Source organism: Anticarsia gemmatalis, chromosome 6 (genome assembly GCF_050436995.1).
Source record: "Anticarsia gemmatalis isolate Benzon Research Colony breed Stoneville strain chromosome 6, ilAntGemm2 primary, whole genome shotgun sequence".
Classification (NCBI taxonomy): domain Eukaryota; kingdom Metazoa; phylum Arthropoda; class Insecta; order Lepidoptera; family Erebidae; genus Anticarsia; species Anticarsia gemmatalis.
In genome coordinates this window covers 12294014-12366102 of record NC_134750.1, presented here as the reverse complement: position 1 = coordinate 12366102, position 72089 = coordinate 12294014, and the positions used below count along the sequence as shown (strand labels likewise).

The window sequence follows — 72089 nt, the reverse complement described above, 5'->3', positions numbered from 1 at the left end:
GCCTGTCAAGATTCATGAGACGCCTAAGAAAAAAACGCCGCTGAAGGATAAGACTGCGAGTGCGAGCAAACGCCTTAAAACTACAGCCGCTCCTCCACCCGTGGCAGAGGTGAAGCCGGCGGTGGAGTCGAGTGACGACGACGACGTGCGGTACATGCTCAACCCTAACTTTAAACACGAAGATGTGACAGAAGAGAAAGTGTTTATGAAAGTCAGAGCCAAGAAGCGCAGCTCCCTCCAAATAGAACGACCAAATTCCAAAGACTTAGTGAAGAGAAGAACTTCATTACAACACCCCCCTAAAATACCGCGTCTAAAGTCAAAAGCGATCGAACCAAACCCGGCCGCAGTCAAAAAAGAAGCCAAAACCCCTAAGTTAGAACCAGTGCCTTCTACAGATTCCGACGATAGTGAAACTACTAAATACTCTTTTCCATCAAACCTTTCCGAAAAACCAACGAAATCCGCACAAGAACGAACACCTAAAGATACCGAGAAGAAGACTCCGAAGAAGTCGTTAGCCGATAAGAGAAAGTCTTTAAGTGGAATAGCTAAGAGGAAATCATTGGGGAAGGCCGCCACAGCCAGGCACAAAGCTTCAACTTTGAAACAAGTGAGAAAACGTGAGTAACCAATTTTCTTAAATATTGTAGTTTTCTAATTAATGAGTCATGAGTGTTGATAGTTTCTCAATCAACTTACTAGTATGGTACTTAATAGAGATTTTGTTCTGTTTCTGCAGGCACGTTGGACGTGGAGCACCGCTGCGACTGCGGGCAGCTATTCAGCAGCGCCGCGCTGCTGTCGCGCCACACGACGCTGGCCCACACGCCGCCGCGGATACGACGCAGACGATCTCCGTCGCCCGAGCCCAAGCCCGTTATCAAGCCACCACCGCGCAAGTCCAGCGCTGCGGACAAGCCCAAGAAGTCGCCCGCGGCACGGAAGTCGAGCGCTCGAAGCGACAGCAGCGCGTCGACGAGCACAAAGCCGAACAAAAGCGACACCAAACCGGGCAAGAAATCCATCGACAAGGAGATGAAGTCCCCGAGCGAGCGGAAACCTAAGCCCGAGAAGAGTGAGGCGAAGTCCAGCGTCAAGCCGCGGAGAACGGGCGCGCACCGCGGAGTGCCCGTGCCGGAGAAAATGAGAAAACTGATGCAGAAAAATAAGTAAGGTAATCGAACTGTTTTACTGCGTAAGTTTCCTATAGATATATTGGTTCGTGTTACGAAGCTGGACTGAATAAATTGTTCTCTGAACGAGATATATTTGTGCGAATCGCTAGTTAGATGAAATCACGCATCACGACGCTCACAATAACGTAACAAACGGACCATTTGTTAAATAAAAATATTTTTACACGTTCGATGATACGATAATGCATCAACAACAATATTTTTATCGTGAGTCGGTTAGATTCGATGATCTTGTCTATATGTAAATGAGAACTTAAAATAAGTATATTTTGTCAATTTGTTCTAGAGTTTAGATATTATGTATGTATAAGAGTAAATATTTATGTTTTATTAGATCTAGGTGTAAGATTTTCATTGGCATTATGTTTGGTTAGCATACTGTAATTTCAGTTAAACTGTAAATGTACGGCTTTCGATGATTTCTTCGTTTCGAGCCTAAAATATAGTTGCGAGAAGGTGCAAACTTATGTTGTAAAATGATATAATAGTAACAGATATGTTCTTAGTGAGGTTTACGAATATTGGTGGGATTTATGAGCTTATTAATAAATTGTTTTAAATATTCATTTGAAAGGAATTGTAATATAAAATGCTATAATGAATTCATGAGCTTCCCAATCACGGAGTTTGGGTTAATTAGTGCTTCGTAGTATGTTTTCATCATTATTATAAGGGATTAGAGGAATTTGTGAATCAGATTTTTTCTGATTGATTGTTGTGTAAGAGATAAACAAACCTCGATTTGGATATATTTAGACTTTGGGAATGTCATTCCAAAGTGACTATTTTATAAATAAAAGTATGTTATTTATAGTTCATTACCAATAACCATTACCATGTTGTTGAGATTTATGCAGTTGTTTTACCATGCAGTTAATTAAGTTTCTTCTCATTGTACACTTGGTTTGGCACTTATTCAAAACTGATCTGTTAGTGTTGATTTAATAGTGAAATATTAACACCTTCTGTTCTGAACATCACAGGTTGAAGTTTACTAGCCTATACAACCTATACATATTATTAGATAGCATCATGTTTGCTGAATTTTAAAAGTGTGCTGACATGATTCGTGAGTCTGTGAGTGATCATACAATGACACTCCCCAAATTAATAGTAAACTAGGACCAAAATATATCAATTTCTCTGTTTCTAATGGTAATAATATATTATGTTGTTTTTAATTTTAAATGATGTTTATTCTACTCTCGTGACTAACAGTGTAAAATGTAATTAACTGCTAAAATATAAAAGAGTAGTCTTATTGTGAGATTTATGTTTTAGAAGCATTTAACATAAAAATTTTATATATGTAGATGATATCATTATTTTTAATATGATGATGCAATTTTGATTAATGGGTTATAAATAAATTGTCTAAAATTTAAAACTACTTTTATTTAGATTCATAATAATACAGTACACTTTTTAAATATATTAGACCAATTTATACATAATACATCTCATAACTAATTTACTTTTCTATCCTCTTTCACATATAATATCTACAATACTAGGCTCCATTAGTTGTGGGTCGACACATCTCAGCTGTGCGGACGCTAAAGCATCTTCCAAAAGAGCATTCAGTAACCTTTCATCATTGCCCATACAAGACAGCCTCTGTTGCAAGAAATGTACATCAACTTGCAACTGCTGTAAACCATGTTTACCAAATGTACGTAATCTTACACATTCGACTAACGCCTTCAGAGCTACTTTTAACGCTCCATTAGACAAGGCAGCTCTGTCAGCGCCGGCGGGACTGAAAACCTCAATCCGTTCCGAGAATATTCTATTCAAAGGTGAGAATGATGAAGGAGCACGAGACCAAATAGTGCGTCGACTGGAATCACTAGAAGGTTTGATACTAGTCGGGAACAATTGCGAAGCAGCACTGTCCGCGCTTGCCAATGTTTCTACAACTCTTCGACACACAGCCCTCGGTCCTCTCGGCTCGGGTGCTCTCAACCAATCCCTTGCTAGTACAGACACTCTCAACATCTGTGCAGCAGTCTGTCCAATGAATACCACTTCGGAATCCAAAGCTGCTTGAGCAGCAGTGGACAGGTGCACCATTATACTATTAGTATCTCGATTTTCAACTGTCAATCCAGGAGCAGATTCTTCAAGAAGCTTCAACAGATGAGTGTGTAAAGTATTCACACCACTTTCTTGCATCTCCAAACATAATTTAGCTAAAATAAGTAATAATTCAAATGGAATGTTATTGTTTGATGTCTGTAAACAGGCCATCTTTTTCACCATATCTGATAAATTAACCATTGTTTCTGTGATGACTTTCCAACAGGTATCAGCAACGGCTTTAGCACACCATGGTTTCAGACCAAATGATAGATTGTTCTGTAAGAAAGCCATGAGATCTAATAATGATGCTTGGACCTTCTGCATCAAATATACTTGTAAAGAATTAAGTATGTCCTTCAGATCTGTAGTGTCTGTTCCTTTGCTTGCCAAAGATTGTCTCACTTTAGTCAAACTATCTTTGAACTGAGTTTGGATAGACTGGTACTGTATTTTAGCCTTATGATTAATACATTGGATCACAACATCTATAGCTTTATTAGACATTGTATCACTTGAAATAATCTCAGTCATAGCCTGTAGCTTCCTAAAGAACTTATCAAGGCCCCTGATCAGTATTTCTGTACCAATATTATCAGGTCTTTTGACTACTTCTTCAAACAGATGGAATACTTGCAACATGATTTTGTCTGCAAAATCTGGGATGTTGGTGCTGTCTTTGTCTTGAAACATGTCATGATAGCATGAAATTACTATACCAAGGTCAGCTAGTAGAGTACTGTTGCATTTTTCAACCCATTCTAAGATATCAGTGCTTTCTACCATTGAACTTAGGCCTTGTAAGTGTTGATCTAGTCTGCTTTCAGCACAGCTAAGGAATATGTCTTGAAGTGATGAGTCAGTTTCCTGTAACTGTCTCAACAAGCCTACACTTTCAGCCAACTCCGATGCTGATGTATCTGGACTGAGTAACCTCTCTCTCAAAGTTTTCTTCAAACCATAGATGATTTCTGAACATTCTGTTTGAATGCTTTGGAAAGAAGGTTGATTACCATACTTCTGGAGTACTCTTTGAGCATGAGTGTAGTCGTGGACTGCGTCTACATATCTACCTTCTAAAATAGCTTTGTTCAGTTGTGAAGGTAATAGAAATAAGAATTGTAGTTTGTCTAACAGTTGTCTTGTTCCACATAGTCTACTAACATTGTTGCCGCTTTCTCTGAGAGAATCCGATATCTGAGCGCTAAAAGTAGTAATTTTATTCATATTTTCACTTAATTTGTTCATTTCTTCTTGCATTATTTTGAAATCTGTCCTCATTTTCCGCACAGTTTCCGTCGCAGATATAAACTTGTTGTAGTTCTCGTATACTAGTGTTTGCATCTCTGATTGCAGGAACTGGCTCTGTGTGACTATTTCTGCTTCTTTATCCATGACTTGCTTCAACGTAGCACATTTTAGTAAACAATTTATATACGTGTCGGGGTTGAAGTTGCTCCCGTCGATATCTAGGGGATTTTCCTCTTTTTCCTTAGCTTCAGCCATTGTTAACGAATTTGGTAGAATGCTCCTTTATAAAATAACTCCTTTAGATACTGATATTTAGTTTTATTCTCAAAAACAGTGTTTCATTTTACTGTACACAAAATCGTAGATTCACAGACAGCAGTTGTCATTATTGACATAACTTAGAATGTGCTGACGTTTTCACGTTTCAATTTACGCATTCAGTTTAGTACAGATACTAAGTATGTAAGGACTCAACGTGGAGCTGCAGCGTCGTGATTTGATTTAATTTGGTAAATAAATTATTCTACGTGCTTTAGGTAACTTAGGTGCATCTTGTAACATAGATTCTGAATAAAAATGCAATTTAGACGAAAAAATATATTTCATATGATTTCTATAAATTTCAGTAGCTCAATATACATATAATATCTTTGTTCTTTGGCTTAAATCTAAAGAGCAAATATACACTATCTTGCACTCAATTCAATTGTACGAAAATCACTCATATAACAGCCAACAATTTGTTCAAACATTTGTCACAAATATACATATAATATCATTTTAAGCATTATCACAATATAAAAGCTATGCGGCTTATTGTAGCGAACATTTGGGCCAACAATAAAAATAGTTGATCGCACTTTATTCATCTTGACCCATTATTTAAGGATAATTTCTTAGTCAGTAACATTAAAAAAATATTTGTGAACAAGCAGAGCTTTCTAACTCTACAAAGTGTATGTGCATTGTCTATGGTAATAACAAAGATTTATGAACACTTTAATTTCCAACGGAATAAGTTTCTAATGCCGTCAGCAACTCAGCATATACATATTATAACAACACTAACATTCACTACAATATAATTATTATCATATCATATCTTCCCTGAAGCGCTGATTTTTTAAACTCTATATTCCATACATTTAACTGTTGAGGAAATTGCGAGTTCAAAAATCGAGCTATGCTTATACATTACATGTCATACATAGGTACAATACAATTTATATTATAAATATTGCAACAATTTCTTAAAATTACCCTTGCTAACTAACCAAATGGCGTTGCCTTTAAATGCGCTAGAACAGTTTGTATTAAAATCTAATATTAACTATTTACTTGATAGATTGAGGCCAACACACATCTTTACAACTCATTATTAACAACATCAAATCAAACGACAATGAATTTTAAGTAACACAAAATAAGCATATTAAGAGTGTTCTCATTCCTTTTAAGGCAAGTAGGTGCTCCATTTTCTGAATAATATTTTGATCACATTATTTATAAATTAAGGTCAAATCTTGACACTTATATAGCCTTTACAATAACTGAATCTACCACTAGCTCGGAAAGGAGGGAGAGGGGGGGGGGGGAGTTGTAAATATGTGTACTGCCTGATTTGTTAGTACTTATTACCTACTATTGAAGTATCAAATTGTTTATAATTATCCCCTTATAATGTAATTTAATAAGTTATGCTTGTAGTGAAAACTGTTTATTAAACACAAAGCTATATAATTTTAATATTGTATATGTGGGAACTAAAACTTAATTTAAACGAGCGAAGTTATATTCCGCATTACTTAACTATGTATTTCTGAACATAACAACAAGCCGCTTCTCAGAAGGTGAAACATAATTTATTCAGGCAAGGAGTAGATGGTAAGCAACGGTACGATAACCTCACCGTTAAATCTTGGTTAAATCGCGCGTAAAATAATTCTGGCAGCATAAATATATTTGACACCATGTAGGTACCACTAGCCAAAAAAAATGTTCACAATATTTTTTCCCGCCTTTTTGCTTCCGCTGTTCCACATGTAGCAATATCCAAAATAATAGCAAAAACAAATCGTGTTTACAATTTTAAATACTGGAATAGTATCAATACTGTTTACTCTTATTGTATTTATTTATTGACGATATTTGATATTTCTTACTATAATTTGGGGCATATTAATATCGAAGCTTAGTCTGAAGATGAAACTCTTAATGCTATGTTTGATCGACATCAATAGGGAGAACGGCCGCCATTGAAGTCACAACTAATGTGACATTTTTCTAGGTATGTGGGTATACTATTGATACCTTGAAAATATTTTCTATTTTATTCGAAACTTAAATTGGATTATTAGCTTTAGCTAGCTAATAATTCAGTGTAGATACGTTTTAAGCTATGTAATAGTTAGTTATATTTGCTTTGTTAGGTATTTCCGTGGTCTAGGCTTTTGTCGTTCCCCCTAATTTGATCATATTGTCACATATTATATAAAGAAAGAAACAATACAGAGTATTATTATGAAAGTTCAAATATTCCCACTAAAATAATCACAATGCTATCAACATAATTTTCTAAACCCAAATTCGGAATAAATTTTATTTGATTGAATGAAATGTAGAATACATTAAATCAATATCAATTCACTTTAAAACTAAATCAAAAACGACTAAAACATTATGGTCTAACTTGAAAAGTATTTTAAATTAAAATAAAATCATTTTAAATGTTTCAGTGAGCAAATTTCAAAAATTGTAATCAAATCTAAAATATCTACAATAATATTCTTAATAACAATTTTGTGACCAGACTAGTCTAACATTTAATGTTACTTAATACTAAACAGAACAAAGTACAAAAGAAGTGAAACAACACATAGAAGAAAGATACAAATAGATTGAGAATTAGAATTTTAAACCTACTATACTTCTCCCAAGCAAGTTCTTAATGTTGCAAACATTTAAGTGATTTTTTGCGAGAACTGTTCACAAAACTGATTCGAACTGAGCACTTTGTTAATTAAATCAACTCATTCAAGGTCTTAGTTAAAAAAAAACATGTGTACATACATTCATACATAAAATCACGCCCTTTTCCCATAAGGATAGGCAGAGACCAGAGAATGCTCCCAAAAAATATTTTCACATATTACCTTATTAATGTATCAAATAGTTTATAGAGCAGTATTTTAGTGTCATTTAATTAAAATTTAAAATATTGGGTTCCTCTAATTTGACTATTATAGCATAAGTTTGGACAAACAACCCTACAAAATGTATCTACGTCGACTTTTCTCCAAAATTACCAACTTAAGCTTGGGAGACACTTCACAAAAATGCATAATATACTTAATTACTTAATGATAATAACTATACAACATGAGCTTGGTTCTTAGTCATTCTGTCCGTAGCCTCAGTGGGTCGAGACAAGGTAGATCACTGGCCACACACTCGGCTTGGTGGAACAATTTCAAAGGCACTTCTTTCACTTTATTAACTGGTTTTACTATAGGTTTGCCGGTACTACGTTTGTGCATCATTGCTACAGGGACTAGTTGCCGTCGTCCTACCTTTTCTGTTGTTTGTCCTTCGGCCGCCTCGAGCGCTGTTTCGACGTCGATTAGTGCGTGGTTACGGCATTGGAGGAGGGCCGCCAACTGGGTGTTAATAAAGGTTGTTTAATTTATAGTTGGTGGTGTTGTGTTGAAAAAATTATGGGAGTTATTGAGTTAATTTTTTTTTAAATATCGCTTTTACGCTGTTGTTTTCTAGGACAAATATTTTTTTGTGTTCTGCTTGAGTCGAAAAATATTATTATTGCTGCTTTGTCAAATAATTAAGTAAGAGTATTCTTTATTTTACTATCTTTGGAGAGGGTTTCTGGGATTGTAGTTATATAACTAAACAACTGTTAGAATTTAGATTTAGGACACAAATTTTGACTTAAGTATAATGGTTTCTGGGGTTGACGTTACACCACTACACAGTTGATTAAATTCGGATTTTAGACACAACATTTGACCTATAATTGGCATTGAATGCTGAGATCTGAAGGAACAGAAGAGTTATTACTGAAAAGTAGCACAATATCATCAACATTATTTTTTTATTTTCAGTATACCTGTAAAATTTGCTGCAGCGGTTGCTGCACCTCAGGTGCCGGTTTGGGCAGTGCTTTCGCCAGTGCAGTCGCAGCGGGAGGCAGCTGTGCTCGGAGCAGCGCGAGCGCGGCCAGTTCGCGCGCCACGTCGGCTCCCTCGGCCACGCCCTCCGAGCCCGAGTCTACTTCAGTGACAGTACTGCTGCGAGCGTTGTCCGAGATGTGCTGCTCTATACTCCATTGGGCACGGTTCTCGGGAGAATGGCTGTAGAAAAGTGTTTTGTTTTGTTGTTTTATGGAGTTCACCAACAGTAACGTTTAAGTACCAAGAGATTTGGATCTCATTATGAAGCTTATATTTCAGTTGGACTATTTTAGAAACTTCACTTTTAAGCTGAAAACATAATCCTAAATGTATAAATAGTGTTATTTTTAATGTCAATAAAATGATTTGATATAATGACAGATATAAATGAAAGAAACAAATTTTATACCGGGTACTAAGTTTGGAAAGCTTGCTTTCATTTCAAAGTTACTTCACTCCGTCTTACTAGGCATTATATAAATACATCAAACTTCTAAATACAACATTTATTATAAGGTGCAATCAAAACAAATTTATAATTTCCGTTAGCTGCAAAATCTTTCCCAAACCAAAAAATCATACATGTAATTTACCACTATATTATACTAACTTGGCGGACACAACATCATGTGCATGCGGTGTGGGAGGTCGTGGATGTTCCAGCGGCGCGCGCAGGTGCAGGGCTAGGGCACACACGTAGCCCACACACAGACATACTGGACGCATCAGCGCGGAGAGGATCACGCCCGGGTCGGGGTCTAACACTGCAACAAATAAAATAACTTTCAGATAGTAGGATTGGCAGAACCAGAGAAATTCTTTAGTAAGACGCCCAAAACAATTTCACATTTCTAGATAGAATTTTCGAAATAAATTAAGGTAAAATTACATAATACGACACACAGGACAGAGAATATGTTCCTAATGCTTCATACTTTTAATTTTCTAGTTAAGCTTTACAGATTTTTCTATCGTCGTATACCAACACGACTATAGATATCGGTACAAGATTATTAGTTTAGAAATCATGCTTATGGAAGCCGAGAAGTTACCCAACAGTAAGTGAGTGAGTAAGTGAACTGGAATAAATAGACACATAGATAGAAACCAATAGAATACTGCACGTCATCATTATAAACGAGCGTGCACGTATACGTATACGTAACTTGCACGTATTTACTACTACTATATTCTAACTATACTCGGGCCATTTCAAACGTGCGAACTAATTAATGTCATTTTATTGGAGTCTTACTGGCACTTACACATTATCACATTCCTATGATTTTTTTGATTATGACGTAGTTCGCACGTTCGTAACAGCTACAGCCTGAGTAAAAGTACATAAAAGACTACTTACATGTACTTCTCATAGAGATTAACATAGCAACGATGACGTAGTGTAGGTTAGGTAACATCGGTCCATCGGCGAACAAGAACCCCCATAGATTGGGGATCTCCGAGCGAGGGAACTCACGACCGAATAGTAGACGAAGCCATCGACTGAAACAAACATTTAAAATTAATTTCATATTTTATTGCTACCTAAGTTATATTTACAAAAGGATATATTAGGAGATATTAGGGCGGTGTCAAACTTAGTAGCCTTTTTCAGGCTATTTTTGCAAGTTTAGGTAAGGTGAGGTATTTTACTATTATGTCTCAATGTTAGCTTTTATATAATATTATCATTTATCATTATTCTAAATTTATATTATTTATCTGTTATTGATTTTGCTGAAACGTGTATTCATGTTGGCTTAATATAACTATAATGATATTAATAATATACTTACATTCCGAACAGCTCCATAGATATATTGCAGCTAGCGAGATGCGCCGCTAGTTCGTGGTCCAACGGCACTAGAAACTCTTCACGCATCTTCTCTAAATATCTCACCACTTCGTTTGGATTCTATCAACAAATACAACACACATCAATATCAATATTTTCAACGCAAAAATAAAAACTTAGTTTGCCTGTAAAAATGTCATGTTTATACGAGAAAATCGTTTTACGGAGGTATTATTATTTACTTGCTACTTACATGTGCTACTGTAGAAGTAGGTAATCTACCACACGACGTTGGCACAATGTCACCCGTTGTATAGAACTTTTCTAAACCTCGCATTATTGCACTGAACAGCATACTATAAACAAAATATTGTTTATTAAGCGACTTATATGTTCGGGGAGTACAATTTTAAATTTAATGAAGGATCTATTATAAAATAATATTGGTATACTTACTAGCTGTCGTGTTCCAAATAATTTTCGTCTAAAATGCACTTTAATTTGTCCCTGAAACAGAAACAAATAACTCATACATAGGTATATAAAAAAATATTTTTAATATTAATGTTTTAAAATCTCATCACTCGAGTTTTTTTTTATTGTTAATAGTAATTGATATTTTATGTCATCAATTTGCGACCAAATATTCTGTATTGAATCTGTATAATCTCATCTTTCTGAAGAAACTTTGAAATTAATCCAATTTTGGTTTTTAGCATTGTAAGTAGGTAAAACTCACGACAAATCATCGGGCGCAAACGTTCTATCGAGGTACAACTCAAACAGTAGCGGCGCGAGTATCTCGTGCATGCCCTGTCGGTACCCCACGCTGGCGTGCGACCGCGCCCAGAAGAACAGGATACGGACCTACAAATAAAAACAACAGCTTTACATAACATAGAAATGTTGAGGATTTATTGCTTTGTATTAGGTCGGGGTCGGGGAAAAAGTCTTTTATTTATTTATTTATTTTAAACTTTATATACAGAGCTGTATAAAGGCGGACTTAATGCCAGGAGCATTTTCTGCCAGTCTACCTTAGGGTGATGCAGAGATTGTTGTGAAGGTGTTTAAAAGAGGAAGGAGAGTGAGATGAGAAAAGGTGTGTAAATAAATAATAATTGGTGTAGACAATATGAGTGTAAATTAATAATTATATTAAGTATAAACTTACATATAAAAAATAATATATATACATACATATTAATTACATAAATGAAAATAACATACAATCAATATATATATATACAATAATAGATAAATATATGAATACATATAAACTATGATAATTGTGACGATTCAGCAACTTTGTTCAACAATAGATCTTTTACTTTGCTCTTGAACGTAAGACGGTTAGTGGACATCCTGATTTCAAGAGGGAGCGCATTCCATAACAGGACTGATTGAACAGGGAACGAGGAATTGACAAACCCAGAAGTGTGAGAGGGACAGAGAAGAATAAGATTGCTTGAGGAGCGGAGATTACGATTGTGGTTATCACACAAGTATTGAAAGTAGGGAGTTAGGTAGGCTGGGGGAGTAGGGGAAGTAAGAAAAGAGAAGAGAGTCGTGAGTGCACGTAAATTACGGCGCTCACGGATTGGTAGCCACCTAAGTTGAGAGCGATAAGTAGATACATGATCATACTTGCGTAAATTGAAGATAAATCGAATGCAGTTGTTAAGAAGACGGTCAAGTTTGTTGAGGAGATCTGCATTCAGGTCAAAGTAACACACATCACCATAGTCGATCAGAGGGAATATTAAGGTCTGCACAAGCATGGTTTTGGTCCTGGATGGCAGAAAGTTCTTGAGGCGATATAGAGCTCGCAGTGTGCTAGTCACTCTACGGCAAACATTGGCTGTTTGGACTTTCCAGCTCAACGTTGAATCAACATGAAGACCTAAATCTCTTACTGAAGACGTCGTTTTAATAGTCCGGCCGTTAAAGACTATAGGTGGTACATGAACATTACCTAATCTGCTAATATTGCGGTGACTGCCTACCACTATAGCCTGACATTTGGCAGGGTTAACAGCCAAGCCAAACTTCTCAGACCAGCACCTAATGTGTTCGAGGTCGCTATTCACGACGTCTACTGCTGTCGATATAGAGTCCACGGACCCTTGCGAATAAAGTTGCAAGTCATCAGCATACAGATGATACGATCCTCGAAAATTTTGGGTTACTAGATTGATGAATATTGAAAATAATAAGGGAGAAAGAATGCCGCCTTGTGGGACGCCAGAATCCAGTCCACGCCAGCTCGATGAAGATTCACCGAGGTGAACCGATTGCTGGCGCCCTTGAAGATATGAGGAAAACCAATTCAGCGCACCGGAAGATATGTTAAGATGGGAGAGGATAGAGAGAAGGATATCATGACTGACGGTATTGAAGGCATTCGAGAAGTCTACCAAAGCCATAACAGTGACTTTAGTATCCTCCATCCCCGCCCTAATATCGCCAGTCACCTTAAGGAGTGCCGACGTAGTGCTGTGGCCTGGTCTGAATCCGGATTGGAGCGGGCTAAGTAAATTGTTATTTAACACAAACTGTGTTAACTGTTGGTGTACACAGGCCTCCAGCACTTTGGAGAGAAAAGGTAGAATGGAAATGGGACGGAAGTGAGCTGGAAGTGACGGATTTGGGATTTTAGGCAATGGGATAATGTAGGCTTTGCGCCACAAGGAAGGAAAGGAACCAGAGGTAAGGGAGAAATTTATGATGTGAGATATGGCGGGAAGCAGGTGATCCAACACAGAGACGATCATGCGTCGACTGACGTCATCGGCGCCTACTGCATTAGATTTAATAGAGTGGATTATCTTCTTAACATCTTCCGGAGTTACTGGCGAAAAGGAGAAGGATTCAATATTAGGTCGGGGTAATCCCAGTATGGATTGGACAGTATCGGTCTTGGTTTGGTGATCCATCACTGTGGTGGACGTAAAGTGACGATTTATATCGTCCAATCCAACCGTGCACTGTACGTTATTGCTCTGATGTTTGCCAATACCGAGGGTCCCGAGAAACCTCCAGATATCGGCCGGGGAAGAAGAGGAAAGATTATTTAGAAAATGTCGGCGTTTAGCGTTACGTACCATCTGATTGCATCGATTCCTTGCAACCTTAAACTGGTGCCAATTTTCGTCACACCGATCTCTACGAAACTTGGCAAAGGCCCTATTTCTTCGCCTCATAGCCATTCGAACGCCTTCTGACATCCAGGGCGCAGGAGGACGTTTAAGCCTAACCTTCCTAACCGGCGCGTGGACATCAAACAGCCTAACAACAGCTTTATTGAATATATCAATTTTGTCGTCAATGCTCGAAGCTGTTGTTAGCTGCTCCCAGTTGAGGTTAGCCGCGTCCGTACCTAATTTGTCCACATTCTTTTCTTTTCTTCTTCTTTTCGCATTATAGTATGTATGAACTGAACTTGTAATGAAATCTCTTTGGCTTCAAGAATCACAAATGAGTAAACAGTTCATTTGGTTTCTTTCAGTGAGCTCGTGAGGTACCCTATTTACTTTCTTGTTCTAGAAGTTCAGAACATATTGTCGTATAAAATTTCGCCCCTTCAGTAGAATAAAGACATAAGCGAGTAGATGTCGGAGCAATATTACGTTTTTCTTATTCTGAAGGTGCGCTTTGTTATCAACATGTAAGGGGAGGTAAGTAGAAAATGTATATTCAAATGTAACATTACCATCAAGTCCTGAACATCTTTGTCCCTGAAATACAGTTCCTCAGGGAAGGTTCGCACCACATCTTGTAATATCAGTGTTTTGAGCTCGTTATCACAGAAGTGTTGCTTCCATACACTCTGTGAAAAAAAAAGGATTTATTTAAAAAGGATGATATATCACATTTCAGATATAAGACATGTTTCCTTTTGGTGATGTTTTGTAGTCCAATTGACAAATCGAAAATACGCGCCCACGGCATTTTAAAGTAAAAACTTGTTCGCGTTAATTCCCGTATTCTGTTCTACATTAAACATGCAACGTGAGAGATTAAAAGTTATAATCGAAAATAAGACAAAAAAATAATTCTGATAGACTAGTATAGAGTAGACTTTGTTCCCGTTGTATTTGTCAGATTTGCATGTAACTTTTTCAAATAATGTAGATTGACTAGGGAATTTTAAAATGTAGAATTATGTACTATGAAATTTAAAACAATACCTCATCATTTTGTGAGAGTGGATCATCACCAATGACTGCTCTAGGATCCATCGACAGCTTTGCACTTAGATCCTTGTAGAAGTTCCGATGAGATTTCAAACTGAAATGATAAGATCATGTTTAAATCGTGATCCTTGAAAATGTTTTTAATTTAACTGATCCTATAAGTTATAGAGATCTCCTGTCTTTACCATGACCAGCGTTTTAGTCATTTGTATAGCAAGTAACAGTTTTTTAAGACCCTAATAAGCCCTCTAGCTAATGCTGAAAGGTTTTGTGCAAGGAGGATTAACATGGTCAGTACAATAGATACTATATTTTAGCTCAGAATAGTATAAATGCGACTGTATCTTCTGTGTGGAACAGGCTTTATAGGCCGCTAACTAAAGTGTATTTTTTACATTCCAATTAGATAGTATTATCATTAATTAACAATAAAAAATAAACATTCACATTGTGTAATATTGTGTAATTGAACATATCAATGAGAAGATAGCTTAATGGTATAACAATTGGCTTTTTATTATACTAGTTTCAGCCTGAGACTTCGCCTACGTGAAGAGTTTTAAAACTTTTTATTGAAAGAGTAACAAACCAAAAAACAAACATACATACATACGTCCTACTAATATTAAAATGCAAAAGTTTGTAAATAAGAGTAATAATTTTATTTTATGTCAAAAATAGTGTTAAACCTTTGTGAAATGTGGTTAACATAAAAGTAATATAATATTGACCTTATAAGGTTCTCTATAATAAACTGCGGTATAAAACAGGATAATAGTTTAGTAATTATATAATAATAGAGGATTTAAGTGATTTTAGTAATGAGTAGTCAGGATTTCCTAAGGAATTAATTACGATTCAGATAGCAGGATGTTTTCAGTCATTAGATTTATGCATAAATGATTTTACTATAGAAACTTCAGTACAAAGCTAATTCTCTTTCAGGATATATTTATATAAGAACCTTATTATTTTAAAACATTAGTATTAGTAATGTTATCCTATATGCATTGCACTTATGTTTATGAACAATTAAAAGCAAGAGTACATAATATACATATATTTTTAGTCTATTAAAAAGACAACTCCCGCATTAAGAATTGCTCTTCTGTCGCAAGGGCTTTAAAAAACATACAAACAATGGACACAAAGTACAACCAAACCCAAAATTGTTCTTAGTGGGAATCGAAACTCCGGACGCAATGGTAGCGGCGTGGCGACCTAAACCACTGCGCCACGGAGGCAGTCCGTTAACCATATTTTTGAGTGTGTAGACTAACTATACTTGGGCACATACTTCTTGCTCTAATTAGTGTGTGAAACTCTGGCACAAATTAAAGTAGTTTGCATATTGTTATTGCCAAAGTTACAGTGTGTATTTGCTGGTGCTTATAGCTACTAGTGTTCACCAGTAGGTAATTAATTAGTGAATTTGGCAACCTCCAAGTATTTGATCTGAGTGTCTCCATGCTTAGTAGGGTACGTAAAAGTCAGTTCTGCTTGTTGTCAATTAACATTGATACTTGTTTAAAGACAAATATGAATGAATTACCTTGATACAATATCCATATTTGGTGGAGGCAGTGCATTTAACAAGATACCCCATGCAAGACTTCTGGGGCGAGGCAACCTCTGCTGAATGGCTATAGCCTTCAAACTGTCCATAGTCCATGTTGGTATCTCTAATCTGATGGACAAAACACAAAAATTTATGAAATGTATATTCATACAAATAAAATTAATTATAAAAGGAGAGTTTGTTGTCATTTCTGTGCTAAGATAACATTAATATGATGTCTTCTTCGAATACAGATTTAAATATTTTTGAGCTACTCCTGGCTGAAATCACTAAAACATCTCTAAATTCTTTTAAAGATTCTTCTAAAGAGATAGTAGTGTCTAGAGAATACTGAAATCCATTGATGATCATTAGCCTGCATACATACACAAATTGCTTTTAGCAATTGCATTTTGAAAGTATGAGTATTTCAGATATGGGTCATTCTCAGTTAAGAGGTAATATGATGTTAGAAGAGGCGGCATGACAAAAATGATAAAAAATTAATGTAGTATTAGTATTTTCTTACCAAAACACTTATTATCTTCATGTCCAGACAACAGCCAGACAAAATCTTAGTTTTTTACCATTTTATAACTGACCAGGGGAGATACTGAGGACAGGGGAGGGACATTTATGTTGTGTTATGAAATAAATAACAGTGGTAGTTTGAGAATCAACTTCATTTTTATTTAATATTAATCAGACTTAATTTCAACAGCCATCAGACTTCACTATAAAATAATCTTTCATTCCTACAAAGCAACAAAAACATGACATTATACGAAAATCAATTTGTTTGTTCTCTAGGTGTCATTTCATTCACAGTTTTAAGTAGTCTTTCTTTTTTCTTATCATATTTCTTTTGCTCTTTAATCTTTTGCTGTTCATATTTCACAGGGTCATTTTTTATTTTTTGGTATCTCAGTCTTTCCGCTACACGTTTTTTTTTCTAAGCGTTCTTCACGCGTCATTTTTTTTCGTGCCGCCATAATCAGTAACCAAAATATGGTAACTTGGCATCGACGTTTTTCTATAAGGTAACCGGGTTAAAAAGGACTGCTCCTTTACTTATTACAAAAACAATAAGAGTTTCGAGGAACACTACCTGGTATGAGATATTTAGGATGAAAGCGACAATAAACACTCGTACAATCGACATTTAAAATAACAAGATTTATGTTTAAACTAAAACCAGACTAGGTAAATACACTCGGATACTAAATAATGGATAACTGCATCATAAGCAGGAAGCAGTTATCTCCCCTGAGCAGTAAGTATCTCCCCTGGTACCTTAAGCGGCAGGGGAAAGAAGACAGGGGAGATACTATTTCGACAAAATATCGATATAAAAGTCTAAATTTTTGTAACAAGTTATTAGACAGGAAGATTACGATTCTTTGCATACATTACAGTAATTCTAGGAAGAAAGTAAAATATTTATGCTTATAATAAAGAATAAAATCTTACCAGGGGAAAGAACACACTCACTGAACCACGACAGTTTTCACCAAATGGCGTCTGTGTAATAGCGAACCATATGGCGGGCGCATTCGCGCCGACGGCTTGCTGTCAACTTCACGTTAGTAACTTTGTGCTCAAGGTCAGAATTTACGCGGCGAAATTAAAAGTCGTGAGTTTTTAATGAAAACAAAACGCCAGGGGAAGAGATGCTATATACGAGGGACAAATTTCAATATTAAACATTATATGAATATCTAAATGTTACCTTTTTTATTTTTTTCATTGCTTTAATTTAGTTTGTCTAGTTTTTAAATAATACACAATTTAATTTATTTAATAATTTAAAGATAGTTAAAAATACTAATTTATTAACATAATCGGTTAAAGGACAGACCAGGGGAGATAAATTTTTCATGTTTAAGGCGCTTTTGTGACTAAATTAAAAACATTTCATCGGTGAATTTTAGTGACCTTACAGAAGATACTGACTTTGATAATCTCACAGCTTTATTTTAAATAAATTATCAATTTAAAATATAAAAAAATTCATTGACATTGAAATTACCTCATAACTTAGAACGACCCATATAACAGCAATGGCTGGCAACATATTGTAGTAAAATATCCAAACAAATTCAGAGGAGTAGCTAGATGGAGTAGTGCCCTGTGCAAAAGTAAACTAGGGCCCTCTACACCTAAACTACAAAATAAAGTAAAAAAAGTTTGTTGGGCCCCAAGCTTAGGGACCCAGTGCCCCACATTGCCTGGACATACCATAACTACACTATTGCACATAGCGTTTATACATAATACAATATTAATACCCTATTTACAATTTATAGCAACTCAACAGCTGCAAGATAAAGGGACTTTAATCTTTATCATATGAATTAGTCATTACATAAATATAAATGAATGGTTATGCTTGATAGTTAAGTAAATAAACAATTAAGAGCTTGTTTTAAATGGCACAGACAACTGTTTGTTTATTCTTTCAACTCTTTTGTTATTAGAAATATAATGCCTGAGTCATAATACCTTTTTTTCAAATACAAAAATTATGTATGATTTAATGTATGAATCTCTTATTGGATGAGGGTTTAATGAAACCGACATAAAACCATGTGTGGTAAACAACATAACACCTACCTCGAAATTCAAGTTAATCAAGTATTTATAACAAAACACCTTGAACAAAGAAATTAAAATTAATATTCTTGTATTTTCAAATTTAACTTACTGGTAATCTGTTATTTCTTGGTAACTTCTTGAAGGAGAATTCGGAGAACTTTCACCACTGAAATCCTGTGAAGCAATTACAGTTTCAATGTTAAATCTATTTACAAAAAGACTAAAATCTTATTGAACTTCTCTCTACCAACCATTATCGTATTCTTTTTTTCAATTACGTCAATACATTTTCAACGACACGACTGTAGTTTATGTGAAAACTATGCAGTTTTGTTGTAGTATTTGTTCATTTCATTAAAGTTAATCGGTTGTATTTAATTCTGATCTATTTTTCTTGATTTATCAAACGTGATAACATCACAGATAAAAAACACGGACGTGAATTCGTGACACACTGACACTAATGACATTCACGTTTAGTAGTTGCTACTTCCTAGGGTGTGTTACTCGATTATTCAATTTCCATGTCCAATGAATTTTTTTTTTATTCATGATTGTACTTTGGTGAATATTACACAATGCAGTGTTGATTTCGGTATTAATCAGATAACTACTTTATTTTGCGACAGTATAGGTGTTAGATGAAAAAACATTTTAATAATCGAATAATTTTCTACCCTCTTTGAAATTAAAATATAATAACAAGGGATTATTCGCTACCTACTATTATATAAATATATATATTCTAAAATAGGTTTTCCTTTTAAAACAATAAAAATATACAGAATTTGATACAGATGCATCGTCGACTCGTTACGCGCGCCAGTATGTTTTTTTTTTCGATTACGCTTTATGTCGCGTCTCGCTCGCTTGCGTATAGGGCGCAGAAATACAGCGTAACAAAGATCTATGAAGTCTGTGGATCTATGGATCTTTCTCTTTTTAGTTAACGAACGCTCTCACTCTGTACAAATTTTGATTTTGATTGCAAAAAAAGTGTTTTGTAATGTCGTTTAAAGTATTACTACATTCGTGACGATCTTTATGTGTGAAAAATCCAAGTATGACTTCTAACATGGGCTGCAATGCATTAACCGTTAGTGTGGACCTATGCGGGGCGACATCGCAAGCGCTGGCCTCCCTCAGGTTTCGATGACCATAAGCGACAGCGGGAGCCATGATCGCCAATCTGCCGCTTCTGTTTGTTAACGGCAATCCGATAGCTCTGTCGGCTATCACAGCGGCAGAGCTGGAGAAGTTCATAACATTCATGGTGACATGTTCCTGGGGACACGATACCGCGAAAGACATACGCCAGCCGCCGTGGTGGCCGAGTGACGTCGCGTTCTCACACCCGTTCGTCAGGCCCAGCGTGGTGCCGTTCGACTGGGAGGTGAGGCTGAAGAACTTGGTCAAGAAATGTTACGAGTACCATAAGAGTGCGTTCCTGCTGGTGTTCTCTGCACAGCTAGCCAGGTATCCGCGCAGCAGACTTAGGTACGTCGACAACAGAGACCAGACCACATCACTGTACTTCAGACCCAGCAGTAGGCTGTTAGTGACATTCAGAAATGAGAATCTACTGTATGACAATGGCAAACCGAAGACTATAGAGGAGATCAGTGTCAAGTCTACTGACATATACCTGTGTGATAACTGTGACAGTCACTTTGACAACTTGGATGTGTTGAAAGCACATGAGAGGCTATGTAATAATGACAATGACACTCCATCAGTGGCTACCAGTTCATGTAGTGGAGGTTTGCCTGAATTCCTATCAGCTTTAAAGTTGCAGCGCCTCGGAGAAAAGCATGAAGATTCTACTCCAGTATATTATATAGATAATGAAACTAAACCCAAGAATCAAAGGAATGCTGCAAACATTGACCGTGGTCCTCCATATCCATTCTCATCACTAGCATACATGAAAAATGTGAAACCAAGTGTTCAACGTGACATGACCTTTGCCAGAGAGAGAGTTGAACGTTATTGCTGCACAACAACCCCGCTGAGTAAACAATATAATTTTAAGGGCAAAAACCAGCAGTTTCCTGTGCGCTACAGAAGACCTATTGACTACTGGCAGAGAAAACATGTCTTCCCAAATCAGAGAAATAAAACCATACTTGACATTAAAGGCCAGTTAATGCATCTCAAATGTAAACCGGTATCTGTCAAGATGGAGAGGATGTCTGAAGACATGATCGAGGAGTATTTAGAAACATTGAGGAAAGAAGCCGAGATCAAAAGGGAGAACATGGAAGATAAAGATATAGTGTTTGTGGACGGGTTGGAGTGCGATCAGCCAGCAGATGCTGAGATGAAAATGTTAGACCCATTAATTCGTGCAGATATAGACTGTGAAGTGATAGATTTGTGTTCGGACGATGAAACTCCTAGTGTAAATGAAAACTGTGACCCACGTGCTGGGGTGACGTGTGTGATGCGTGGGGGTGCGGTGCTGCGGCGCACGGCGGCCACACCGCAGGCCCTCCCCGCAGAGCCCTGCGGCGCTCGCCAGCGCCCTCTGCCCGTCGCCATCCTCCAGCCACATCCTGTTATTCTCATAGCACATACTCTGAACAATTTACAGACTATATCCATAGATTGAAATCTTGTTATTAATAATTTATCATTAGGTCGATTGCTAAATATTATTTATTATTCCTTCATGATTAAAAGTTTTAATGTGAAGAAAAGTTTCATTTATCGACATAGTAGGATAATTAACAAGCCATTTTGTGATATGGGATTATAAAATGGCGGTAGATTTAAAATCGAGCAAGGATTTCATTTTTAAAATCTGTTGTGCTAGTAATTTCTGTAGAGATAAAATAACAATTTTGTTAATGCCGTGCGCCTGAGCATTTCGTAAACACTACGATCTGCAACTCACGTTGCAAAATAACGTTCATCACGAAATGGCGGCAAATTGATGCGGCGTGAAGTTTCTTTACATTCTTGTTATAAACTTGACTGACTAAAGCTTGTTCGAAAATAATGCGTATTTTATTGAATAGTCAATAACCAACAGACCCGTTATTTTATATTTCGTGTGACGCAGTAATGGAAATGATAACTACCGACGATTTCCTTATGACCTATTAGGTATATTTAGCTGTAGTTACATTAACAATAAGTCAACGAAATGTCATTTGAGATTGTTTATTTATACGCCCGCGCGCAGTCAGGAGGTCTGGACGAAATAGGATATCAAGATTCAGGTTTCAATTTACTTTCCATGACGTCTCTCTCTCGTTTCTCTAAAAGCTGTATTATATAATAGATATAAATGAAGCGTCCATTTGTGTTTTTATTTAAAAAATGACTTTTATAAAACATCTTAAATCAAAGCTTAATCAAAATTTATGATCGAGTGTCGTTAAATTCTGCCGGTGTTACTTAACAATGCATTATTCTCTAGACTTCATTATTATGCCTGACACAGAGATCTTGGTGTTTGTTCCCGAGGGAATAAATTACATCGCTAAGTTTGTGAGCTTCGTGGATATTTTCTTAACGTTTTTAAATGTGTTTATTTTGTTTTTACGGCTACTGCTTGAAAGCTATTGCGATTTTTTTTTATTTCAGTATTTTTTTCTAAACCAGTTGTATTGTTTGTAAATAACTATTGTATTCGTATAATAATCATGATCCATTGTTTGGTATTCATACGAGGTAAACTCGTAAATCGATACACATCGCTGTCGGACTGCATGTAGTTGTATGTTGACCGCAAACTGTGCAGTTAATACAGTACGAATTCAAACAGTATCGAGTGTTGAACTGTGCGCCATTTAACTTGCTGTGAATGGAAACGTAACAACGTCTACTCTGCCGTATGACTCTTTCTATATTTCACCTCCTTCGCAACGACTTGCTACTATATTCAGACACATACAGTTAAATGGGGCGTACTAAATGGTGCTAGTGATTAAGTTGCGCGTCAATGGAAAATTTTAACGAGATCTACTGTTAGGTATTGAGTGTGGCAGCTATCACTCTTAATAGATCTGAATTGCTAATCAGAATGGATTAAATGTTTCAATAAATACTAGTGTCTATGTAAAGCTACTGATTCTATACAGAAATAACATTTTATTTATGCTCATTTAAAAACGAAAAAACTTTGCGGTTGGACTGCATTTAACTGCACAGTCCGCGTGACTGTGAAGTCGTTTAACGCAATGGGGGGCGTCAGTCGTTACTGGATGTCGAATGTCTATTATTATAGTTTACGTAAAGTTTTGCGAAATTTTTAATGCACGTGTTTCATTAGCGCTATTGTTATAATTCGCTTATCTGATACGTAACTATGTGAGAAACGATTCACTACGATTATTATAAATGTGGTTAATGGTAACTTCAGTGGTTACTGTAACTCACAGTGGGTTCTGTAACTCTGTAGTTACTGCGATGCAGTTACTGTACCTTTGTAGTTACTGTAATTGTGTAGTTACTGTGGTACTCAGGGCCGCTATTTAGAGTATTTATACAACTTACAACTGTAGTGGTACTCTTTGGTAACGCAGTATTTGGGTGTATACTGTAACATTCAATAAATTCTGTAAACTGTTGCTGTAAGATGCGCTAGTTACAGCGTATGTATTTAGCATAGTCAGCGCTATTTATCTTTATGCGTCTGAACATTAACATATAGCAACAAGGATGTCCTATTCCATCATTCGTACTCGCACGTTGTACTTCGTGGCGGCTTGCTCCTATATTCAGTCATTCAATTTTTATTCAATGGCTGTCTTATAATTAAAATCAAAACGCGGCTTTAAACTTCTCTAAAAACCCGTATAAGTTATTCTCCAACTTTATGTTAAACTAGCACGTTTTTTATCATAGCAACAGAATATAGTTATATTATGCGTTCATAACTTTATACAGGTCCTTGTGGGGTGGATGACCTCAGTGCAATTCGTTGATGTAGGCTTCATGACGCATTCTTTAACGTAATACGTAAACAAGGATTTAGTAATAGGTATTAAATTGCCTTTATTTGTTAGTCCTTCTATTTTGTTATTGAATTTTACGTCAAGACAGCATAGAATTAAAGGTTTATTGGTCTGTCTTTGCTGGTAAAATAGGTGTTGCGATTAAGAACCATAATAAAAAAGTGACAGGGTACTATACTATCTATGCTTCCATCATTAATAATAATTATTTGAATAGTTGGTAACTCTGTTTTTTAGTTAGGTAGTTCTGCCTATAAAATTAGTTTGTGTTCACTCTCGTATTAAAACAGATCCATTTGAAGCTCCCTGGAAAAAATCTTATTCCCACTACAGGTGCTACTCTTGACAAACACATCTACACTTGAGATTACTGCCATACCTTCTCGTATTCTCAATAAAATTACAATCGTACGAGATATAGGTACTTTATCACAGGAAAGAAGACCGCAGACTATCGTGTCCATTATGACAGTTCTCGGAATTCCGGCACCGAGTTGCTACCCAGTGGTTTGAGAATTACGTAGCGTTTTGTATATTTTTTGTTACAGATCCTGTCGATTCTATTGTAGTGCGGGTTAAGGGTCGCTTTTTGTTGAGATTGAAATTGAAAATTATGTTTTGGGAATTTCGATTACTTGAAATTGGTTTCGATTATAACAATATTTATCTTGGACAGCATTTATATGGTAGGAACTATGTTAGAAATTAAAAAGAGGACCCATTCGCGTTCAGTAATTGCCTTAATCAATCCACTGCACCTACATCTAAGGGACTTTCTTATAGGCCAAAACTTACTCGGCAGAATAATTTCGTAGATACCTGAAAATTTTTATATAGGGTGTCCGGTGGCAGAATTTGGATTTCAAAATCAGATAATAAGAAAACTACAAAATATTTATTTGAATTTCAATGACAATAATAAAGCAGGGAAGTGCGGGTTTTATTTCTTAAAAATTATGTCGTCCAAATGTTGACCGTTACGTCGGACACACTCTTGGAATCGTGCTTCAGTATTCCGCGCCACTCGCTGGAGAAGAGACGTCGGGATGCCATTCACCTCGCGAACGATATTTTCTTTTAATGCTGAGATGGTCGGGGCTGTTTCATAAACTTTACTTTTGAGGTACCCCCACCCCACCCCCCACCAGGTCGCCAGATCTTACTCCGATGGACTTTTTTCTGTGGGGGTACCTCAAAAGTAAAGGTCAGCCCCGCCGACCATCTCAGCATTAAAAGAAAATATCGTTCGCGAGGTGAATGGCATCCCGACGTCTCTTCTCCAGCGAGTGGCGCGGAATACTGAAGCACGATTCCAAGAGTGTGTCCGTCGTAACGGTCAACATTTGGACGACATAATTTTTAAGAAATAAAACCCGCACTTCCCTGCTTTATTATTGTCATTGAAATAAAAATAAATATTTTGTAGTTTTCTTATTATCTGATTTTGAAATCCAAATTCTGCCACCGGACACCCTATAGTAGACATCTCTGCACTATGAATTTTGTCCAGTCTATTAAAAATAATGTTTGTCAGTAATGAGGATATTTAATAAACTCACACCCAAGTTATATCATATAGAGGTATAATTTACTTGCGCACACATCGGTTTTCGAGATATTTTGAAATAACCGCCACCTGGGTTGCGACTGGCTACAAAGCGTGAGCGTTTGCGTGGTGGGTGTTGGGGGACCTGGAAGTATCTGGACGTGGAGAAGTTCTGCATTTATTCAGGATATTACTAAATTAATAATTTAGATTTTAAATGGTAATACTTTTCGAAGTAGTATTTTCTGCAACGATCGAGTTCTGTTATCTAATATGCTGATATGATAGTAAAACAAAATGTATCGAATGCTTATCGTTTTGCGCAATTCAGAATAGGCGATAATGCGGAAGAAATGGATTTATTATAATTTTATAGATGTCAGCGTAGAGGACAAGGGAGACATTTTATAGCAACACGTGCAGGCAACTTCGTCCAATCTTTTAAAACCCCGCTTGCCGTACTTTCCAATTTGTCTTTCTGAGGTAAAATATACTTGAAATCCTCTATTCCATAACTACAAGTTTGGTGCCAAAAATAGTTAACAATCTACCAGAATATTGGGTAGGCAGAAATCTTGATAAATATATGACCTGCAAGAGCAATTTTTTCTTCTGGAATAAGAATGTACATTAATTACTTAAATATTGATAAAAAAAATGCTTCATATGCTCAATGCAAGCTTGTCTCTGTCCAGTAGACTTTGCTCGGACATTAAGCAAACGCCTACTCGTTAAAAGTAATGTAATCATCACTAACGACTAACAAATTGGGGCAATCAAATTAAGACGATGGTATCTTTTGTAATAGAGCTATATTTATTCTTATGCTTATGGCCAAATTCTGAAACGTCTTCAATTTAAGTAAGGATAAACCTCATGCTGTATCTGTCATTCTCACTAAAAGGTATTTGGGAAGAACGCGTACTCATATCAACATACTTACATATTATTTAATTGACCTCTGAAAATTGGATCTTGTTTCTTAAAAACTACTTACTTTAACTATACCTATTGTGTTTGGAATTCTTAAGTACTACGTCAACACAGTCCTAAAAATTGATCTTAATCGCTCTCTAGATATCTGTAGGTAGTTCTTAATGTGTGTAAAACCAAAATATTCACAAAGTCTACGGCATTTCGCGGTCTGTGGCCAGAAAATAAAAGACTCCATCCCCGGCATTTACATTGTGAGGTCCAACCATGTCCAACGCAACAATGTACCTAACTTTATGCAGAAAATGGTTAAGACAAAATACCGGCTTCGCTCGGGCTTGTTTTCTATAGATACCTAGTTGCAACAGATCGACTCGTGATAGTCCATAGTGCCGGGAGGAAAATATTTTTACTGCCTTACAAAGCTAGGGTTAATGTTCGACAAAAACGCGCCATAAAAGCACCATTCTTGTGATTTAAGGCATCCTAGACTTTAACAAGTTCCAATTGAGATCTATATTCTCTTAACTGCTAATATAAGCCGGTAGCAGCTAGGTGCGTCGATGTGACGACAGTTGTATCTCGTTCATTCCGGCTTAGCTATTCTGTAGTAATCAATTTAGCCTTCGACGCTTCATTTAATTAGATAGTTCTACGTTATAGTGTTTAAGTGTGTGAATAAAATATACGTCAGCTAAACTGCAACATTATTGTTTAAGTTTATTGTGAAACGTAATATAAAAAGATGTGTACAAGCGTTGCCGATCGTCGGTCGACTGAGGCTCGCCTGCATTCATGAGTCAGTGTTGCAGTTGAAGGTATTTTATCTAGCTATGTATAGCGCTGCAGTTTTATAAAGTCCTTTGTCAGCTTTATTTTATATTCAAATAGTCAGGCGTGGCTGAACAATCAACTGCTGATTAGGAAGGTATTTATTGAATATAATATCTGTATATTGCTTTATATTTATCTATTGCTTGAACAGTGCGACGATTTAAGTGCTTGAAGTGATTGAATGCAGAGAAAAGTTAGGTCTAGTAAATGACGTATATGATCAATTTTTCTTCACGATTCAAAATTGTATTTAATTGATTACATGACAACTTGTATTATGGCTCACGCCTACGCAGCGCCACCTACAATACAATAGTTAAAACAATATAGGTATTTTATTATCTTACATATTATTTTCCTTCAGTAAGACTTCAATATCATGTCTTCCTAACTGGGTTTTATAAGAAAGAAGAGTTAACTTCTAGAGGTTCTAATAAAACAAGAACGCAGCTTATTATTAGAATTTTATAACAAGAAAAATTACATTTAGGGAAAATAGATACAGATAATTGATTATTCATATATCTTCATCGGTAATTCTATGGTGGGAGTTGAGTGGGCGACGGCTCTCCTCATCAGAGCCATAAATAACCTCTTCGTCTGAATCGTTGATCATAGAGAACGCCGGGTTGTCTTTGGTAATCGCTGTTTCTGTAACAACAAAACGCGGCGATTTTGTCGATGGTAAAAACTTTGTTTTAAAACTGGTTTTCATAAAACATTGATTAATACTCTTTTATAATTTTTCAACTAAAATCATAATAATATATACTTGGAATCAGTTGGCAACATAATAAGGACAGGTAAGGTTAGGGGAGTACGGCAGTGCAATCTGCAAAGTTCGCAATTTTTCTACATAACGATAAAATAAATTTACAAAAAATAATAATTTTGTTTCTGACAGTCGTTGGTTACATTTCTGATGTTCAAATCGTCGTGGAATGCAGTTATCGCGAAGATGGAAGGTCCCGCCACGCGTTGCGTTAAGGCGTAGGTGTTTAAAAATGTATTGTTAGTACCATTGTGGGACAATATGAGTATGGTGATGAGTAGGTTGTACCTACGTTTGTCCTACCTTCGTAAGTCGTTTGCAAACGCAAGCATTTAGCAATTATTTTATTGTTCGGTTGCGTTATCGTTGCGTCTACGTCACGTACCCGACCACTGGCAGTTTACGAAGCCCGAAAAATGCGTAGGTAATGTGTGAAGTGCACTGCATTCCATGACATTATCGACATCAGAAATTCAATTTTTCTTTTAACGTAGCATGCACTGTCGATATAGAATATGAACAGGTACCTATTTCGCTGTATAAAACCATTACTTTCCGTGTCCGGCCTCGAACTGCTTTACAAGATATACAAGTACACTTTTTAACTCTTTTACCATTTGGCCTTTTCGGTGGGGGCCGCAAAACTAGAACAGAAGTTAGTTTGGTGTAACTTCATTCTATAAATAAGTACTTACTTATATCCTACGATTAATTATTACGTAGCAGTAATTACCATTTCTTCTGGATATTTTTCTAGGAATTTTACTCTATTGTAAAGGAACTAAGGGACCCAGACAGGGATTTATAGTTTTAAAATAACATTTGTACCAGTAATTAAATTTTACACGTCCACAAAAAAAATCTCAATTAAACGATTTACAATAGAGGAAGTTTACGTTAAATTATTTGAGGTACATGTAAGAATTACGGTTATTTACCTGCAAGAGGTATTAAAATACAAAAAAGAGCTTTTACCTTCCCATTACCAGAATATTGTCAGCTATTATTATTATTACATAGGTAAAATTAATATAAAATGAATCGACACTAATCGACAGACTGATCTATATCAAAAAGGAAGCCCTCAAAGTTCGCAGAAGCTATTTAGAAAAAAAACCTTCTCTAGTACATTAAAATATTATAAAAATATTCAGTTATCTTACCATGTAAGGCTCCCCCGCTAGGTGCGAACAGATAGGCCAGTATATAAACTTTAAAGTTGAACAACCCGATCATAGCCATGAACGGTGCCGAGGTGTCGTAGTGTATCTTCGGCTGGCTGGCCCAGTGGTCCTGCAGGCCGGCCGGGCCCCAGCCCTGGATGGCGAGCAGACCCATGATGGAGAGCACTGTGCCCACCACTATTGATAGACAACGGAGTCGGATATCTGGAAGTAAAAACCTGGTTGAAAATGGTGATGAGAGACATTTTATAACCGACGAAATATTGTAAGATTATTCGAAATATTATTAATATTCTAAAGGAGATTCTTGGTAGGTACTCAGAAATAGTAGTATAGACTATTTTACGTGTGGCAACATTGGTGTAATAATAAAATCGATACATTTTTACATGACTGCCTCTGTGGCGCAGTGGTTTAGGTCGCCACGCCGATACCACTGCAACGGGAGGTCGTGGGTTCGATTCCCACACGGGACAATTATTTGTGCGATCCACAAATAATTGTTTCGGGTCTGGTTGTGCTTTGTGTCCGTTGTTTGTATGTTTGTAAAAGTCCCCGCGACACAAGAGCAATTCTTAGTGCGGGAGTTGTCTTTTAAAAAAAATAAAAATAAAAAAAATTTAGATAAAGTTGAAATCTACAGTTATTTATAAAAAAATATGTATAATAATAATAGATTGAGTTTCGGCAAAAAGAAAGCACAAGGTGCGTGCAACCAAAAAATCAATTCCATGTTTTTATGTACCATATTTTCTGCAAATAAATGAAAATTGAATTTAAATTTGTAATAACAATTAAACTTACCAAAAAATGGCATGTTCCTTAAATCGCTGTAAGCTTTGATGATTAAAACCGTCAGATACATGAAGTACAGTATCATTGAAAAGGCGAACGTTATCTTCACGATCTGAAAATAAAAGGGAACAGTTATAAAAATCGCATATTAAACTGGTAGGAGTACGCAGAGGTATTAGAAATTCATATCCTACGTGTCGCCCTTGTCTAGGCCTACTGCCATATGTGCTGCCTACCAGTGACGTTACCAAACTTCGGACTAATGTCTTATTACTAAAAGACCATAACATTAAGGCTGACCTGGAAGTTAGATATAACCGAGACGTCTGCGCGGCAGTCGCACTTACTAATACTTTCGTACAAAAAGAATCGATTCTACTCCTAGGTTTCCATGTTTTTCTTGTTAAGACTAATTATAAATAAATAAATATTATTGGACAACTCACACACGGTGATTTGATTCCAAACTAAGCGGAGCTTGTACTATGGTAACCAAATAACTGATAAACATTCTTATATACTTACTTCTAAATATACTTCTATAGATAAATTGACAACCAGGCTTAGAACAAACACTCGTGAGTCGTGCTCGTGCAAAGATTTGTCCCGGGTGGGATTCGAACCCACCACATGCGCCGCTACGGTTGTTGGGGCGAGGTAACCGCTTAAACCACTGTGCCAAACGTAGGTATATAATTGTAAAATTAGTTTCGTTAACTTACAGGGTAGCTAGGGTTCATACTGTAGTTGTAGGTGGGGTCGTAGAGCGCGACGTACTTCTGCCAGTAGGTCATGATGAAGGCTGGCGTCAGCACCATCGCCACTACTAAGTACTTGATCAGGTAAAACGATGTGTAGCTGCGGTCATTCTGAAATAAGTACAAACGTATTTTAAACTGGAGATATTAAGAAGAGTTTTATGTTTGAGTCTTTCAAATAAGACGTTTAACTTTAAATGATCCTTCAATAAATAATATTTTTTGTACAGGACGATTTTTGGTAAATGCATAATTTATTTATTTATTTATTTAGGAAAACAAACAGTTGTACAATGTATCTTACTACCTAGATAATGTTAAAGCTAAATGACTAAAAGTACAACCCACTACGTTTCCACATATTACATATAATAATGATAATGCCCGGCATTGCCCGGTAATAAATATTACATAAGGATAGCAACTAGAGAGCTTTTTTAAGAAGTAAAAATCTAGTTTTTTTTCTTTTTCGTTGGCTTCACAAACGGAATCATTAGATCGAGTCTGCATAATGCATTTTTGGGGTTTGTCTTACTCAAGTGAGGAAAAAACCCGGTATGTTTTTAACTAAAGTTGCGCTATTTATTCCTATTCTTTACCATGTCGATTTAATTTCGGTCATTTATTAAATTATCATATTTACCTGTCGTAATCCATGGTACTGTCCAAGCCATGAGAGCATCACTCCACCGATGAACGTAATAGTCGCGACATCTCCGAAAAACGGAGCGAAGTTGTTGTCAGGGAACAAACGTAGTGGGTATAATGGATCTGAAATATTAAATAAATATTTGTAAGTCATTTATTTAATGTGAATTTTATAGTAACTTGGCGGAGTCCACTACCGTGTGCCTTCATTTTTGTATACATCGGAACTACAAGAGCTACGTTGCAATAATGTGGGGGTTTTATGAATCAAGCCGAAACGCTCAAACTACGTAAGTAAAATAACGTTGGTCGAGTAGTTATGAAAAACAACGTAAGTATTTTTAAAGATACCAGCATAATATCAACACGTAAATATGAAAAGAATCATCGAAAAAGGCCTTTAGTTTGCTAATAAGCACATAGCTGGGTACACGGTAGTGCAATCGCCAAGTTAAGCAGAAAATGCAATACAATTTTTCTTGGTAATTTAATGTAAACATAATATACGTACCATTGGACATCAGCAGTGCAGGCAACAGAAAACTAATCCACTTCTGCTCAATAGCCCAGTCAACAACGTGGTATTTTCTTAGTATGTATGTGAACCAAAACTGAAAATAGAGAAACAATATATTAATATTACAGACTAGGTATACAATTATCTCAATTTATAAACTAGCCTCTTCTTCTTAATAGGAGAACCTTTGCGCAGCAGTGGGACAGTAATTAGTCAAATTAATGTACTTTATACAAAGACCGAGTAGTTTGGAAGGATGAAAGAAAGGCCTTTGCTCAGCAGTGGGACACTATCAGACTATAGACGGCCAAAAATTTACTGAAAATGTTTTCAGTACAAACAACAATTGAAAAAGGATTGGAATACACAATTTTCAGTCTATTTTTAATACAATTTTACTCATAACATCTTCAATAGATACTCACAGTAACACAGAACGCCGTGATGACGAATATGAATCGAAACCATAGCTCTAGTTGAGTGAACGCTGGATTGTACGTCTTGAACTGGAAATTAAATAAATATAAAATTAGTTACATATGTTTTCAGACTTTCGTGACTAAATTATAAGTAATTATTGCTATTTATGTAAGCACGAAACTTAACTCTTAATAGGTATAACTTTAACCCATTGACACGAAATGTACGAAAATGTAGGATTTCAAAGGCACTGTTAACCTATGTAAGTCTAAGTAAAGAAGACTATTTCTGTAGGAACAATATAACATTTTCATTGCAAGATTTAGGTATTATTTAAAAGCTTACGATATTCCATTTTACAGAAAAAATACTTAAATATCGAGTGGTTAGTCAATAACTCAAGAACGTAATGTGAAACACAGAGTGGCTTTAGTTTTACTGTATTTGTTGAATACATCATTTGAATACTCAAGAGAGTACATTATTCTTCCCATAAATCGCACCTCCAGAGAAAGAATGACGTGCAATTGAACCAACATAACACAACTTAAGCCTTTATTCTTCTAAGGTTCTTATAAAATAGGGGTTAATACTTACATAGAACACAATTTCTCTAATATGATATCGTTTGTGGAACTCCTTGAGTCCGTAGAAGTTTATATTGAGTACGTAGTGCGTGTACTCTAACATCCCGATGTGTAGTACTAGGACCTCGTCACATACGCGCTTTATGCATTTAAGATGTTCTGTTCTGTAATAGAAGAGAAATGTGTTAGGTAATGCACTGGAGTTGATGAATTTTGAAATAACGATATTGAATATAACAAGAATAAAAGGTAAATATTTGTGTACTATTAAAAGCTTCTATATCACTTTGGTTGGTGTAACATATTTATCAACAAGCGAGCCATAACACACACAGCCACAACATCGTCAAATTATAACAAGTTAAAAAGAAGTTAGAGAACTTGGCCCTATTTGCACAATTAACTTTTTGAGTAGGTAACCGTAGTTATATTTTATTCTGAATGTAGTTAAGTTAAAAATATAATTTCATGGCTTTAAATATTAATGACAATGACAGTAAAGTAAAAATATCTTACCTATTGGGTGCATCATTCTCGGACACTAATTCGGTAGTGGAGTGATCAGCTAACACGCCGTCTATTGAAATGCTAATTTGGAAGCTTTTGTCGAATATCTCCTCTGAAAGTTAAGAAAAAATACGATTAAAATCCTAAATGGGCAACAGATACTTATACGGTATTAAAATAATACCGCTCATTAGGAACATAACATTAACAAAATGGAATTATGGTAGGTTATGCTTTTTAAGAGTAACCACGATTGCCAAACACTTAAATAAGCTAGCTTAAACAAGCTTAAAAAAGCCATACTTATCGGAAAAATGTGTGTAGCAAAGAATTATTCGTAGATTCGTATTTAGCAACAGCCCAAGATCCTAAAAGCTCAGCTAATATACTTTTTTCAACAGTAAATTAACTATAATAATAATTTACCATATAATTAAGATGCCTTTAACATTAATTAGACACGCATAACAGGAGATAGGGAGGAATGGAAAAAATAGAGGAAGCCTTTTGCTCAGTAGTGGGCTAAAGGCTAACAAAAATAAATATAATAATAACGTACCATCATCATTATTGGTGAGTATCTCAGCGAACAGCCACAGCTGTTGCGCGCGGGTGCCGAGCGGCGGACTGTGCAGGTGGAAGGCGCCCTGGTACATCGTGCTCGAGTTCGTCAGCACGCTCGACGCGGACATTGACGTCGTCATCGTCGGGGATGGGCCTGCAAGAGTTGTTAGATGAAAAATTGATTGAAAAAGGATTTTTGTGGTATTGTGTATTACAGTTGATTTAAAGTAACAGAATTCTTATTTTCTATAAATGCCAACGTTTGTCATTTAGTGGTTAGAGTAAGGAAGAGAGAACACTTCGGGAACCCGTGGTTCCCGTCAATTTTGGGGCCATAAAAAGTCAGTCAGGTTCTCTGAGGTCTTTTGATCAACTTTTAACCTTTACTATTGAGCAATTTTTCCAGAATACCTATGTCAGATAGATATTCTGGAAAAATTGCTCTGTAGTTATGTCGCTGGCTAGAAGCCTTTTGTTTAAAAAGTTTAAATAATGATAAGGTGATTTTTACACAGTAAACATTCAAATATTAAATGAACAGTCAGCATCAAAATCTTTTTTACAAATATTAGTTTTGAAACAAGTCAGGGTTCCAGTTTTTTTATTATTTTAGTACTGTTAGGTAGTTATTTTTTATTTATAGGTACACTAGGGTGGTCTTAATTTTAAGCCTGTTCTCTAAAAGGAACTCATAATAATATTATGAACCGTAATCTATATTTACATAACCTTCTGATCTTATAATTGATAATTTACCCTGGGGTCAAACGAACAATAATATTTCGCAAATTCGATACTTAACCAATAAACGTGTTTAAAAATATTTACCTGCTAGTCCTATAAAGACTCCTAGGCCGAATAAAGCGAAAAACGCAATAAACACCATCACGAACTCGCCTTTGTGCATAGAATAAATCCTCATTGGAACGGACCTACAAATAAAACATTATTTCAATTGGCAGAATACAGCTGTGCCATCGCCTAAAAAAAGTATTGCAGAATAGACGTAATTTCCGTCAAACGGTAGAAAAATAAGTAAAATTATATTATTTACCTTTCACAACGATCATGGTGATATGCTGGAGCGATATATTTATTAAATTCGCTGAACAAATCACTAAATTGTGACAATGTATTGCGAATTTTATAATTCCAGCCGCCCGTAGGCAAATGATAAGAATATCCCACATTTGCCGTATCCATCTTCTTATAAATCTTAATAGTCACTACAAAATTAAATAAATAGACTGGTTTCAAATTATTACACAAAACAATAATAGTTCTATATAAAAAATCGTTACAACAAGTATTGTTTGCCCTACATTTGGCTATGGCTTGTTTACAAGCGGATTATTGATTTTCCCGCGGGGCTGCCATTGCAATCGAAAGAGACGTAGAGTGATGTGGCATGCGTTAAGCGCGGTAAAATTTATAACATAGCTATTATGTTGCTCAATAATTCAATATTTAACAGTATTTTTATATTTATTTTATGTTATTTATAATTAAGTTGGCCATTTAATATAAAATTTCGGTTTACAGCCATTAATATCACATCACAAACATTAGAAAAAAGTTGTAGAGCTCACATTATTTACAAACAAAACTAACAGTTTTTGTTTAAATATCACAAGTTAAACATTTTTTAACTTAATTGGAAAACTACGCGCAATTTCATTGTACAGAACCAACACATATACCACGCCATCTAGCGAGCAAACACGAAAACCACATCTATCCTTCGAAAAAAGCATTTATCTTAGAAAATTGATCACAAACGACATTATTTGAAAAAGGAACATGCCCACCATATTTATTTTGACTCTCCTTACTTATAGTCGACGAAATTTTGAGGCCGTTTATTTGACTGTTCAGAGATAAATTGATACAGGATCAACCTGTTATGGGTTCTGTAGGTAACTGACTGTCCGGATGACCTACATCGAGGCTGTGTTTAGTATACCTAGGTACATTGAGGCTGGGGCAGCAGCACTGCGCAAATGCATTCGTATCGAACCTGTAATTATTGCGTCCTTGCAATTGATGTCGGATGTAGGGTCCGAGCTTTGTCTATACAGCTATAGCTAATTACCCTTACTGGGTAATTTAGACGTTTTCTTTCAAATATTTTTCGTTATATCGAGATAAATAAGAAGAATGATTAGTAGTTTTATGCTTTTAATGAATTGAAATTCATCTAAAAGATGGAAAAATTGCTAATAATGTGTTGATACGCAAGTTTCGAGGAACTGAGCTTTAGTCTTTGCTCAAGTTTTGACTTTAAAACTGAGTTAAAAGAGGGTAGAGATAATATTTTCAGAAGTTTAAGTTTAAGCAACAAGTGTGAACTTGTTAACTCGGTTTAAAGAAGTTTGGAACGATTTCAAGTAAAAAGTCCTGCTTAAAATGCATTTTTTCGGCTTTGACGTATTAAAAAATAGGTCAACGATCTCAAGAAGGTTTGAACGAAGGGTGGATTTCTATTGACAGTAACGACAGCTGCAGATTGAATAAAGGCTCCTTTGTATGTTTTTGAAAAGAGGTGTGAGTTCATGTATTTATACTTGAGATAAGATCTTTTATAGTGTCGTGAGAGAGGAAAGTTTTACAGCTAATAATATTTACGAATGAGTAACATAATAATTTATATTTTTTATACGTAACTCGAGTTGTTAGAATGTAGGCAAACGTCTAAGGAATACACAATTTTGATTAACGGATATAAAACGTGGAAATAATAGGCCTTTTTTTGATTTTGCAGAGGATTGACTTATGACGATTATTTATGTAGAAGATAGATTTAGTACAAAGAAGGTACAAGAATATTACAGTTGATTTCTTAGACTGTGAGATTAGGGACATATGTATTTAGGTAATTAGTAGTATTTTAAGGGTTTTTACTCAACATTTAAAACACTAATACATATATACGTCAGTGCAAAAATTAATATAGGTAAAAAAGATAAGTAAAATCTGACAATGGGTGCATATTAACACTTTCCTGCTAATTTCAGTTAAGATGTAAGCACCGAGAAAGAATTTGTTCAATATTCCACCCCTAAGTGGGTAAAACACAAATGACAAGTTGTAGCAGTCCACATTTTAAGCTGGTATTAAAATATTTAAAGTAGTAGATAAAAATAATTATACGATTTGACTAACTAATTTTCAATCAGCTTTTGGTGAGATCATCAGGGAATTTGGTAAAAAGTTTGTAATAAAAAACTGTATGATAATTAAATGATTTATTCAACATGAAGCTCACATGCAAACACTTATAATAAACGTTTAGACAATACGCTTTAACAAATAAGTTTATCTAAAATCGAGTACTTTAAATAAATAGGAACAATTATATTACATGACTACAGACAGCAGACAAAACCTTTGACATTTTTGGCAGTAGTAACATTTTATTCTTATTCGTAATAAAATAGATATTAGTTTATTGTTATAAGTATTTTGTTGCTGTCTGTACTCTTAACAAACAAACGATATAGGAATGTAAAGAATCAATTTAAAAAACATTAAAATCTTTTTTTTAAGTGGACTAAGTTAAACTTCCACTTTTTTTCATAGATAATATTTTCTGACATTTTGATTTTTAAATATTTGTAAAAAGAACACGACCAGCGCGCTTCCACCGAATAGCTTTTTTCATATATTTTGTTTTTTCTTCACAAATTCTGCCATTTTCTTTTACTTAAGCTACATTTAAAATCACACTAAATATTTTGTGCGTTCGTATACAACTAAGATCTAAATACAGATCTAAAAATGTTATGGCCACACTATTTTTTATTATGGTAACACAATATATAACATCAAACATTTTCTTGTACTTAAATATAAATTGTGATGCTTAAATTTTTTATTAGGTATCTTATCTTAAACATAAATACCTAGTAATGCTTTGTTTCCTTAGCGGTGTATTTTAAATTCGTTTAACAGAGATAGAAAAGTTATCACGATACTAACCGGCGCGTCGGTGTGTTGTCAAACTTAATACGTGCATTTTAAGCGCTTTCAAGACGACGCCGACGCAAAAGCTGTGTCTTTCGCATATATATTTAAATTTTTCTTTCACTCGAAACAATTACTTGTTCCGTATGGGAATCGAACCCAACTTGCAACGCACTGGAAACGGCGTAGCAACCGCATTACCACTACACCATTGACTTCATAAAATAACAGTAACTAAACATTATAAGCATTTATGAATAAAATATAATAATAAAATTACATAAATATCTGTATAATTAAACATTGTAATTAATAAGTACAATAATTTCGCCGGTTTTGAATATATTTGTGACATCATACAACACTTTGGCTCAAAATAGTTTTAAACTATTCATTTTGGCGATAAAATACGTTTTAAATAAATACATAGATTTATAGAAAAATAGAGAAGTTTTAAAATACAGATCTTTATAGACTATGGAATCTTTAGATTAGACAATTTTTACATACACACATAATATCGCGCATGTTAGACCCAGCGATGTAGGCAATGGTGTGTAAAAGTAAAAATACCTATATGTAGAGGTGCCTTCTTTTTAGTATTGTGTATAATTTTTATATTCGAGTCAAATATCATTCACACTGTCCTTCTTACTTTGTAATATTTCAACAGTATAAGAATTTGACCAAAATATAGCTCAAAACGCATTTGGCTTTTTCAGAAAATTATATTTTATTTAATAAATCTCTTGGCCTATGATCTTTTGATTAATATGCTATTTCTCCAATTACAAAGATATTAGACATCTGCCTTTCGAAAATAAGCACATAAACAATTGAGAAATTTATACATACATAAAAATTACGCCTTTTATCATTTATAATATAAGTTTTAAAAAATATTATAAGCAACTGAGATACATCAATTAATTAAAAGATCGCTTAAAGTAGTTAACAATATCGATAAATAGCATCTTTCTTAGGCGACTAGCTCGCTCTTAGGTCTCAATACTTAAGACCTAGGTTTAAATAAAATTAAAGTATACTTACATTGCACACAACTTGAAAATTAATTCTATTTTAATTTTACTATAACACAATTTTTCTCAGCTGGCAACTTTTGAAAGTCTTGTTCGACAGCTGTCAAAATCACGATTGTCTATGGACACCACGCTAAAGCAGCAATGCACTCACCTTTCTATAACAAAAAAGAAAACCCATACATTTTATATAATAATAGGATAACCATTTAGGAACAATATTTTGGTCAAAATACCACGGCGAACCCGATTAGAAACCGAACCCAAACGGCGAAACAATTTTTTTGAGTTCAAGTACCATAATAATATGTAAAACTAAATAGGCTTCTACTATTAGCTCATATTGTATATATTATTTAGATTCTATAATACCAAAAACTAATCAATATAACTGAAATATGTTTATTCTATACTGATATTAAAACTACGACAGTCTGTCTGGCTTTCAAAGCTAAATCGCTGAACAGATTTTGGAAAAATATCGTAGGTTACGTTTTCAAAATCTCTTCCTCTTTAAACAAAACACTTCAGCTACGAAAAATATAAATTTGAATACTCTATTTATAAGAGTGTACAGTCAACTTGGGTAACTTTGAATCATTTGGGTAACATTGAACGTGGGAATTTGAACTGGTTTCGATTATTTTTTCATATGAAACCAACATAATTGATAAAAGTATGCATAACTAAAATGGATCTTTATCGATTGTGTAGGTTTCATATTAAAAAATAATCGAAACTAGTTCAAATTCCCACGTTCAATGTTACCCAAATGATTCAAAGTTACCCAAGTTGACTGTAAAACAAATGTCTTTAAATTCATACATACATTTAAACACTAGTGGTGTTATCAGCTGCAGTAGGTATTGCCGTAGTATCGGGCACCGTGGTCGTGACGTCACTCGTACTGTTCGTGCTCACGTCCGGCACCGCGTCTAAAGTGGGGAGGGTTGAGGAACTCGGGGAGGGGAGTTTACCTGACAAAATAATGTAATATAAATAAAATAATACATGGAATTAGTTATTATTGGTTTAGGAAAATGCAGGAAGTTTGATTTCCGTAATGTCAATAAAACTATTACGCCCATTAGTGTTTCTCTGTTGGGCAATAGTCTTAGCCTGAAATGAGGGAGAAGTCAGCCTTGAGTCCACCACGCTGGTTAAGTGCGGGGACTTTGCATTTTGTCAAGAATTGTTCTAAAGAACTTGAGGTATGCAAGTTTTGATCGAGGTTTTGCTTTGCCATTAGACTAAGTGAAAATTATTTCTAATACACATTATAATCTCAAAAAGTAATTGCTGGTTTAGGCATGCACCCCCGATGCAATCAGTAATTTAGGAGACTCCCATACAAGAAACGGTATTTTAAGCTCGTTTTAGCTCAATATTGATTTTCGCAACAGGTTTTCGGATTTAACAGTGTAAATATGGTATGGAACCCATCGTGCGCGAGTCCAACTCGCAATTTGCCGGTTTTTATAAAATCAAAATCAAATCATTTATTCATATAGGTCAAATGCTGACACTTATGATAGTCAATGATACAGAGAGTGAATTTACCGCCAGTTCGGAAGGTAGGTCTAATGAGAAGAGCTGGCAAGAAACTCCTGGACACTCTTTTTAATTGCCAAATAACTATAAATAGAGTAATTACTACTATAATTATAAATAGAGTAATTACCAGTAACATAATCCTTAAACCACTGGTTGATAGGTGCCGCATTCTTCTGTATCCAGTCGATCCTGAAGGTGGCTGTGTCAACCAGCTTCTGAAGCGTTTGAGACATCGGCTTCAACTTCTCTTTGTTCTTTAGAGCGAAGGATTTTAACTGCAATGTGAAGAGAATAAGGTTGAAATTAGTCTGTGCGTAGTTATCGATTGAAAGCGTTTTGAAATCTTATTCCTTGATGTGGAAATTTCGAATTCATATAAGAGCTAAATTTTTTTTCAACAATTATATTAGTTAGAATCTTTTGATATACCGGATATACGTATATCTTACAATTAAGACCACCACATTATAAAAAAATCTAATGTCAAATGCTATCTTGTTAAGTACAAAATTCAAGAACAGTAAACATTGTATAGAATTCAGTGCTTGCTTGGACTAAAATGACTTGACTAAAATGCGCTGGTTCCGCAAAAGACAATGTTGGATCTGTGTTTTTCAGTATGTAAACATAAGCCATTTTCTGTTCAAATAGAACGCATAAACTATTTATTTTCTAACTACCCTAGTAGTAACTTACCCTACTAAGTTCCTCCTCAGTAGTAATAAACCCGAAGGCGCCACTAACAACGGCGGGGAACATAAACGCGTCCATGTCCGTGAACTTGGCGTACACCTGGTCAAAGTTCTTGATGAGGAAGTCTTGTGCGAGCCGTGTGCCGACCGGCGGCTCCACCGTCCACGCCGCTACTGCGTACTGCTTCGGTATCTCCGATAGACTTTTTTCTAGTAACCTGTTTAAAAGACATTTATTTTACTTTAAAAAAATCATTACTTTTTCTCATAGGACGAAGGAGGAAACTAATCATTAATTTATACAATATCTTTCTATTAAATGGAAATAATAAAATTAAGAGTAAATGTCAGGTAATTTTACATAACACATATCTCGCCTGTTTATATCCGATAGTGTAGACAGAAGTGTACGAAATACACCCACGTTTTAATATTTCAATGTTGGCTCCATGTCATATTGGGCGAGCCTATTGCGATATACTGGGTACATTACCAAACTCCGGCTTACTGTTGATAATATTATTATATTGGAAAATAGCACTTTTCCCGACTCGGAAGTTGAATCTAAGGGCTCGTGATCAGCAGTCGAATGCGATACCGACCGCGAGACAGAGGCACTCGATTATATACAAGACCAAATAATATATGTTAAAATAATAGACTTACGTTGTTATAATGGCTCCTTCCCTAGAGCTGGGCAGGTTGTTAATGATAAGGCTCTTGACCGTAGGGTCGGTGGAATTGAGGAACACGTTCCACAGGAACTCGAACTCCTTTCGTCCGCCTTGACGAAGCGCCGTGTTGTATACTAGAGAACGAAGGTAGCTTGGGATCCTGAGAAAAAAAAAACATTAAATATTCTGAAGATATTTACTGTTGTGTAAAGATTCTTGTTAAATCATGTTTATAATGTCATAGTTAGCACGTTTACGGCTACGTATACGTGCGTACGTATACGTGTACCGTGCAGTAACAGTATATTCACTACAAAAATAACTCGACTTATAACCTGCTCATAACAAAAATTTGGATGACGTAGTTAAGTCGATAACAAATCTGCATTGCTTTAAAATGGTACGTACTGTACGTCTGTTACGCTTTCACAACTAAACCGATGATCCAATTTCAATGAAATTATGCTTTGAGATACACAAAGATCCCGGGCTTAAATATAGGCTTTAAAATTGTTTTTTTTTTATACACTCTAAATTTTTTTTTTCATTTCTATACTCATATTAACATTTTTTGCCCTTATTGAACTATTTGCACTGGTGTCAAAATAACTCACGGATTATTATTAAAATCTTCCTGTTTGGTCCAGTTGTCGAACTGTTCTTTGGCCCAGGACAGACATCTTGGCGACTCCACGTAGCACTCCCACATGACCAGGTTCTCTATTAAAAACGCGTCGTTATCGTCTTTAGGTTTGTCGAGGCCGTAGTTCACTTGCTTGAGCTGCTCTGCTAGGATTATTTTCATGTAGTCCTGTAAATTAAGAAGTTTAGTTAGTTAAATAAAAAATATAGTTAAATATTTTTTTACAATTTCATGACAAGAAATTAAAAAAGTTGTCATCCTATTGCAACACTAATAAATTGGGATAAGTTTAATCTTTTTGACTTATCCTTATCCCAAGTATGCGCACAGCATGTTTTCTTTCTTAAATACATACTGTAGATTCGGTTGATGTTTCTACACCCGCCATTTATCGAGGAAATTTCAAAACTTTGCATCTGCATTGTGTTTTTCTTTATAGATTTTTAGATAAGTTTTGTTACGATTAACTTTATTGCTATATTCTACACATAATAACGATTGAGATTTTAGACTGGTATTGAGATTCTCGGACGCAAAGCCTAACTCCTCCCGCATTTGGGAGGATACCAACAGTGTTATACCAAGTTTTATTAAAATTCATATTTTGGAAACAAGCTTATTTTTCCGGAAGAGTTCGCCTTTTGTCATTTGTAAACCTGCATCAGCTGCATCGAATAGTTAATTTGTTTACAACTTACCTGGAAATACAAATACCCCGAGGTCCACCTCAAGTTATGTCTCAAAAAGGCCATATTATTCAGCAACTGGTCCCACACCATCTTCGAAGACTCTCCGTTGATCACGCAAGTGGTCAGTCCCAGTGCATAACTGTAGTTTAACTGACCAACTTTAGCTAAGTTGAAGGCATCGTCTATGAGTTGGGACTTTGTTATCGGGGACTTTACTTGCCCGGATTTTAAGGCTTCGCTGAGCAACTGCCAGTTAGTTTGGTCGTAGTTTACGCGGTAGTAACCTGGGGGATGACAAATGTAATTTTAGTTTGTCTTAAAGTTATGTTGCTATGTTAGTAACTTTGATCAATAAACGTTTCAAATATTCACTTTAAATGAAAACCCTCATAAAAAATCTGTATCAGTACGTAGAATAAAGTAACAATACGTTGAGACCCGATTTTCATATTTTTAATTGTGAAGAAGAATCATTTGACATGTTTGACAAGTTTTTTAATGTCAAAGTTGTTTAAGCCGCCCTAAGGCCTTTGGCGTGGCTTAAAGACTTATCTTAATTAACACCAACCGGGACCGACGTTTTACGTGCTCTCCGAAGCACGGAATTCAAAAACCACTTTTCGGTCACCCATCTATAATATGACCGCGCCAAGGGTTGCTTAACTCACAGACCATTTACCGACCGTTTAACGCAACTAGTTATGGCCGCTTCAAAACTCTTAATAAAGTACAGTACATTCAGTAGAAGCAAACACTCATAATTTACAATAAAGAATCACTCCACTTACCTATAGCTCCCACATTGACATAGAGCGCCTGAGTGCTATTAATAGGTATATCTACGATAGTGAACCGTCCCTTGAGCCAGGACTGAGGCTTAGTGCTCCACTGTGACACCGGCGCGTCCACCGCCGTGTAACTGATGGGGATGTGCCACAGCTGGTCTATCATCTTCTGGTATGGGTCCTTTGCTGTTGTGAATAGACGCTGAAAAGAAAAAATATCGTAGGTGTAGTCCAAACCTATTTGATGTATAAAATATCGAAGGTTTTATATATATTCGTTGTAGAATCTTATGTATAATGAAGCTAAAATATCTTGTAAATGTCAACAAAAAATTAAAGTCCATTTTGATGACTACCACAGAATGCTGTTAATATCAAGAAAACACTGTTCGCACGTTGACTAATTTTGATTAAGTTTTATAAGTAAGTATACGGAATGTCGAGGCTCTAGTTTTATCTGAGGCTTCAATTACTTAAAATTATTTTCTCTTTAAGGACAATTCTTTAGCTACGGAACTAAATAGCAAGTCCATTATAAATACTTTAGTTAATCATGATTTAAAAAGTGGGGTAGTTTAAAAATATTTATATATTTCTTAATTAACGCTATACAATTAATTATAATATAATATAATATTAATTAATTAATAATATTAATTATAATATAATATATATAATTAAAAATATTTATATATTTCTTAATTAACGCTACGCTAACGCTAGATGGCGCTCAAACTGTAAACATTGCCCTTTATTCGTTCTGTTATTTTTTTGATTAATAAATTAGTAAATAGACGTTAAGTGTTGTAATTTGTGCTGGAATCTGGTTACTAGCTCGAGTTATACAAGTGACAGTGTGGAACACGTTATAACTGCTGTTAAACCATTAATAAAGTGACCTAAAGACATTCACCTACGTAGTGTTGTGTGAACTAATTTACATAGTATTCGCAAAGTGAAGTACGGTAATAACCAGACAAATACAATAATCTTGAAGTGACAGTGAACAAAAACCAAATACAAACTAAATAACTAAAAAAACATTATCTATAAAATTGTGAACCATAAATGTCCGTTTTTTATTCAAATATAGAAGATACTACAATAGCCACCTAGTGGAAAATAGACACGCCGCTAATAACAGATCAACTGGAATATTTATGTTAATACTGCTATTCATCCATAGAGGTCTCTGTCAAGGAAAAAAGTATAAAGTAAACAAACAATATGGATCACTTACGCGACACCTCCAACTCATCTCCCATCACAACAAGTCCAAATTCGCCAGATACTGCTCAGAAGAATATAACTATCCGTAGACATAAAATGAATATCCCAACTAACAATTCGTTTGATGGTCTCCCGGAAGAATGCGATGAAAGTGAAGATTTACTATACTCTTCCTTAAATTCATCACCAACTCGCGAACTAAATAGAAGCACTCCCGTAATTTCAGCCAACATTATAGAAGACATAAGCGAAATGAGAAATAAATTATCTGTGCTCCAAGAAAAATTATTAAGCGCGGAAAACGAGATAGAGAACTTACTTCTAGAAAATACGAAACAAGCAAAGCAAATAAGTGAATACAAGTTAAAAATTGATCAATTAACACACATATGCAAGCAAACTTCAACTAAAAAACCAAACACACAACAGCGCAGGCTACTACATAAAACTAGACTGGACTTCTCCGATACCGACCATGAACTGATTTACCGACATAACCAACATGATACAACAATAACGCCATCTAGTAATAAATGTGAAAAACCACAGGACTTCGTTCGATACTCAAAGCCAAACAGCTTCATAGGACAAACTCTCGGTTCCCCAAAACCAGATGGCGTAACCTGTAATGAGATGGAGACTAAATCTGACGAAAATATACAATCTCAAAATTTTACTAAAGATCAACGCAAGAGACCAAAAGTATGTATATTAAGTAATAGCCCCTCACATAGTTCATTAAAATTTGTGGATAACATGTTCAGTCAATGTGATTGTATTCGTTATATCTTGCCAAATTGTAACACAAAACATTTGCTTCAAAACATAAATAACAAGTTGCATAATTATGATATGAGCGACTATTGTTTTATTATGTTAGGTGAAAAAGATTTTAAAACTAGTACATGTAACTACTCAGATTTGATTACAATTATAAGGGAATCCCTACTCCATGTTGTAAAAACAAATATAATTATACTTACTCCCACCTATGTATGTGGTGCTCCAATATACAATTACAAAATTGAATTGTTTAATAACCTATTGTATTTAGAACTCCAGCAAAATACATATGCTTTCTTCTATGATACAAATCTAAATGTTTCCTTGGACATGTTCTCAGTAAACACTGGAAAGTTGACTGCTTTTGGAATAAGACATATATATAACAACATTTTGTACAACATCAACAATGATTATATGCATTTTTATGGATACCCGGTAGTTACCCCCTTCCCGACAAACGCTAATGATATGCAGTCTACGTTTTTTCTTAAATAGTAACCCTTCAAAAAACAATAAAAAAACGACAGGAGTTACTAAAAATAAAGCCAATAGTAACAAAAAAAAACGAATCAAACGAATAATGCTGTATTATCAGAATGTACGTGGTCTTCGATCGAAAACTGCTATGTTTTACAACAATATGAGAACAATATCTAGTGATTTTATAATTCTCACAGAAACTTTTCTGAATAGTTCGGTCAACGACGCGGAACTATTTCCACCTGAATATGTGGTTCTACGAAAGGACCGCGAAGGCGATGTCGGATGGGGCGGTGTTCTATTGGCCGTAAAAAATTCTTATACTGTGAAAAGAATTACTAATGTTGATAATCTATCTAATGATAAAGAAATAATATTTGCTACCGTTACGTGTAAAAAAATTAAATTGTTTGTTTGTGTGGTTTATTTGCCGCCAAGTTACAGTGATCAACAATATCTAGATGTGTTATCATGCATGGAAAATGCTATTTCTGACTACAGTGAATACTCATGCTTAATAGTTGGTGATTTCAACTTGAAGTCGTGCAGTAAGAATGTTACAACTCAATTTAATAGTTTTTTAGAATTTTGTAAGTTGCGACAGTGTAATCATGTGTGCAATAAGTATGGAGGCATCCTGGATTTTGTACTAACTACTCTTAATTCAAGCAATATTGATGTTAATTCTGAAACTGAGCCTTTAGTACCTATTGACGCCTATCATCCTGCTTTAGAGATATTTCTCAAATTACCTATAAACGTAATGAACAATAGCTCTATATCTCCAGGTCACCACTTAGCTACGGAATGGAACTTTCGTAAAGCAGATCTTATTGGACTTTACACTGATCTTGCAGGCATAGACTGGACAGAGCTAACGGATCAGCAGAATTTGGAATTGAATGTAGCTGTAGATATATTTTATAATAAGCTCAACGATGCTATCAGCATGCGGGTGCCCCTAAAATCAATAAACCATTTAAATAAATATATATATCCACATTGGTACACTAAAGAGATAATTCATTATATAAAGTTAAAATATTTTAATTTGAAAAAATATAAATGTTTGGGTTTACAATTCAACAAAGAATTATTTAAATACTACAGAACTAAAGTGAAGCATCTTATACATACCTCCTATCAAAGTTATATGCATAATGTTGAGAATAATATAATTAATAACTCATCTACTTTTTGGCAATTTGTTAAAGATAAACGGTCCGATAGGAATCAGCTTAAGGAATTTGTATACAATGATAAGATAGTAGAAGGCCAAGACGCCGTTGATACATTCGCACATCATTTTGCTTCCGTTTTCCATAAGGAAACCCCATTATTAGATCCAAAGATAGCTGAGCGTAACAGTAGAGACATTGGTTTTTCAACACAAATAAATATCGACCAGATAGGTATAGATGAAATAAGAAAAGCTGTACGTCGCTTAAGAACATCTGCTGCCTATGGACCCGATAATATACCCGCTTTTATAGTTAAAGACTGCCTTTCTGCACTAGAGGAACCACTTCTTTACATATTTAATCTCTCTCTCCACAATAGTTGCTATCCTAGTCGATGGAAAGTTTCAAGAGTAATACCAATACCCAAGACCGGAACATCGGCTGAGATTTCGAATTTTAGACCCATTGCAGTCCTTTCCGTGTTTGGTAAACTTTTCGAATCTGTTGTTAATGATAATATATTTAAACAGGTCAGTACTCGCCTAGATAACTCACAGCATGGATTTAGACCCGCACGTTCTACCTTAACTAACCTTACTAATTTTGTTGATTTTATAAATACCAGAATGACCGCCGGATGTCAGATCGACGCTGCATATTTTGATTTTAAAAAAGCATTTGATTTAGTTGATAATGATGTCCTTCTCACAAAATTTAGCTCGATTGGATTTAGTTTCCAATTGCTTACGTTTATGGCTGACTATCTCAGAGATAGGAAGCAGTATGTAAAGTTGGGCAATTTTGTATCGCAGGAGTACTACACTCGATCGGGGGTTAGTCAGGGCAGTACCCTGGGACCAACGCAATTCTTGATAATGATAAATGATCTGCCCAAATGTGTTACAAGATCAGAATGCCTGATGTTCGCTGACGATCTAAAGTTGTACACAGCCGTCTGCGACACCAGTGATTGTCGAAACTTACAGGATGATATTGACGCTATCGCCGAGTGGGGTTTGGCGAACAAATTATCATTCAACATTTCTAAATGTAAGACAATAACTTTTACTCGTTCCCGTACTCCCATAAAAGTCACTTACGAACTGGCCGGTGAACCGCTCGAACGCGTCACTACAATACGAGACTTAGGACTGACTCTCGATTCTAAACTTAACTTCCATGAACACGTAAAGAAAATCTGTAAAGAGGCGAATAAGTCGTTAGGTTTTATAATGAGAACTTCATCTCAGTTTCAAAATGTTCACGCAATAAAACTACTCTACAATGCATACGTACGCAGTAAACTAGAGTATAACGCAATAGTATGGAATCCACATGAAAAATTGTATAGTGTCATGATAGAAAAAATCCAGCGTAAATTTGCCCGCTATGTTTATAAACGTGTGCATGGATATTACCCATATTTGTATCCCTCGATGTTCGTTTCAGGAATGGTTGGCATGGAAACTCTAGAGCTTAGGCGTAAATTTGCTCATATGATGCATTATTTCTTGTTGTTAAATAACAAGATAGACAATCCATCGGTACGTGAGTCAATTCACTTTAATGTGCCCGATCAGTACATGCGAGGTGTAGGAAGACGCCAGCATCGTCTATTCGCCTGTCCGCCATCATGGCGCTCGGCACATGCCACCAACAGTCCTACAGGGATGGCTATAACTCTATTAAATGCATTCCTACAAACCAATCCAAATGCAGACATATTTGCTGACAGCAATACGAGAATGATCTCAAGTATATCTATATATTTAAATAATAATATTATATAAGTTGTGATAATATATTTTAAGTCTGATTTATGGTGTGTGTATTGTTTATAAGGTATTGTTATTTTTGATTTGTTATTGTTTGTGCTACTTAGTATTGTATATTATAAAATGTTGTATGTAACTTAGAATAACATATAAGCGCTTTGGTGAACACTGTAAGCTTGTACTGTTTAAATAAATAAATAAATAAATAAATAATTGTGACAGTCATTCCAGTGATAGAGCATGTCCAAAAACCATTAGAAAATCTAATTAAATTACAATCCTCTTCAAAAAATATTTACAAAAGTAAGTATATTTTTTTTACAAAATACTAACGATTCACACGTTAAAGCTTCCTTATATTCTTACCTGTTCAATCTCAACCGAGCCAGTCTTATAGTTCCTATTGACATTAACAACAGGGTAGCCGGCCTGCTTGGTCCACGTGTTCATGAAGTCCACCACAGACAGGTCTCTGAGCGACGGGTCCGATTGAGTCGCTTTAGACATGGACTGCCATAGGTCTGTTTCTTCTGCGTTTGAGTATTTCCTGCAAAAAATATTAATTTATAAACTTGATAGAGGAAAGATAAACTTTGAAACAACAATAAAATGTTTCTAATGAAAAAGTTGATGCTGTTTTATATAGTAAATTTTTTGCCGAACTTTTACACATTGTTCTTATTTTAAAGACATTTTTTGTTTAGTTCTAGTAGTAATATAACTTAGGAACCAATTTTAAAAAGAGTCTTAGAGGCAACACTGTACTATGAAGCTTAAGATCAACAAATATTAAAAAGTGAACTTTAACTTTAATTTTTATTAATGCTAAAGTTAACTGTTTTTTAAGAACTGACTCTTGGGGCAGCAACTTACTCAATGATTGATATTCTGTACACTTAAGCCTAACTAGCGACATCTACCGGCAAATAAAACCAACTCACCAATCATTCAAATAAATCACCAATCCTTTATGAAACATTTCTTCAGATATCGTATGGTTCAGCATTCTAATCAAATTAGCTCCTTTAGTATAAGATATTTCATCAAATTTCTGTGATATTTCAGAAGCGTCGACCACTTTGCGGGAAACGGGGGAGGTGTTCTTGAGAGCGTCGGATCGGAGCAGGTCCATCTTGTCGCGGGAGAATGATTCGAACATGTCCCAACCTGGTTCAATCTGTGGAAGAAATTACTTATTGAGTATTGGTGAAAGTCGATTTGCTACATATTTTGATTTTAGGTGTATTCAAATTCGTATAGCACGTGTCAGTTACGTTTCCCTGCCTCGTACTCCGACTATGTCTATGGTATATATTATTCCCTTTCTATGCAGCTGCTTGTTGCTATTTTTAGAAAGCCACATTTTGTTTGTATGTAACGACACTATCGTATAGGACTAACTTACTAAACCATTGCCCAATTCATACCTAAGCAACTCACCTTATCTACGCTGACACACTCAATGGACGCCAGAAAACTTTCATAAAGTAGTAGCGACACTAACGCATAACCACCAGCTTAGTAATCCATTGACGGCATATTTCGTTAGTGTTATTCAACTCACCTTATCAACGCCGACATACTCGATGTAAGTAGCGAATCCCTCGTTAAGCCAGAGGTCGGTCCACCAGCGCATAGTGACGAGGTTGCCGAACCACTGATGTGCTAACTCGTGAGCGATGTCTATAGCTACATTTTGTTTGTCGCGAGGTACGTTCTGTGTTTCATCGAAAAGTAACGTTGTTTCTCTGAAAGGAAATGAGAAATTTAATATTTTTCTGTGCAACGTCACATATTCTCCACAGATTATGATGATAAAATGTATGAATATTTGTTAAATAAAGTATGTATATTTCGACGGAATTAGCCAATAAAATGTTATAAGTGTGCAAAGTATTTACCGGGCTTGTAATAGTTAAAGTTTGCTTAATAATACATTTGGTTAACCATCTTTTGGCCTTCCATTACTGTCTTGTGGTTACATTCATTGAGACATTCAAAAATATTCCAAGATATTTACTTGGCTATGGAAATACCTAGTATAAGACTCTATTAACACGTCGAAGAGGCGATTCACGCTGCGTCAAACAGGAGCATGAGACATAATACCGCGACCGGAGACAGTGACCATTGCGTAACTTTAGGTAATTAATATGAAATAGTTCGTAAGCGAGACAGAGACACGACAGACCGTGATATAACCGTTTGATTTTATAGGGGATCTTCCTTTAATACTCCCTCTATTTCAGCATCACATGATTAATTAACAATTTATAAGAACTAGTCGCAAAAAAAAACCATCAATTAGTATTCAGTTCATGAATATCTGTAATAATGACCGCATAAAACATATTCATCAAAGAAATTCACTTACCTAAAAGTAACCAGCCCCCAATTCTCCATAGCTCCACTAGAGAAATCAGGTATAGCGATCAGATCCATTTTATCCAACTCGTAAGGCAATCCAAACACATCTTCATAATAACTCAGCAATTTCGGCGTTATATTTATAGCGTAGTTGGCCTTTGAGATCAGTTCAGGTCTTGTCCATACTTTGATGGGAATAGTCACGTTATCTTTGCTAGTGTAGCTGGTTTCCAAAGATTTGAAGTCTGAGAGCACGTAGGCTACTAGGTAGGTGGACATGCTGACTGAACGGTCGAAGTGGGTCCACTGCCAGCCGGGCATTTCAGGGCTGGAAGAGAAAACTGGTTTGAATGGTCCTTGATGCTGAAGCTGGATTTACATTAGATAAAATTTACAAGTCACTTTTAAGAAGCCAAGAATAAAAATATTAATGAAAAAGGGTCAATTCGACAAGCCACCGCCTGTCTAGATTGATATACATTTTTGTGCATTTGTTTTTCATTCTCTAAGATAAAAAGACACTATTCTGTGATTTTATATGATATCAATCTGGGATTTAAACATCGCTATCGGGTTAGTAAGTCCTGAAAGGGTACCCTCAATAGGATCTTTTCAGGAAAAGGAAATAAGGAATTCGCTTCGCAACTATCATACATTTAAAAACAAGACCTAATAAATATCAAGGGTCATATACTTACATAGGTTCCTGTGCCACAGTCTTCATATTAGAAAGTGCAGTGATAGTTTGGGGGTGTGCGATACTGATCTCAAACTTGGCCTTGAATGCTGGCTCGTCGAAGCAAGGAAACGCGGACCTCGCTGATGTCGGCTCAAACTGCGTGACCCCGAGGTTTCTGCAAGATAAATCGTATATTTAGCTGTTCCTGGTTTGGTACTGTATTTAGGAAGATACAGGATATTAGATTTGCGTATGATTATTTATTTTGGGATATTAGTTCCGTTAGTATTTCAGATCAAAAATGACAGTATTCTTGGATTCCTCTTACGATAGCAGCTCGCTACGGTAAAAGGCTTGCCTTTGTAAAATTGTGTTGCTGTTTAGAGGCTTCTGATTGTGGATGGTCTTGCAGTCTATTGGGAGTATAAGCCACTTTAGGCCAGATGAAATAAACGTCAGTCTTATATTTTTTGAAGTCGATATCGAGCTTATATCAGGTGGGGATGCTAGCTCACTTGGTCATTGAATTTTACTGTTTTACTAAAATGTACATATTGGGTAAGGAATAGACTGTCTAAAATAATCATCTTTAAAAAAAAACAGGAGCGATTTCACGCGATTTCCTAAGTTACGTTACACGCAATATAGCATGAAATGAGCAAAAAAATTTTTAACATCGGAAGGTATTAAGTATTGGGAATGTCGCAACAAATTTGTTTATGAAAGTTTCTATGAAGAAAATTAGAGGTCATTTCATACTATCATTTCATAAATATTATATCACAATAAGTACTTTAGTTTAATGTTTAGAACATGAACAAATCATTCGAGTGACAATCGCGTGATGATAATAGTATGACGTTTAGTTGTTACATCATAGCATTTAGTTATCACCAGACATAACCAAATCAAATTGACCTCATCTCGCACGTTATTATCCTTCTATGTCTATGCTAATGTGTTAATTTTGATATAATTATAGTTTTTATGAGTCCTTCTTGAAGTCGCCAATAAATGGTTTAATAGGGAAGGTATTTTAGAGATTTTTGAGAAAAGGTTTCAGTTGACAAGAACTGAAAGATGAAAATCCGATCTGGGCATTGATGGGTACATCATTTTACTTGTCTTTGCTTGTAAAAATGTTGTACTATTTTGATTTTGATTTAGTTTACCTAAAAGATATTTTGGAAATACATTTTGTAAATAAGCTTCATATTAATTTAGCAAAAAAAAAATATTCTTAGGATAAGATCAAAAACTTTAAACATTATTAAGAATTATGCAATAAAGTACACATGTTGAAAATAAATATGCAGTACTTTTATTGACATTTAAGTAACATTAAGTCCCAGTTTCACTGCTTATGGATAACTGCTAGTTATCTTATCCAACAGATAAAATGGCATAAAATATTAAAAAAAAACTCTTTCAATTATCCTCCTGGCAAGCTATCTGATAATTATTAAGGTGAAAACTGCCCTAAGAATTATATCTATAATTATGATTATGATAAATATTATGTATACTGTATGTTTCAAATATCACAATAAATATACAAACAAATAAAGTTGCAGTCTTACCTGACTTCTCCTTGGCTATTAGTATAAGTACTCTTATAAAATCCAGTCAGCGAATTAGAAATCACTCCTTCAAACGATAACTGAAGAATATAATCAATATTAGTCTTTAACGGAGACTCCAGTACCAGAATTATTCTGTCACCTGTTCCTTTCATTATTGAGAGAATGCGGATACTTCTGACTGCACTATGAGTGATTTCAGTATCCACTGGCTTTGAGACCGTTTGAGTCGTTGTAGTAGCTTGTGTTACATTACTGTCTGTGCTAACTACTGTACTATCAGTTGTAGTTACATTTGTATCGTTCACAGACATTGGTGTTACATCTGTAGTAACATTCTGACTTGTCTCTGTAACGTTTGCATCAGCAACGTCTCTTTTAACTTTGGTAGAGCGTAACGTCTCAACTTTCTCATATATTTGTTCAGTGAGCTTAGCATTGCTATTAATACTGAGGTTTTTAGCATGTAATATTATATCTCTAACGCCTCTGTTTGCCCGTATTGTGATGAATACATCGCCAGAGAATGTAGAGTTGTCTAAGTCTGTTTTGAGTTTTAATCTGTAGAAACTTGGTACGACGTCTGTAGGGAGCCTGAGGTCTGGAGACGGTCCTGATGATTGTCCAAATGGTTCTGTCTCGTCCCAGAAATCTACAGTTTTTTGGGCCACCTGAAACAAATTTAAGATTTTATTTATGACATGTTATTTTTTTTGTGATTGGCTATGAGGTGCATTAGTAATCAAGGTATATTAGTAATCATAGCTGCTATTAAGATAGTTATTGCTTCTGTGAGAGAGGATGCTCTGTTATCTAATTTATTTTCAATTTTATTTTGTAGTCTAAAGTAATGAGTTCTGAGAATCATTTAAAGCCTAAAAGACAATAGAGAAATGTGAAGGTTACTAAGCCAACTGTTGCATTAATAAATAATTTATACTTAAATTTTTAACGGTTTTATAAATATTTTTTTACTACTATTTAATTTTATAAACTTTCTAGGAAATGTTTTTGTGGTATAACAAGATTGGAAATGTTCCATATTCACAGTTGTCATGTTAGAATATAAGTAAGTATTACATATTTACTAATATATATTTTATTCAGATAGCACTTTCCTAAACAACAAAAATAATACATCAAAGATGCGCAACTGATACCAATTTATTTCGCTTCAAACCTGACAATTCTAGTTATTTCGGATAATAATTCTTCACACATACATTCTAATACACATATTCGATGTTTTAAATACTTACAACATCATCTCCGTTAACGATAATCCCATTAAATATAAATAAAACGATAAATAATCTCAAAAACATCTTGAACGTTAAAATAAAATATCACAGGTTATAAAATGCAGTAATATTAGAAAATCTTTGGTTTTTATTTCAATGTCTTGACTATTTACTTAATCATTTTATCACTACGTATTTAAAATAAATTATTTAACTTTGAAAATACACAGTATCACACACTCTCCCACTTTAAAATCGATTGTCATTTTGACATTTCAAACTTTTTCATTAGAGACCATCGGCAAAGGTCACGTTTATACACAGCACAAATTATTTGAAGATTTTTTTTATAATTGGCCTGCAAACGACTGGCGATGGCGATAGCTTGTAACTGCGGAATTAACTTTGATAAAAAAAACATACAAAATCGGCAGCTTTTAATTGAATACGATAACAATTGTTTTTATAAGATAAAAATTGAACTTGAAATCGGACATCGTCGCATGAAATTACTAGTTGATTAGATAACACCACCACGGGTTGAGAACATTTTTTTTGTATGACGTGAATAAGTTAAAACTTACCTTGAAATAAGTGACAAAGTGCACGATTACTCCGACTATGACTGCGATAACGATAGCGAAAATAATAAAAGTGGCGCAAATGCAGTTGGACACGAATATTCCTCCTTTTCTTCCATAGTGAATGTCGTCTGGAGTTTGGGATTCATACGCCAGGAATTGTTGACGACTGTTCGAGAGGGTCATGTTGCTAATTCATTCTGAAAAAAAGAAAATAAATAAATATATATTTTAGTTCTATCGATGTTTTAAATTAATTTAAATAGGTAGGTACCTATTTGCAGCGACATCCTAGGTTAAAATAACAAACATTTTTATTTCACCTAGTTATCCCTCAGTAAAATTGTAACAGTGGCTAATTAAACTACCACTAACAATGTACTAAATTAGAATACTTTTATTCTAATTACTGAAAAGCCTTGAACTGTCGAGTGCAAAAACCTATAATGTAGGTAAAGAGTAGGTAGCCATTAACGTGTTTGTTTTTTTTGTTACTAGGTATGATGAGCTCGAGCGTGCCTTTTGTAATTTATCATTCAACAATGTTATAACGGTAAGATTAAGTAATCCGTGATAACGGTGTAAAATTTTAAGTATATTGCCGTAACAAAATGTCGTTTCCTCATTTTTATTATCGTGAATCATAATGTCTTTACGCTAGTCGGGTATTAGTTCTATTACAATTTTGTGTTTGTATCTTAAAACTGTCTTTTGTCTTTAAAAACGCGCGTTTTAGGATAGGATCCATCCTTAGGATTGTTGCCTTTGCCTACATTTTTTTTGTTTAAAAATGTTATAACAGAAGAATGCTTTGCTTGGTCGCTAATGTGTTGTACCTACCTTTTATCTTTTCTTTCTTAAAAGTCGTTGGTTTCTACGCAAACCAAAGCATTCAAATTTTACTTTTATTTTTTGGTAACATTTAGGTATTGTAAGACATGTTGCCTACGTTAATTCAGTTTCACGATATTATCTCATTTAATACTTATGTATGTACAGTCGTAACTAGCCGTTTCACAATTTCATAATGTAGGAAGAATGATTTACTAAAGAATGCCAGTTAAAACTTGTAATACGCATTAAATATTTAAGATATATTTCACGAAAAATTGCATCTCGGTCTCGATACTGTCGAAAACCTGCCTTTGGGTAGTTCTAATGTCGCACACTAGATGTCACTTTGTGTACATTAGAATAGAAGGAATGTTTTCATATTTTTCTTACTTTTATGCGAAATCAAACTACGTTTTTTTATTTTTAAGGTGTGACCTGCATCTAGTCAATAGAAAAGCAAAACATTCATACGATATTAAGTCACATCCCAAGCAATTTTTTTCCCGAGAACATTTCTTTTTTAAGCCTCACATAAACTAAGAACTTAGATCTGTCAGTAGCGCTAGTCAAGTAGACTTTCAGTAAAAAAACAAATGTTTTATTGCAATACAACATCCGTAAACATAATTGTTTTCATCGAATAGATTTTATTGTGTGCCTCTCAGCTATTAGCCGCTATTAATCAGTTGTAAATACGTGATTACACTTCAATCTCCACGTTCAAAGCTGAAATGGGTGATTATCAGTAATTATATACTAGTTACGTATGTACTTACATCAAAATATGCTATAACATTAGCCTGTGGTTAGCGGGACAATGGGTTTATGGTTCACGAATTGCTTATTTCTTGCATAATGGATTTATGATGGAGGAATATGAATGAGTGATAAAAATTACGTGTCTAACAGAATATTTGCGGCTGAAATTGTATGGCGTTCAAAGGTGGAATATTTTTTTGATGAAAAGAAAGAAACAAGAGAACCTGTGACGAGATGGGTCTACAATAAAGTTTTATGGAAAGACCTGACCACGGGTACTCAGAGTGAATAAATGATGATATTAAGCCAAATAATTATATTTAGCCAATTGGATGTAATCTTGGCGTCGTTTGGGCTAGTATTTAAGGTGATGGTGAAACCATTTACTTATTTTGTAGTGATGTTCACATTAGATTTCCTTAAATAAATAATATTCATGTGATCAAATCTAGAGGAACAAACCGATTCAGCAAGTTCACCTCTGTAACATTTTACACAGACAACAGACGACATTGTTAGGTAGGTACTCTTTGTTACACGGAAGCATTAACCAGGCCTTGTTCCACACAACCTTTATGTCAATAGTTAGTTTTAAAGGAAATAACTGTAACTATTCTTAATTACTACCATCATAGTCAGAACATTGTCACCGAGGACACTAACACCTTGAAAAATACCCATTATTGTCAGAAAAAACGTTCTTCTGTACTTTTTACGTAATCCATCTTTTAAGTCATTAAACTTCAGTTAGAAGGAAGTGAACAATACTGTCAAAATAACACTGCAGCACAAGACAAGCGCGACAAAAAAGGTTGAGCAGTTTTTGAGAATTGAACACACGAACGTGCAAATGTCTTGTTGGCCGTCAATCTTTAAGATTCGTTCAGCTTTGCATATGATTTACAAGTGAAAGAGATATTGAATATTATTTTATTCTCGTTTGAATGACAATGGACGTTATCATGAGGATAGACGTGTGTACTATGGCTTGTTATCTCATAACTGTTGTATAGGGGTCTGTGTAGGTACTGTTACTATGGTAGTCGCTGAATATGATTATGGTGTAAGGTACGTACCTGGTACATACATGCTTGAGTAAATTGAACATTTTTATTTAAGGAAACAAACGGTTTTATGTCCTGAAGACTGCAAGGCTCGGCGCCCATAATCGACATCATCAAGGAAAATGATTCTTATGTATCCTCATTGCTAAATGCCAAAAATATGCTTTGGCTTGCAACAACATCCTTAATGATGGGTGTTGAGACGTCCTTAGCATACCAAGGCCTAATTTGTGACAGTGTAGCTAATCTAGAGACGGTACCAAATGTGTAGTGCGGTAGATACTACCGTATCGAAGACGTAGTGTCAATGGGATTTCTCTGGGTCAATATTTTGTGGAACATCTTGAACTCGAACTGTCCTTGAATGCTCCTCACGCAAAAGTATAGAAAAAGAAGCGCTCAAGATTCGTGGGTTGGGGCATTCGTTTGCCAGACGAGAAATTAAGCTGGCATTATCCATCGAAATAATTTGGATTTAAGGTATATATTTCGGTCAAATTAATAATAAAAAATCGTGTTTAGTTTTTTTGCCCTGTAACTTCATCTTTACACAAACAGTTCTGAAGTTAGCTACAAACTATTCTGCTGCGATTGGTCACAATTCAAGACGTTTCCGCGCATCGTAGAGCGTGTTAATTGGCTTATTCCACAAATCTGACGAAAACGGCTTGTCATGCTGACATTATAACAGTTTTGGAGGCCTCTGAATACTGATTAACATGGTACTTCTAGCACAAAATGTGTGAAAAAATAAAGAGTATAAAGTAGGTTACCTGTTTAAATAATAAAAGCTATCCATTTTTAATAGACCTTTTATCAACCCAGAGCATTAGCTAGGTAGGTATTTTGTTTATATCAAAATTATAACAAGAAAAAGTAGTCTATCCTTCTTTGTGATAAAACTATCTGTGGTCTTGTCAAACATTTGAATCACCCATTTATTGAGATTAGGATAGATAGATGGCATTTGTAAAATTTTATTATTTTTTTCTTATCGTGTTCTGTTCTATTAAAACGCGACCGATCGAGGAGTTTAGAGAAGACATTTGCCCAAAAAGCCATTACATTATTATGTAACTTTACGCATATGTGTTTAATTGGAACTACCTCGCAGAATAGCATGTGATCTCATATTTTTATACATTGTGCATTAGTTAGATTCAATAATTATGAAACCTATACTGCACACGTGCATAAGTGAACCTGTTATTATTTAGACATAATTATTCATTATTATACTTTGATTGGTAGATAATAACGTGATTGTAAGAATCAAAAAGAGCAAGCCGTGAGTTTCTTGTCGTTTCTTCTCACGAGCAACAGCTTTTTCGAAATGGTGGTAGATAAAAAATATTTTGACGATTTCAAATACTTGTTAACGTTTATGAAATAAAGAATATTTGACTTTGACTTTGACTAAGTACATAATTATATTCTTTCATAATAAGCATAGGTGCAGCCAAACAAACTTGAGCAATTTTTAGGTCAATTTGGAAAGAATTGCAGGGACCATCGGCTAGAACTATTGCGTTCCGATCGCGCCATTGGTAGAACAGTCAACCGAGAGTTCTCTGCACTGGATCTACGTTCAGTTTGCTTTCTAAAACACCTATAAAAATCATAATTTACATTTAACAGGTTCCCTGTCCCACGAATCATATGTGATTCATGGGTCATATTTTGTAACAAGGATTGTACGTTCATGAATCACATATGATCAAATTTAGAGCCAACTTAATGCCCCTTTTTTAAAATGGACGTAGCAGGTTCATGCACATTTTTAGTATTGGGACGTATGGAGTACATCCTCTTGATTAGCAAATCAAATAAAACCACAGTGATTTATCAAATTATTTTAACAATTGACTACAAAAAAAGAGTGGGACATATACGATAGAAAAAAGTGGATGGTATGGGGACAGGGAACCTGTTAATATATCTTCCTATAGCATCTTCTCTGTCGTGGTGAAAATAATTGATTTTCTTTTACAAAAAGTAGGTCAAATGAGACAAGAAGTTTAAAAATAAAAACTGTAACAATGTGTTGCGTGCAATTACCGTACATTATCTTCGCACGTTAGTCGTTAACGTGTTAACTAACGGGGAAATGGCTCGTTGACATCACTTGCATTACTTATGCACTAAGTTGACGGTAACAAGGGCATTTTCATCATTTTCTAGCAAGTACCTAGTGAGTTCTTTAGTGGTACTAAGTAGGCTTTATCTGTTTAGTGTCTGTCCCTAAGTCATTAATGTCGTCTTGGCCGATTTCGGCTACGGCGCCCAGTTTCATTCAGAACCCAGCAACTGTGCAGGACTGTTTATAGTGGCCAAGTGTGTGCACAATACACAATACATTCTCTTTTCCTTTGCTCTCGCAGTCTGGTGGGACGGCTAAACCGACACGACCAGAGAAAGGTCAGGCGCAATACCGGCTTTACGTTAGCACAGTTGCTGGGTTCAAACGAAACTGGCTGCCATAGCCGAATATCGGCCAGGAGGACGTTATTACTCTTGTAATAGGATTTCTTAATGAAATATCTAGTCAATAAGCGTTTTCGTATCTTTTTCGTTATTGTGTTTGAAGATGTATCCGAAATAATGACGCTAATTTGGCAAATAGAAAACGATGAAACAGTTTACCCATTTACCTTACAAAATAAATAACTTTACGAGTTACAGCATAAGAAATGCTAATTTGTATACGTAGTTTGTGACTCATGTCTGTCTGGATGTTAATTACATATTGTTTTACTAGTAGGTACGTTATAGAATCGAATAAGTTATCTAACACTGTATAATGTATGTTTAAGTATAGTAATATTCTTGTGTAAATAGCGATTGCTTGACTACTATTACTGTGTTCGTGTATTAAAGACAGGATGCAGTATAGGATTATTTATAAAATGAGATGTTTTTTAATTTACTTTCTTAAATTGGAGCTATTAAATTACAAAGAATATTAGATCGTGATTTCACTGATGTCTTTTCACAAAGAAAACCTCTAAGCTAATGCAACGCGAACATTTTATCATTAAAAGTAATGATTGTCCAGTAACAACTTGGTTTTCAGAAATAAGAAAACCTTATCTGTAATATTAGTTAGATTTATCATGATTTTTTTTTTTTTTTTTTTTTTTTTTTTTTTTTTTTTTTTTTTTTTTTTAAAAGACAACTCCCGCACTAAGAATTGCTCTTGTGTCGCGGGGACTTTTACAAACATACAAACAACGGACACAAAGCACAGCCAGACCCGAAACAATTATTTGTGGATCGCACAAATAATTGCTCCGTGTGGGAATCGAACCCACGACCTCCCGTTGCAGTGGTATCGGCGTGGTGACCTAAACCACTGCGCCACGGAGTCAGATTTGTTATTTTACGCTACAGAAAATTTGCAAATACCAGTCAACGTCACTTCTAACTTGGACAAGAGTATGACTTCTTTGACCACGCAAAGAAGTCATACATTTGTCATCTCACGGTCAAGACTTCTTCGCAAGAATTACATAAAGCATAATATTCTCAAAATGCTCTTGATTTTAATTATTTCAGTAGTTTTACCATTGTGTATGTTAAGAGGCGTTCGAGGTTATTCTATGTTTATTGAAAACTGGCCTTTTTGTGATTTACTGATTATGAACGGTTGTTAGTTACGCGCTGTGTGAGGCTTGAAAGATTTGTTTTGGAATATTCTAAAGAATATACTGTTTGTAATCGTAAATAAGAAGTTTTATTACTATTGCTGTCCCTCGACTCCGTTTATCAAGGTTTCAAAATTTAATTACGATGGCGAGGATTGCATTCTATGAAAAAGAAACCTACTGTCACAAAGCACAAATGTTTGATTCCAAGTTTTTACCAATTCCTCTAAAAGGAAGCGGAATCGATTTAGTGGTTTACTCGTAAAATAGTAGAATGACACGTTTATGTACTTTAAGGGCCAAATATTGAAATCCTTCAAAAGAATATGAATGAAAGCGTCTATGGTTGAGTTGTTTATGCTCGTATTATCAATATTTAGATAACCATATTTAGGGTAAAATTAATTCGTTTTCGATTGATAATGATATCAAAAATTTGTCCTTTATGAGCAAAAATACTACGTTATTTATAATAGCATCAATATTTAGCTAAAGCTAAGCAAAATAGAGGAAAACAATCGCACTATGTCCAATGGTATCGTTATATCGGCTGCGTGTCGAATGCGCATGCGCCGATAACAGTCCACCTTACTCAATTTACTTCCAATGAAATATGTGATCGTGATTCATAATGTTTAAACAGAACGTGTTTCAAATAATCTCTTACTGTTTTTTAAACATTCGCGATTGGAAATTCCTTTTTTTCTTTACTGTATTTTCATTATTTCTCATAACTTGGTTTGCTCATGCCAGTCATATTTTTATATCTTGTTATGTTTACGTTTATTTTTATTAACATTTCTTTTTACCGACTTCAAAATGGAGGTACTATGTTGGAAAGTTTTTTTTTTATGTATGTTCGTCGATAACTCCGCCACCTCTAGACGGATTTTCAAAATGTTTTCTTATCTAAATGATCCTGACATGTAATTGTTCTAAATTACTCGTTAACTATTTAGAAGTTATCGACAGTGTCTAAGTGCTTTTCATTCAAGATCTTCCTGGGCGTAGAATCCTTAAAGAACCATTACACGAATCGATTACTAATTGGTATCAACAGGAGGACCTGGAATATGCGGTTTAGCAACATCTTTAAAATGCTATTACCTTTACGGGGCTACCATAATAAATTGATGCAACTTAGATATTTTTGAGGATTACGCCTCTATCGGCCTAACCCGTGGGTGCAAATTTTGGACCTGGCTGACGAATTACTGCACTAATCGTTTACCTATCAGTACTAACGAAGCCAAGGTAATTAGCCGCCTAATCGACGTGGGTCGCATAGGTAATACACTAAACATTGAAGGTAAGGCACGTGATCAAGTTCCATTGTGTTTGACCTTAGCAATCAAGGCTAATATCACTAAAGATTCATACTGAGTACGCGGAAGTGTTTGAAAGTCGGAGTAATGTGATGACGGATTATTTTAGGACGTAGTTTTGGTTTTAAGGAGGCAATATTTTTTGATTATTTAACTACAATTCTACGATGATTTATTTATGTTATGATATGAATCTATTTTACTGAAACGGATAATGCATAATACGATACTCTAAGTTCGTTAAGCCAGTAAGCCTGTAAAGGAGAATTTCAGAAAATAGTGTTTATTTTCTAAAAAAATGGGTGGTATTTGCTTTTATCATATATTTACAGCAAGAAAATGACATACTAGTCGATGGCAACAAAGCCTGATATCACAGGAGCAGAACCTATGAGAAGTAAGCACCATAAAATCTGAACTTGGCACCATTGTAAGCGTGAGATGTAAGCAGAATGATGAAAACTTCAATGGTTACGAGATATCATAATCAAATTAGGGATCTTAAGCGTCTCGACTTTGTACCTTCGACCACCGAACAAAACATCTATAAAAAGAGTACTATCGATAACGAGAGATTCTCGACGTTTAGAATCATTGCTATGTGTGAACATAAAAAGATACTTCTAGGGACTTGCCGAGTGTCTACTAAACTTTTGAAGTCAGTCAGCAGTCTGTGTCGATAACTTTTGTTTAATAAAGAATAGCTTAGTTAAAATATGATTGGCGTAGATTTTTTCTTCATCAGATAATTTTATCACTCTACCCTCAGTCAATTAAACTAGCGAAAGAAGAACAGGCAGATCTTACTAGCGATAGTTTATTAAGAACCAGCTTTCTACTCTAACTTCAATCAAAAACATGAATTTTACACTAAACTATAACAAATAATATAGTAAACCCCTCCAGGCAATTACTTTATCTGACGGTGAAAATCGAAGGAAGAACCGTTTAGTAAATTTCGAGTAAATCGCAAACAGACAGATCGACAGACTAACTGATCTTTTTTGACCATTGAATAGATAAACTACCGCTAAATGTACTCAGAAACCGGGGGTAAGTCTGTAATACATGAAACAACTCCAATCGTCCTACTTCAGGAGGCAACGTATTGTGCAGAATTGACACTGTCAATTGTAAAATGAGCTCATCTACGCTAACACTGCAATAATCTACTTCCAGTTTTATGATTAAGAAAGATCTGCGAGGGTTGCGTGCAATGATTATACATCCTCTTTGCTAAGCTTGTGACCCACACTGGTACTTTAACCACACTTGCCATTATTATGACTAGGCCTAGGAATTTCAGGAAGGAATAAGGAATATTTCTCGGTTCTTTCTAATATGTTTTCATAAAACGATGTAAACGAGTTGATTTTAATAGCTTAATCTATGGAAACAGTGATACAAATAAATGTATTTTTGTATTTGAGCATTTCAGGATCAATAATTTCAGCCCTAGTGGTAAGCTTAATAACTACTTATCTAGGGCTCCAATCTTTTTCAATATTTAATATCATTTTAAATGATGTAGTTTTCGTAAGAATATACTTACTTGAAGCTTTAAAGTCAGTATTTCCAAACAATATAAGTCTCCTTAAAGAAAGTAGCCGATTCAACAATCGGCCTAAACTAAATTAAAATGGGCACGTAGAGTGTGTTTTTTCTTTATTTAGATAAACAAGTTCTTTAAGTAAGTAACATACTAACTGAAACTGGTATCAGTAATAAATAAAGTATTGATTAATATCGTTATTATTTCCTGAAGCCAATTAAAGCATACGTAAGGTATATTGTTTTTTTCCATAATAATCTCATCCTAGAATGCAATTATTTATTTGTAAAATAACCTATTGTTACTAAATTAGTGTTGTTTATGGAATTCCCTACTATTGTTATTATGTGGCTTTTTTAACCACAATAACATGTTGTAAAAAAATATGTTTTTTTTGTTTTACAAATATGAACATACTATAAAACCACAAAGTTGCACTTTCATCTCGTCAGGTTTAGGTACAGGTTATTCACCCGTATTTTAATATAAAATACATACATACATTATACCACGCCTGTTATACCCATAGGTATAGAAAAAGGCGTATGGGGCCGATCCTTTTGCCATATACTGGGCACGTTACCTTACTCTGGACTGTTATTGAAAAAATACCTAATATAATCCTACTAATATTATAAATGCGAAAGTTTGTGAGAGTGTATGGATGTTTGTATGTTTGTTACTCTTTCACACAAATACTACTGAAACGATTACGATGAATTTTGTTATACAGGTAGCTAAAGACCCAGAATAAAACAAAAGCTACTTTTTATCCCGGAGTTCCCAAAGGATCGGGATTTACACGGGAAGGGTTTCCACGCGGACGAAGTCGCGGCGGCCTCTATTTTAATATAATGATAATAATATATTATATAGATGTGAATGAAGCCAGAGACGTTCAGGATCGTACTAAGTGGTGCGCTCTGATCTCTGCCTACCACTATGGGAAAAAGGCGTAATTTTGTATCGTACAACAACGTTAGGGTTCGATATTTTTACGAGATCTTAAGTTAAATAGTAAACGTTACTGGTCTTGTCTAAAAAGCTAATATAAATATTTTTAAGATACGGGGGTATCTTAAAAATATTTATATTAGCTTTTTTACCAATATTCATAAAAAGTTTAGGATATCTGGCGTGGTACTTTATCGGGTATTACTTATAATACGTTTTACTGATAAAATAACTTTCTAATAACATGGTATTAATTGGTTATTCATAGTGCAAATTAGGAATTAATTGCATTTTGATAATTAGTATTATTAGACGGTTGCCTTGTGATTTGCAAAGCCAAAGTCATAACTACTTTAATACTTGGTTTTTTCTTAAAAAAAGTAACCACATCATAAAAATTATGTACCCACTGGTCATTTTGTTTTTTCGATTATTCGATAATAATAATTCTCACGGAATTTTAGCATTGACAATGAGCATCCGAATAAATTGTTTTTGTCGGTAGATTGAAAACGAAATAATACAAAATTATACTACTATTCTTTAATGAATTTTGCTTTAAAATACGTATCTGTGTATACGAAGACGTATTAGGTTTATTTATATTATGAGTATTTTAATGTTTATTTGTTCAATATTTAGCAACACATGGCTCGTGACGATATAACCACTGATTCATTCAATTCAAAGAACCACACATTTAACACTAAACGTGCTAATTTCTCTAAACAAATAATAACAAAATTTCAACAAAGAAAAATGCAAAAAAAAGTATACGTACCATAAATATCCAAAGCCAATTCCAAAAAAAAAACACTACACACTCAAAACCATGGAATTTTAAATACAGCCACTCAATAAAAAAAAAGAAATTCGTAATTTAAACCGAACGGCTACGACTTGTGCGCGCGACTTCAAACTATGGCGATGTGCATGCTTCTAACGTAAACGCAATTTACGTGCACAGCGACCAGTTTGCGATGACCTCTCATTCACCTGTGTTTCTTACCGCGGCTGTGTCAATATAAACTGACTTATATTACAGTGCGAGCTCTTTTCCACTGGCTAATGAAAGAAAAGTAGCAACAGCTGACCTTGTAGCTACTGTTTCGTCTGCCGAAGACGTAAACAACAAATTGTTTGACTCTTCGTATAGAAAATGCGTTTTGATAATAGTTACAAACATGTTTATATTATACCTGGAATGCAATGGAGTTAATGTTAGTTTTATTGCCTAAAGAGAATATTAATTGCTTTGCATAAGTATCCTACAAAAAATGTAGATGCGAACGTTTGTAAGTATGTTTGTAACTCTTCCACGAAAAAACTATTGGACGGATTTTAATGAAATTTGGTACACTGACAACCTGGATTAACACAGGATACTTTTTATTAAGGGAAATCTGTTCACAAGGAGGTTATTCAATACTGACTTCTGTTTTTGTTTCAAACTATGTCAAAAATTTAAAATAATGGCTTGTTGAGTCACGATAAATGCTTTTTTCCTTTTGGCGCCATTACGGCGAAAGAGAAACCATGACGAATACTTTTCGGCTAAATCCAATCAGGTATGCGAGTAACACCTTCTTTTTTCCTCGTACCGTACTTCTTACGTGAAGCCAAAAATTATATAGATAAGTAATCTTTTTGGAGAGTTTTACCTTTAAAAAACCCAAAGAAAAAAGTTTTGTAACTCCTAATGTCTTGATCCGCGGTAAATCTTTGACTTTTTTTTTCTGACAAGTTATCTGGCGATAAAAATATAGGCTCTTATGCCTGTAAACTGTCGTGTTTATATGAGCTTAAACGTTATTGAATAGATAAACTACCGCTAAATGTACCTCAGAAATTAGAGGTTAGTAATCGTACTGTTCTAATCTCCTGTGTTGTGTGAACTTGTGTGTATCCATGTCGGTTTGACCTAACACCACCCGCATCCTTTTATAGGCGGCAAGGACCCTAATGGCAACAGTGGTCCTAAGTAGCTGGTATAAAAGGTAATGGTATGAAAGTTTGTACAAATATGTACGTATATGCTATGTATGGATGTTTGTTATTCTTTTCACATAAACTACTGAATGGTTTTGGTGAAATGCACAGTTTATAGCATAGAAAACAGAAAACGTTTATGGCATTGATAACTGAACCTTTCCACTTGGAAATAGTGGTGGACTGAAGCTGGAGAGGCGCAAAATAAAATTTTGGTTTCGATGTGATTTTTCTTATATTTGAATGTATATTGCAACTCAAATCTGTAATAAGCGATCTTCATAATAATAATACTAAAATATAGATGTTCTAATTAATTCTGATTTACGATAAAATAGCTTTTATTGCTTTTAATTGAGGACAATTGATAAATGTTCAGAGATTATGATCTCCTGTTACAGTTTTGATTTATTCAGTCTGTTTCCTTCTAAGGCGTTTATTGTTTTACTTGCGGTAAGGACTAATAAATATATACATATACAATATCACTCCTGATATATCTGAAGTGGTAGACAGATTTGTATGTGATACACCCACGTTTAACCGTTAACAATGTTAGTCCAATGTAATAGGGAGCAAGACTATTGCCATTTACTAGGTACTTTATCAATTTCGGGGCTAATATAAATTTGGTAATTACTTTGCCCAACCCGTGAATCGAACCCGAGACCTAAACTGACGAGTCGGATACACTACGCGCTACACATTCAGTCAATAACCTACTAATATTATAAATGCGAAAGTTTGTGGGTATGTATGGATGTTTGTTACGCTTTCACACAAATACTACTGAATCGATAACAATGAAATTTGGTATATAGGTAGCTGAAGACCCAGAATAACACATAGGCTACTTTTTATCCCGGAGTTCTCGGGGGTTGGAATTTACACGGGAAGGGTTTCCACGCGGACAAAGTCGCGGTTGGCCTCTAGTTATAGATATGTTCAGGTTAAACATTGTGAAGTCTTATCTGACATGAGGCCAGGTCGGGTCCCGGTAATAAATTTAACCTTTAAGAACTTGATGGAACTCACAAGTAGTTAGTATGAAATTTCAGTTGATAACATAACAGCGTCTTCGCTTAATGTCATAAAAATTACATAACAGACCTTGGCGGCTTCATTATCGCATTACAAGATTCACTGTCATTAACTTCAATGATACGATAGAACATTTTTATACAGTTTCGTGGGTACACAGCTTCAAATGTATGTACCTACCTAATTCAGTAAGACTAATTCAGTAGTCAGCTAAAGCATAGAAAACAGAGCTACAGGAATCCGTTTTTGAAGTATAGATGCGAAAATCTGTCTGTGACGGTTTTATTACTGTACAGTTGAACCGATTTTGAAGAGCATGTAGATTTAAGGTCCAGAGTCTAGTGACGGTTAGGTGACTACTGGAATCGACTGTCAAAAATCATAAAAAATTACAACTCCGAACCACAACTTAACGTGCTTACTGAAACACGGAGTATCTCGATGTGTATAACATGGCCACCCATCTACTGCCCAACCTCGGCAAGTGTAGCTTAACCTGAGAGGTTCGTTCATGAGCGTGGCCGTTATAACTAACCATCAAAAGTCAATCCCTATTGGGATTATTTTACTCTGATCAAACGGCATCGAAGCCGTGGGTCTGTTCTTCTTATAAATGACTCAGGACGAAGACAGAGTACCTAATCAAAATAAAGAGGCACACTGTATCCTTAGGAAAAATATCAATGACTCCTTGAGCATGTGGCTTTTATTTAACATGTACTGACAGGCTTAATCAGTATTCTAATCAAAGCATGTGTTAATCCGCTAACATTACTTATATATCGATTACATTACTTATGGATGTCGGATATACTAGATATACATAACTAGAAGATCCGGCATTAATTGTTCTTCCCGCAATCGGCACGCGATCTCAGTGAAACTTTGATATATTAAGCAAATCTCCATAAACGGTGAAATCTTCATGAATCAATCTGTCCGTTGGTTAAGAAACTTAACAAAAACTGTTCGTTCATTCTTTAACGTTCAGGTGTTTTGTAAGAAGGACGAACAAAAAAACGTGCGAGAATAATATCGTAAAGCAATGGAACCTATTCCTTCATGGTAAAGCCATGAGTCTATCATGCTACTCAACTGCTGATTGAACAAATAACAACCACTATAAGTAGGGACTAGTTTCGTAAATAATAAAAGTAGGTAGAAGGTACATACTTTTACTGATTTTTGATAAAAGCCATTTACGTCCGTGTGTCATATTGGTACGGCGGTTACCCAAAATGTGGGACATCATAAACCTGTGCCTCGATTCTCTACTACTATCGTCTACCGACATCCGAACTGTCATCGAGAAATTTTGTATGAAAATCTGATCAGCGCCCCTGACGTGTGTTGTAGGAAACATTTTGGCAGTACATTCTAAATGTCAAATGTCGATAGCTAGCCGGTTGTCGGTAGTCGATAATGGTAGAGAATCGAGGTACTGAAATAACTATTTAGAAAATTTGCAGCAGGTTGTTAACCTTACGATTTTTACCGTTACTGACAAAACGAGTGACAATATTGATTTCTATAATCTTATTTGTAAACATACTTAGAAATCGTTAGCACCAAATTGTTACGTTGTAAAAACATCCATAAGTATATTCGGTATTCATACCTGCTTACCTATGGCACATTATCGCATTGCGCGATATGGGATACCTACTATCAATCTTTTTAACATCTCCAGTTCTACTCATAGGGTATATTTATCTGTAATGCAACATGTATCCAATTAAGCGATTTTAGACTGAACTGCAACCTTTTTGTCTTTTGTTGTTATACATAATATATTAACGATAGTTATTGAGTCTGAATTTTATGAGATCTTGAAGGATAGTTTTCAATTAGACCTGAAGTAAAGAGGAAACTAATTATAACAAATGCTATATTGGAATGGACTTTCGGCCTCTACAACATTTTCCTCAAATTATCCTCAAAAAAACAACACAATCCCTCCATAATATGTAAAGCATACAATATTGGAGTACACACACGCAAATATTTGGACAAACACGGCCAATACGGCCATGTGGTCAGTGTTCTGTGTATGGACATGACACTTCCTGTTGAAACATTTCTCATAACCACAGCACGTGTTAGATGAACAATTGTATATATATGTATATGTAGTATCTTCTTCTATATTGCTTTGATAGTCCACGTGCTGATGATAAGGGATCATTTCGATTCAGAGTTTGATTTGAAGATAGTGGAAGACTAAAAAATAAACGGCTAAGGTAAGAAGTTCTTCTTCAATTGTCAGGTAAACTTTGTTGAGGAAAGTTCATTGTGAAAGAGCTTAAACTATCAAAATGTATCTTATTCCTCAAGGTGGGTCCACACTAGAGAAGCCTAACATAAATTCGTATAGTGCTGATTGACTGACTGACAAGCCTTGAACGAGCACTATAGAAATTTGGGCTCGGCTAATGCTTCTTTCATGCTCAGCTTCCCAATTGTGGATCCACCTTAACATTGAAAATAACTCCAAATAAAATTTGATACAGCGTGAAACCAGATGTGAACAGATATAACACTTTATTACAATAACTATGATAATAATTTTATTTTTAACCTCACAGTGGTTTATATTCGACGATAGATTATTTATTTATTAGCACCTGCTTTGTTTTCAGAGGTTGTATACACAGTATGTTTTATGTGAATTGATCATCTTCGGTCAGATTACGTAAATATTATCGATGTTAACTATTTATTGTCCTAACGCTGGGTAGCTGTTAGGCAAGGGCTTCTCCCGAAATGAGGGAATTAGGTCTTTAGGTAATTACGCGAACCAAATAAGACTATCAATCCGGAAGAGAAATGTAGAAGAATCATACTTTGTCAAGCAAATAACAACTTCAATTATGTAATTTTACAACTTTGCTTAAATATAGCGATACAGTTATCCATATTATTGGCGAAATTGTTTCAGAGATTGTAATATACGTAGGACAGTCGAAATTTTGTCACGGCCTCTTTCAGTCTCTCGAATCTATTTGCACCATGAAAAAAATCTAAAATATCTTAACAAACCATAAGCTTACTAGTATAACCAAAACCAATTAATTCACCATCAGAAATAACTGCTAGCAATT

The 72089-nt window shown here is 35.0% G+C and overlaps 6 protein-coding genes across 11 annotated transcripts in view; 2 read left to right on the top strand and 4 right to left on the bottom strand.

Annotated features, from left to right (window-relative positions):
• The window catches only part of LOC142973779 (uncharacterized), an 11804-nt gene extending 9224 nt beyond the window's left edge, over positions 1-2580 (top strand). Inside the window, exons 4-5 of the mRNA XM_076115781.1 lie at positions 1-623; positions 743-2580. The exon at positions 1-623 is cut by the window's left edge and continues 5861 nt beyond it. Coding sequence (XP_075971896.1) covers positions 1-623; positions 743-1176 — 1057 coding nt within the window. The 3' untranslated portion in view covers positions 1177-2580. The remainder of the gene's footprint in view (positions 624-742) is intronic.
• Positions 2576-4916, bottom strand: Vps51 (vacuolar protein sorting 51). Its single transcript, XM_076115782.1, has one exon. The coding sequence runs from the start codon at positions 4782-4784 to the stop codon at positions 2679-2681; it is 2106 nt and encodes a 701-aa protein (XP_075971897.1). The 5' UTR covers positions 4785-4916; the 3' UTR covers positions 2576-2678.
• A 1209-nt stretch (positions 4917-6125) lies between these two features.
• On the bottom strand, positions 6126-19300 carry TBC1D5 (TBC1 domain family member 5). The gene is made up of 13 exons (XM_076115780.1): positions 19109-19300; positions 18967-19031; positions 16257-16391; positions 14699-14798; positions 14221-14337; positions 11248-11375; positions 10965-11015; positions 10762-10864; positions 10510-10628; positions 10074-10216; positions 9324-9477; positions 8650-8893; positions 6126-8185 (listed from the first exon to the last, which is right to left on the bottom strand). The coding sequence occupies exons 1-13, from the start codon at positions 19109-19111 to the stop codon at positions 7925-7927; spliced, it is 1623 nt and encodes a 540-aa protein (XP_075971895.1). The 5' UTR covers positions 19112-19300; the 3' UTR covers positions 6126-7924.
• A 312-nt stretch (positions 19301-19612) lies between these two features.
• ova (ovaries absent) lies at positions 19613-21858 on the top strand. The gene has a single exon (XM_076115778.1). It carries the CDS (start codon positions 20035-20037, stop codon positions 21466-21468), a length of 1434 nt encoding a protein of 477 aa, XP_075971893.1. The 5' UTR covers positions 19613-20034; the 3' UTR covers positions 21469-21858.
• Positions 21859-27581: 5723 nt separating this feature from the next.
• On the bottom strand, positions 27582-35818 carry LOC142973775 (transmembrane protein 181). Of its 5 annotated transcripts, none has more exons than XM_076115773.1 (14): positions 35719-35818; positions 34941-35112; positions 34715-34818; positions 33882-34040; positions 33332-33434; positions 32826-32979; positions 32234-32314; positions 31803-31902; positions 31287-31414; positions 30608-30754; positions 29895-29997; positions 29070-29294; positions 28434-28550; positions 27582-27785 (listed from the first exon to the last, which is right to left on the bottom strand). In XM_076115773.1, coding segments are annotated over exons 1-14 (1728 nt in total). In that variant the 5' UTR covers positions 35720-35818; the 3' UTR covers positions 27582-27651. The 5 variants fall into 5 exon arrangements, with proteins under 5 accessions (XP_075971888.1, XP_075971891.1, XP_075971889.1 ...); XM_076115776.1 differs by lacking the exon at positions 35719-35818 and adding an exon at positions 35695-35712; XM_076115774.1 differs by lacking the exon at positions 35719-35818 and adding an exon at positions 35209-35709.
• A 1298-nt stretch (positions 35819-37116) lies between these two features.
• LOC142973774 (aminopeptidase N-like) lies at positions 37117-66973 on the bottom strand. Of its 2 annotated transcripts, XM_076115771.1 has the most exons (16): positions 66740-66973; positions 55830-56026; positions 54005-54675; positions 52444-52599; positions 51753-52073; positions 50943-51126; positions 50320-50555; positions 49745-49925; positions 43930-44128; positions 43151-43425; positions 42424-42620; positions 41802-41969; positions 41140-41353; positions 40571-40718; positions 39719-39866; positions 37117-39047 (listed from the first exon to the last, which is right to left on the bottom strand). In XM_076115771.1, the coding sequence occupies exons 2-15, from the start codon at positions 56010-56012 to the stop codon at positions 39721-39723; spliced, it is 3279 nt and encodes a 1092-aa protein (XP_075971886.1). In that variant the 5' UTR covers positions 56013-56026; positions 66740-66973; the 3' UTR covers positions 37117-39047; positions 39719-39720. The 2 variants fall into 2 exon arrangements, with proteins under 2 accessions (XP_075971886.1, XP_075971887.1); XM_076115772.1 differs by lacking the exons at positions 55830-56026; positions 66740-66973 and adding an exon at positions 55264-55621.
• Between the last annotated feature and the right edge of the window lie 5116 nt (positions 66974-72089).

Bases quoted from the DNA above. Each gene is read 5' to 3' on its own strand.
- Vps51 (XM_076115782.1), bottom strand. From the start codon at position 4,784: ATGGCTGAAGCTAAGGAAAAAGAGGAAAATCCCCTAGATATCGACGGG.
- TBC1D5 (XM_076115780.1), bottom strand. The intron at 16,392-18,966 runs GTAAGTTAAATT...TTTGTCCATCAG, and splicing joins CAAGAAATAACAGATTACCA to ATTAGAGATACCAACATGGA. The intron at 11,016-11,247 runs GTGAGTTTTACC...TTTCTGTTTCAG, and splicing joins TTTGCGCCCGATGATTTGTC to GGACAAATTAAAGTGCATTT.
- ova (XM_076115778.1), top strand. From the start codon at position 20,035: ATGATCGCCAATCTGCCGCTTCTGTTTGTTAACGGCAATCCGATAGCT.
- LOC142973775 (XM_076115773.1), bottom strand. The intron at 32,980-33,331 runs GTAAGATATTTT...CTTCTATTACAG, and splicing joins GAGAATGATGCACCCAATAG to AACAGAACATCTTAAATGCA. The intron at 28,551-29,069 runs GTAAGATAACTG...CTTCTGTTCTAG, and splicing joins TAGCGGGGGAGCCTTACATG to TTTTGCGGCCCCCACCGAAA.
- LOC142973774 (XM_076115771.1), bottom strand. From the start codon at position 56,012: ATGACCCTCTCGAACAGTCGTCAACAATTCCTGGCGTATGAATCCCAA. The intron at 54,676-55,829 runs GTAAGTTTTAAC...AATTTGTTTCAG, and splicing joins ACTTTGTCACTTATTTCAAG to GTGGCCCAAAAAACTGTAGA. The intron at 52,074-52,443 runs GTAAGTATATGA...TTTCTCTTCCAG, and splicing joins ACTGTGGCACAGGAACCTAT to CCCTGAAATGCCCGGCTGGC.